This window comes from Mustela lutreola, chromosome 1 (assembly GCF_030435805.1).
Source record: "Mustela lutreola isolate mMusLut2 chromosome 1, mMusLut2.pri, whole genome shotgun sequence".
In the NCBI taxonomy this organism is placed as follows: domain Eukaryota; kingdom Metazoa; phylum Chordata; class Mammalia; order Carnivora; family Mustelidae; genus Mustela; species Mustela lutreola.
The window spans coordinates 151,641,133-151,697,413 of record NC_081290.1 but is presented as its reverse complement, the minus strand read 5'-3'; the positions used below and the strand labels follow the sequence as shown (position 1 = coordinate 151,697,413).

Sequence of the window (56,281 nt, the reverse complement as noted above, 5' to 3'; positions counted from 1 at the left end):
TTCTTTTACTACATTGTACCTACCTTTCTTTCTCTTCCTTTTCCTCCCTTTGCAAGCTAGACGTCATAGGCATCATTTTGTTCTGTTGATAGCCCATGGTCTTAAGTAATACTGATCCTGTTGCCCAACAACGTGAATATACTTGCCACTACACAACTGTACACTTAAACAATGGTTAAAATGGTAAATTTTATGTTAAGTGTATTTTACCACAATTTTTAAAAGGTGCTCAATAAGTGTTAAATAAATAATGAGTATTGAGCTTAGATAGTCACAAATACAGTTTAATATCAGCTGTTGAGCTGTGGGAAAAAGCATAATAAATGAGATCTGAAGTGACATTTCAATTTTCTTAATAAACACTTGAGCAGTAACAGTTTGTTTGTTTTAAGTAATACTGATCCTTCAGCTGATTCTAAGCAAGCCAGTGTGTTCTGTTGAGCCAACACTGCCTTTTCTGAGGGTGAGTGAGGAGGCAAATATATATGAAAATCTGTGTGTGCTTGCTTTATGTATTTCCAGATTTCTTGTACCCACAGAACCTCTGGAAGTGTGCAGCTAGTGTGTTTTTATGAAATTTGCACACCATCCCATGAAAACTGTCAGGTATAGGACATATCATAGCTCACATGAGAAGGTGGGAGTGATTGATAAATTATCACTGCATGTATCAACATGATTAAATCTCAGAAATAACACACTGAAAAAAGTGAAGTACAAGATATGTAAATTATGGTGTCTCTTTAAAAACACATAGCCATATTGTGAATGCTTATACATAAAAAGCAGAAAAAATTGATAGGTATGCTACACACCAGTTGCATAGATAGTGATTACCTCTACACAGGCAGAGAGAGGAATGAAATCTGTAAAGTACACAAAAGGGGCTTCGACTGTTAATCACACACATGAAGCAAAAATGTTAATGTTTTTTAAAATTTTGGTGGGGATAGTAGGGTGTTTCTTATGTAGTCTTTAAATTTGTCTTGATGTTTGAAAGAATGTTGACGTATTTCCAACTTCAGTGACCTGGTGTGCTCACTCTGAACACAGCCTGACTGGTGTCATTCAGGTCAAAGGGGAAAGGAGTATCAGCAGTTAGACGGGTGAGATGCTGCACAAGCGGACGCCGGGAGGGTGCTGGTTGAGAGGACAGTCGACAGGAAGCTTACTTTCAAGGTATAAAATTATGCAAATTCAACAGGGTTAAAGTGAGATGGTTTCTTTTATCCCATTCCTCTTTCATTCCATATTGTAACCACCAGTAGAAAGTCTGTAATGAGTGGGAACTTCACAGAGAGACATAGCATGTTGTTAAAACTGGTCTCTTTCTGGATGAACCCGTTTTGAAACCATAAATGTTAACTGGTAATACTGTACATGGTAATTTAGTATTGCATCGACTACCTCTCCCAGACCACCCCCCCCAACCAAAGGCTTTGTTTATTCATTTACATACAACCTGATCATGTGGAAAAACCACTAGGCTGGAATTCAGACAACCTGGGTTCCAATTTCAGTTTGGCCACTTACAGATTATTTGTTAACTCAAGGAAAGCAACAATCTCTATGAGCTTCACTCTTCTCTTTCAAGTTGGAGATACACAAACTCTGCCTATTTCAAAACTACAAAGCAATATAAGCATAGGTTTACATTTGTTTAAGTTGGAGGAGAGCATATTTTATCTATTTTAGGAAGCATAAGATGGTGGGAGTTTGGTAGGTTTTTGTTTTGTCTCTTTCTTGTTGTTACCTGCTATCCATAGAAACTGCTTTATATTTACCAAAGAAGCTCCGTCTGGGATTTTGAATTTTTGGTTGTTCTCCAACATGTGTTTATAGTTCTATCACAAAAGTTATCAATGTGGGCTTTATTTTGGTTATTTACACGTTGCATTTTCCAGTCTTTCTCATAAGATCTTTTTCATTCTTGTGTTCTTGTGTTTTAGTGCTTGTGTTACATGGTGGGTGCTCAGGAAATTTAATTAAATTAGACCGGACCGTAAATTTTTTTCAACTTTGGGGTTATTCTTATTAAGCCATGCCATCTGCTGGTTCCCTAGTGTATCTGTCAGTCAGCCTGAATTCCTGTTGAAATTCATGCTGAAGCATTTGTGAGTTCGTGTGTTGGGCAATTTTCGCACGTCCTTCCACTTCCTGTGGCAGGTGCTCTTCTTTCATGGAACCAGCAGCGAGTTCTTTTTCCTCCAACCCTCTTTTACCTGTTGGCCACCCTTAAAACCCGGAAAAGTGGAGTTTCCATTTCGAAGCCCTGGAATGACCAGAGAAATATAACTGGGCATGCTCAGTAGGTTGCCTTCAGTTGGAACACTAATATGTCTTGAGTGCTTGTCGATGCTGCTTGTGTCGGGATTGCACACATCAGTCTCCCAGCTTTATATGGGGAGATTGCAGCCCCTCCCACCCTCTTGGCGCTCGGTCTTTTTTAATTTTATCCGTGTGCCGAATTTTGGAGCCAGCCTTCCCGAATCTCTTGACCAATCAAGAGAACACACATTGTTGCCTAAGAGACCCCGGATGCCAGTGAAAGGATTTATAGGTGGTGATTGGATTACTGGAAGGAAGGGCGGGGGCTGGACAGAGTCAAAGAAAAGGCTGCCATGGAAACACTAGCGCTTGAGGCTTGAAGAGGGAGGTGAGCTGAAAGAGGTGAGAGCTATGGGCAGTGCATGAAAAGGATGGAGACTCTTTTCAGATCTCCACTCTGAGATCCTCATGGGCCTCTTACAAACCTTGTTAGTGCTCCTGGGGATAATATTTTGCTCCGTTTCAACTGCAGTTAAAATGCCAGGTGCTTCATGCTTAGGAAATTAAGAACAGTTCATTATTTCTGTGCCTATCAAACACTAACCTGTTGTCGTTAGTGTAGTTTTTGCTTTGTGTCTAACTAGTTGGATAGAAGATGAATTCGTATTTAAATCTAACCGTACTTTATTTCCTAATAATTTCCTGATAATTTAATTTCCTTCGCTAATGATACTGCATTGCACAATGTGTGTTGGCAGAGAAATTCAATCCTATTCTGCTCTGTAAATTCCAAGTAAAAATCCAATAATCCTGAGTTTAATTCCAGTGCTCAAGTCATAATGTTCTGAGTTTTATCCTACATTTCTATTAGTTTTAATCTTTAAACTGCTTCTTCTCCACTATTGTATTCATTCACTCAGTTGATTTGACAAATATTTGAGCACCAATTATGTAGCACTGGGATTAGGATTCACGTGAACAATGTAAGAAAACCACATGAGGAAAAAGGCATCAGAGTTCTGTACTAATTGTTTTGTACCAAAGTTCAGTGTGTCTGGGTAGATAGTGCATGGGGAGGGGGGTGAGAATGAGGCTGAAAAGGTAAATTGAGGTAAATTCATAGTGGACATAGACTTCCGTGATAAGGAGCCTGGTTATGCTGTAGCTATCAGAGAGTCTCTGAAGGTTTTTGAACTGAAAAGTGATATAAGATTTTTTAAGATTTTATTTATTTATTTGACAGAGACAAAGAGAGCAGGCAGGGGGAATGGCAGGCAGAGGGAGAAGAAGCAGCAGGCTCCCCACTGAACAGGGAGTCCGACATGGGTATCCATCCTAGGATCCTAGGATCTAATGAAATAATAGATCCTAGGATACTGGGATCAGCTGAAGGCAGAGGCTTAACCTACTGAGCCACCCAGGTGCCCTTCCACTGGTCTTTTTTATTTTTCTTAAGGCTTTATTTATTTATTTGACAGACAGAGATCACAAGTAGGCAGAGAAGCAGGCTCCCTGCTGAACAGACGGCCTGGCACGGGCCTCGATCCTAGGATCAATCCCTGACTGAGATCATGACCTGAGCTGAAGGCAGAGGCTTAACCCACTGAGCCACCCAGGCGCTTAACCCACTGAGCCACCCAGGCGCCAATTTCTTCCTATTCATTCAAGGAAAAGTTAAGGCCCAACATCCAAAGACAGCCATTAAGGTGGAAAGAGGTCACACAAAAAACAACAGGAAGCTTAGATGTGGGAGGAGAGGAAGACAACTTGCTTTGTCTTGCTGACAGAGTGGGGACAGTTACTTCTTCTGTATGTTATATAAAAATGTCTGTCTTTGTAATAGTCCTAAGTGTTAATGCCGTGAACATGTGTGTGCATGCAGGAATGTACACTGCTCATCTTCTGGAGTGGAAGGAGGGGGAAGAAAACACAAAAGGATAATGACAAAGCAAGAGCAGGACAACCCCATTTGAATGCTTCAGCAGAACTGTATTACCAAGAGGGCTGTATGTCCTGAAAACCATGATGATGGAAAAAGGCTAGTTCAAATAATTTCTAACTGTTAGGAACCAGGCAAAAAGAAAACAGAAAAGAAAAAGAAAACTGTTAAGGCCCAGTGCTGGGCCTTAAGGAAGCCCAAGAGAAGCTACTTGGTCTTAATTCAGAAATTGTGCCTAGCTTGTTTCCTCCACAAACTGGAAAGTTCTCAGCTTACAGGAGGAGTTTTTCACCTGGGGTGAGCAAAATTTTATGTTCATGAGCATTTTTCTAGGGAAGGGATTCATAGCTTTCATCATGTTTTTGAAGAGTTTTATGGCCCTTAAAAAAAAATTAAAAACAACAACTGGTTTAAAGAGAAGAAAAATCAAACATAAATAACAATACAAAACAAAAAAAAAATGTGATTTTTAACTGAGCAGATCTAGGCTTAGAGACCACACTTTGTATCTATAATTTGCCCACTCACACATACTTTTATAGCTGCCAATTAATAATACTGTAATGAAATAATTTCTTGTACATTTTTCAATTTGGCTAACCATGTGTGACTCAGGTAATTAGGTGTTAGAGGTTGGGAAGAATGTGAGTGCTGATGTGAGTCCTCTTTATACCAGTGGTTTGGTGGCAGTAGGCAACTGCCAAGAAGCAATTGGGTAATGCTGCCCCTGTAGTTTTCAAACATTGGCTTTATCTTCAGCTATAACTCAAACCTGAGAGAGAATATTACCTGTTAAAGGAGAGCCTCAGAGATTTCAGACCTAGCTTTTGGGGGAATCCCATATCAGCCAAAAAGTAATGTTTTATTTTTTAATTGCCCAGTCTTTGCTGCTGTATAGTAATTTTTGGAGCCCATAGATCAGGGAGGCAAGCCATGGCTTTAATATGAAACCCACCTTTAGAGAGGAAGGAAGGCAGTAGCAAGTAGAAACTCTGAGGATATAATATTGAAACTATTGGGGTGCCCAGGTGGCTCAGTCATTAGGCATTTGCCTCCAGCTCCGGTCATGATCCCAGGGTCCTGGGTTCAAGCCCCGAGTCGGGCTCCCTGCTCTACGGGAAGCCTGCTTCCCCCTCTCCTACTGCCCCTGCTTGTGTTCCCTCTCTCACTATCTCTCTCTGTCAAATAAATAAATAAAATCTTTTAAAAAAATTTTTTTTTGCTATGGCCCTCCAATAGTTTTGTTTTGTTTTTGTTTTTGTTTTTTAGGATTTTATTTATTTTTTTGAGAGAGAGAGACAGACAGAGAGCATGAGTGGAGAGAGGAGTAGAGGGAGAAGGAGAAGCAGACTCCCCACGGAGCAGTGAGCCTGATGTGGGCCTTGACCCCAGGACCCTGAGATCATGACCTGAGCCTAAGGCAGTTGCCCAACTGACTGAGCCACTCAGTCATCCCCCTCTGACGGGTTTTGAGGCACTCTGTCAAATTCTAAGAAAGGTTGCAGGAAAGTTACTAGTTAGTGAGACTGCCCATCTGTCAGGCACTCTGTTGGACCCATTTTCTACAATCCTTGAAACAGTGGTTGAAGGTAAATGCAGATAGATCAAAAGCTCAGATAGACTGAATAAGTTGCAAAATGTTATACAGCTAGTAAGTTTTAGAGCCAGGATCAAACCTGTATAAAGTAAAAAGTTTTGTATTTTTTTTAATGTAAGCAAATATAATATTTACAATGTAAGTAAATAAGCAGAAAGAAGAAATTCATTGCAAGGATAATCAGATAGCTTACCAAAAATGGGCAAGAAAGGATAAGGGGCTTCTGAGGGGTAAAGCAGCAGCAGCAACTTAACAGGGCACTGATGCTATTGTTAACAACCACCTCAGCTGTCAAGTTAGGAGGAGCCAGCGTCAGTCCCACTGGTGTAGCTTGGTCTCATGACCAGGTCCTGGCTGGGGAAGGAGAGATGACCTTGATTAACCAACCCAGCAGATTCTAAACAATAAGGGGCAAGTAATTCTTCATGGAAATTTAAGTGTTTTAATCAAATAAACAAAGACATAGACTGGGTGCCTAAAAAGAGCACCTTTCCCCCAGTAAGCCCAAATATATCCATCTCTAAAGGCTCAGATTTGTCCACTACACTATTCTACTTCTTAAATATGGTATCAAGCTAGAACCCTTGTTACTTAGGTATCACAGAGAGGGGAGGAAGAAAGACAAGGGACCAGGATGGAGTGATTTATATTGCATTATGATTTTATAAATTAAATACTTCTTTCTGGCCAGGTGGGTATGTTCTTAACTAGAATAATTTAAACAGACCTGATCTGATTTCTAGTTCCACAATCTACTGTCTGTCTGTATAAACTTAGGCAGGGTGTGTAACATCAGTGAGCCTCATTTTCTTCATCTATAAAATGAGCTAAAACCCACCACCTTCCCAGATTGTTATGAGCTTTAATTAAGCATTCCAATAAAGTGCCTGACCTATAAAATGTTCCCAGTACATGTTCTTCTCCCTCCCCAGTTCTCTCTCTCAGTGTACTAAAAGATGGCATGGTCTTAGTATTTTTAGTATTCTGAAGATCCTATGTTTCTTTTCTTCTGATAGGTATGGTTTTTCTTATGGAAGAATATTCTGTTATTTCATGATGGCATTTGCACCTCCAAAAAGTACAGATGCCCCCAAAATGCAGACAAAGATGAGTACCTGGACACCTCTAAACCATCAGCTTTTGAATGACCGGGTAAGTGACCAGAACTATTTTATATCTGTGAGGTTAGTCTGTGAGGAGTTCCCAGAAAAAGATTTTCTTGCTAGAATTGCAGTTACTGAATAATGCTGCACATTTAACCAAATAAAATGAATAAATCTCAACTGATGACTCATGTTACTCAGCTTCTCCTAAGAAGTTTATTTCCTATCTGCTTTCTGAGGAAGCACTCACAGAATAATACACCAGAGGATTGCAGAGGTGGAAAGCCGAGTATCATGCTGGGGTGTCATTGGCCAACCTCTGGGGATTTCTATTCCTGCTTCAGTTGGGGGCAGAATTTACCAACAGATCAGTGAGCTCCTATTATCAAACCCTTTATAAGGACCACACCTAATTGTCAGTAAAAAACAATCAACATCAATAAGACTGACCTCATTTTCTTGCTCCTACACACCAGTTCCTCCTCCTGGTAAAAGGCATCACTTTACACCAAGTCACTCAAGCCAGAATTCATCCTCCTCCCTGCCAGCTCTGGGTTGGTATCTCCCAATTTACAAACTAATAACTTAGCCCATTACTTATGGCATAGAAGACACTACCATTTCATAGGAAAACACAAGGTTCTTGGGTCAGAGACAAAAATCTTTGTTACTCACAGTGCAGCAAGTGGCAGGAGCAACATGTTGGCATTGGTTCTCTTCGCCCACCGTGTCCCACAGGAGTGCTCCAGAAGGCATGGAAAAATACTACACACACCATGGGTTTGCATGACAACTGAGAACAGTGAGCCCAGGGAGTCCTTTGCTTTTATAGTAGGCAGTAACAGTCTGTCCTTGGTCCCCAAGGGAGATAGCACCTCATTACTCAAGGTTGCCTTGCTCCAAATGTACCTTGGAGAAATGGCCCAAGGAAAGAGCAATGGAGAGCTGACCCTCTTGGTATTCCAAGACATTTAGGAGTGTGAGATGGAGGCCCAGGGAGATATGTCTACCAGCACCCCCTCACTTCCACACACAGTTCATTTCAAGTTCTAGAAGTCTTCCTCTTCATCTGGGCCCCTCTCCTTCATTCATCCCTTTGCCTTCAGCTTCCCATTGTTGATTCACATCCTCATCACCCTCACCCTTTGCCCAATGCACTGCTGTAACCCCTAGCGGGTTTCATCGCCTCTCTCCCGACCAATCCATCTTCTATTCTAGTCCCAGAGTGATTTTCCTAAAATACCAAACTAAAACAAGAAAAATAAATAGAATTAAAAGCTAAAATAAAATACCAAGGTCATCCTTTTGTGTGAAAATGGTAATAGGCCCTGCTCCAAAGAGAAGATTCCAAACCCCTACACGTAGCACTGGGGGCTTTTCTTAAGTCAACCTCAGCCAGCCTGTCAGTTCCAAGCCCTGCCCCTGCCTCCTCCTATCCTAGGCCCAGACCAACAAAGTAGCCTCCAGATGAGCCAGGCCCTCTCACACCTCCACTCCTTCGCTCCCCTTGTTGCCTCCCCTATGAGCAACTTGAATGTCATCTTCTCTGGAAAGCCGCCTCCTGTTTGCTTCTCTTTGCTCTCATCACTGTTTATCCACTTTCCCAGTCAGCTGTAATGTGTTAAGAGTTGAGATTGTGCCTTTTCTCTCTGTATTTCCAGTGTCTGGCATAGTTCCTGAGATACAAAAGATGGAGTCAAAGTTCAGCCATCCTCCCTGGGACCTCCTTCATGGAAGCTCCCCTTCCTGTTCCTACATCCCTCCTGGGTTTGACCCTTCGCCTCTACACTGAACAGATATGCTAACTACCCTGGGAAAACATGAGCATCAGTCTGACCCCTCCTGTTCAGTACTTTCCTGTTCTACTCCTCTGATGTGAAACGTGAGCAATCTGGTGAGAGAGAGAGAGCAGCCAGTGTAGTGATCGGAGTAGTGAGAAATAAAAGGGAGAGAGACTGAAAAGGAAAAAGATAAAAGAAGTGAGGAAAGAAGAATGAGGCATAGAATAAGAGGAGAGATCAGGAGAAACAAAAGGAAAGACAGAGAATGAGAGACTGAAATCCGGCCTTCATCTGGCCCTGAACACAAGCAAGTCTATGGAAAGCCCTTTATATTCAGCTCAGCAACTGCTTACTGAGCACCTGTTCGTAAACGTTCTTGGCACTCCAACAGTTTATATAACGGCTTCTCTGCTTCCCCCCACCCCCAAAAAACTTCGGTTTTTAGTTTTGAAATCTGTTTTCTCCTAGAATCGTGAAGGCTTTACACATACGTGAAAAAGTGACTTGAATTGAAATACGTATTTGTTGGATGCCTTGATTTCAGAGATTTTCTTTGAAAAATTAGAGGAGTCTAGATCAATTTAGCAGCCAGGGAGAAAGTATCTTTTTTTTTTTTTTTCATATGTTATTCTTTTATGTGACAGAGAAAGAATAAGCAGGGGGAGAGGGGAGGCAGAGGGAGAGGGAGAAGCAGGCTCTTGCTGAGCAAGGTGGGGAAGGGCTTCATCCCAGGACCCTGCGATCAGGACCTGGGCCAAAGACAGCTGCTTAACCAATTGAGCCACACAGGCGCTCCATTGAAAAAAGGCTTAATTGCCTGATTTCCTGTTGCAGGTTGGTTTACTAGATAAGTAGACTCTGAGATTGGCATGTAGGGCTTCGACTGTGGAGGGCTCTCTGGACCAGCACCAGGGAAGGGAGGGGAAAGGAGGGGAGGTGGGTGAGGGGAGATGTAGAGGGGAAGGGACAAAGGCCACATGTTTGAGGCCTGGCCCTGTAGCCACCAGCCTTTATAGTTCCACGGTGGGGCGCCTGGCTGGCATAGTTGGTGGAGCATCTGACTCTCGGTTGTGTGTTTGAGCCCCACATTGGGTGTAGAGGTTGCTTAAACAAACAAACAAATAAATAAATAAATACTTCTACACTGACCATCTAGTAGGGACTACCTGCCCCTGGAAGGGCCTGACTTTGAATAAAGCAGAGCTCTCAAGTTCATGGCTGAGAGCCAACAGCACTCCCAACAGGTAGGTGAATAAACCCCAGGCGGTGAATCACAGCCCTCATCTTATCTTGAATTTTTAATAGCTTTTGTCTGAAAATGATAATTTCTAGAGATAATATTTATTTTGTTCTTTAGACCTCTCGTTTTTATTTTTTAATTTTTTTTTTAAGATTTTATTTATTTATTTGACAGAGAGCACAAGCAGGGGGAGCAGCAGAGGAAGAGGGAGAAGCAGGCTTCCCGTCGAGCAGGGAGCCTGATGAAGGCAGGGCTCAATCCCAGGACTCTGGGATCATGACTTGAGCCAAAGGCAGATGCTCAACCAACTGAGCTACCCAAGCATCCCATAGACCTCTCTTGTATTTTTAAAGATTTTATTTATTTATTTGACAGAGAGAGAGAGAGAGAGAGAGATAAGAAGTAAGCAGAGCAGAAGGCAGAGAGAGAGGGGAGAAGCAGGCTCCCTGCTGAGCAGAGCCTTAACCCACTGAGCCACACAGGCTCCCCCTAGACCTCTCATTTTTTAAAAAAAGCTTTACTTGTTTGAGGGGGATGCAGAGAGAGAGAGGGACAGAGAGAATCTTAAACAGACCCCCTGCTGAGCAAGGAGCCCCACCCAGGGCATGATTCCACAACCCCAAGATCATGACCTGAGCTGAGGTCAGGAGTTGGACGTTTAACCAACTAAGCCACCCAGGTGTTCCTAGCTCTTATTTTTTTTTTATCAAGGAGTTATTTTGTGGTTTAGTTAAGTTCCAGTTTGTACTAAAATTATTTTTTAAAATTTGTGCATGTATATATACACATATGTATATGTAGAAAAATATATAGACCCATATTAAATTTGTATCCAGGTATACCAAACTATTTTTTTTTTAAGATTTTATTTATTTATTTGACAGAGAGAGATCACAAGTAGGCATAGAGGCAGGCAGAGAGAGAGAGAGAGGAGGAAGCAGGCTCCCTGCTGAGCAGAGAGCCCAATGTGGGACTCGATCCCAGGACTCTGGGATCATGACCTGAGCCGAAGGCAGCGGCTTAACCCACTGAGCCACCCAGGCGCCCCTACCAAACTATTTTTTTAAAGTAATCTCTATACCCAGTGTGAAGCTTGAACTTACAACCCCAAGATCAAGAATCACTTGTTCCAGTGATTGAGCCAGCTGGGTGCCCCAATCCCAAACTATTAATAATGGTTTCCAGGGGAGGTGGTCCTGTAGGAAGAAAGCTTTCATTTTTTACTTTACATAGTATAATAAAATTTCTAAAATTCCAAATTTGAAAATAATCTCAAAATTATGTAAATAAAAGTAAAGAGAAAGCAATAACTCTGGGAATTGAAAATTCTGGATCCAGATCACTGATACTTCCCTGTCTGACTTGAGTAAGTCACCTACTTTCTCTGGGCTTTACCATCCTCCTTATAAAATAAGTGAGTTGGATGAGATTACCTCAGAGGTTGTTTCCAGATCTAACATTCTGACTGTATAAAGGGTATTAAAAATAGACACCACAGACACAGCTTGGCAGAAGGTGTCCATACAATAATTGTAAGGATTTTTCTATACTTCTAAATAGGGCATGTGTCACCAATGATCAGTGTAATTTTGAGGTCCTTGTTTTTATATTTGTTTTATTTTTGTCTGTCTTTGATTCTGTAGTAAGATGTAAAATGTGTAACTATTTCAGTCTTAAAAAGGGTCACAGGATTTAAAAAAATTTTTTTTTTACTTAAATTCTAGTTAGTTAACATACAGTGTCTTATTAGTTTCAGGTGTACAATGTCGTGATTCAACACCTCCATACAACACTCAGTGCTCATCGGGGTACAGGAACTGAACTTCACAGCAGACTTAATGCAGAGAGATTGAGGGGTGCCTGGGTGGCTCAGTGGGTTAAAGCTTCTGCCTTCAGCTCAGGTCATGGTCTCGGGGTCCTGGGATGGAGCCCTTCATGGGACTCTCTGCTCAGCAGGGAGCCTGCTTCCCCCACCCCCATCCCCACCTGCTTCTCTGCCTGCTTGTGATCTCTGTCAAATAAATAAATAAAATCTTTAAAAAAAAAAAAAGGAGAGATTGAATTCAAATTCAGATGCCTTCAAAGACAGCATGATCAGCAGGGGCAAATATAACAGATTTCAAAATAACTTGAGCATTTCAAATTTTGAGAGGAAGAGTGTTTTAAAAGTGGGCATTTCTTTGCCACCTAGCCATCTAATGTTTTAATTTTTTTTTAAGATTTTATTTATTTGTCAGAGAGAGAGAGTGAGCATAAGCTGGGGGAGGAGCAGGCAGAGGCAGAGGGAGAAGCAGGCGCCCCTGCCATCCAGTGCTTTAATTGAAAGTAACCAAGATTTCTTTTTCGAGACGTAGTACAGTACATGTTAAAAGGTGTTCTGAGAAAAAGCACCTTGTTGCCATTAACCAATCATAATTTTGGAGCCCCTAAATGTCTCACTCCTACATTGTAATGACGTCACACGGCGAAATATGTAGCTGCGCTGTCAACAGACTAAAATAACAACCGTAGGATTTTGACTTAACAGCAGGCTCCAAGTAAACTGTGATATAAACAAACTGCAGTAACTGCAGTGCTCTGCGAGGAAAGCAGACCCATTTTAATATTTCTGTTTTAAATCAATACTTTGTTTTCCAGCTCTTTAAGATGCCAAACCTGATTGCAAGTCTTTGGAATGAAGACTTGCTCCAAACCCGAGGCACTGATGAATAATGTGTCCCAAATTCTCTTTCTTGCAAGAGTAGAGTCAGACCCAGATCTGAGCTTGTCTAGTGGTTTTCCTCTCTCCCATTGGTCTCTACCCGGGTCTAGATGCCTCTGTAAGAACTGGATTTGCTTGGACCTCCTTAGACTTGGTTATTGGCCCTCCAAAGACTATTGCTTTAGGGACAGTTAAGCATTCGACTCTTGATTTCGGCTCAGTCATGGTCTCAGGTCTGTGAGATCGAGTACTGAGTTGGGCTCTGCACTGGGTGTGGAGCCTGGTTCAGATTCTCTCTCTCTCCCTCTGCTTCTGTCCCTCCTGACCTTCTAACAACAACAACAACAACAAAAACAAAAACAAAACCTCACTGTTTTAGCCTGAGTACACTCCCACTTCCCACCCCATTCCTTTCCTGCTACCTTCTCACTAACTATCCTTCCCCCTCCAAGTCAATGCCCCTTTGTTTCCAATGCCCCATATTGTCACTGGGCACCATGATGGTCATCTCATCCTCCTTTGGAAAAGAGGTTATGATCTTAGGACTTAATATTTTTTCCTTCCCCCAACAGTTATTGCAAATGTAGGGCTGGATGTCAGGATGAGGAAGACCATAGTTCTAGTGAGGAACCAGTAAAGAGTTGAGCTGAACAGACGGCTTGGAACCAGTGATTTTTAAAAATTCATAAATGTAAGCTTTTGGGCCTCTGCTTGTCCTTTCTAAAATAAGGAAATTCAAAAGATCTTAGGGGTTCCTTTTAGCTCTAAAATGCTACGACTTTGGGGGCGCCTGGGTGGCTCAGTGGGTTATAGCCTCTGCCTTCAGCTCAGGTCATGATCTTGGGGTCCTGGTATCGAGCCCCACATCGGGCTCTCTGCTTAGCAGGGAGCCTGCTTCTCCCTCTCCCTCTGCCTGCCTCTCTGCCTACTTGTGATCTCTCTCTCTCTCTCTGTCAAATAAATAAATAAATAAAAATCTTTTAAAAAAATAAAATGCTATGACTTTTGAAACATTTTTGTTGTTGTTCAATCAGCAGGTGTTTGAGGGCCTGCCTTGCAACTTAGATTATAGAGAAAGTGGTTGTAATCCACATGGGAAGATAAAATGACCAGAGATGATGAGGGCCATAGCAAACTCTATAAAGCCCACGTGGAGCATGGTTTATAACTGGAAATTAGTTGGGAGGAGTTTGATCCCCTGGGCCTCTGAGAAGTACTGGAGCTGGTAACTTGGATCCAACAACAGATGACTGGTAGACTTTGGTTAGATAAAACGAAGAGTTCAGGAAATATCTGAAGCCACATTTTTAAATCTTCTGTACTCTATGGGTTCTCTTCTATTTTCATCCAGAAATCCCACATTTATCTGTTGCCATTATTTGAGAGTCCTAATAGCCCAGATGAGGGTTAATAGGGGGCAGGGGAGAAAGGCCTTCTTTTTCTTCTTCTCCAATATGAGAAAAATGTCTACCTGTAAGCCAGGAGCAAAACTGACATTTCACTGGCCTTGAGGTTGTTTTGAACCAATTATTTTAACCCCCCTTTTGTGTACCCTTTCAAACTAGAGTTTGAGAGTCTAAAAAAGGAAGAAAAGCATTATCCATTAGAAGCATAAAACCAGATCATCATCCTTCTCCACAAAAAAGGAAAGAAATGGGCCTTAGTTAGTCTCCAAGTGGGAACATTCTTACAGCACTAGAGAATTTAGGCAGTGCTAAAAGTAAGGGGAAAACATCAATCCCAATTTTGAAAGCTGACAGAGGGCCTGAGTGTGGGGGGGAGAGAGACATGCACATCTGTTCGTGACTCCCTTGCTTCCTCTCTCCATAACTCCCTCCCCTGCTATTCTCCTTTCCTCATTCATTCAAATACACATATGACTGGTGCTCAGGAAAACACCTCCACACTAATATATAAATCCACCCACATTGTACTGCTACATCCATGAGAACATTACTTACCACAACCAATTCATTCAATCCAGCAAATAGGAGTACCTGTAATATGCTATGTATTCTACAGTAGAGATGTAAAAATGGCATGGTGTCTGTGCTAACGAGTATATCATAATAAGCCTGTCCAGGTAAACACCGAGTTGTGAGCCCAGAGGTACACATACACAAATTTCTAATCCCGGAAACATATCAGTACATGTACATCCACGATATGTGTACATGACAAAATATAAAAAACAGAGCTGCTCACATAAATTTCACGCATTCTCATATGATTGATATTTGAGAGAGGATCTCCATTTTCCTCTTTTTCCTTTGTCCATTTTTTCATATCTTTTCAAATTCTAAAACTGATTTCGCCTTACAGTTCCATTCTTATGTCTTTCCCTTAACAAAAAAAAGCATTGCTTTTCTTTAAGATGAATTATTCCACATGGAGAAAGTGAGAAAAACTATACTGTCTCCAAGTTAAAAATAAGGAAAGTACCCTCTCAGGAGTGAATTCTGTCTTTTTATACTCATTGGAATAATGAAAAGACTGTCAGTTTTTATTTATTGATACTTGAATGATATCTTTCTTATAATGAGTATTTTGAACCATGAAATACAAAATCATGCCATTCTTTTTATTTATTGTAGATATTTGAAGAAAGAAGAGCTCTGCTTGGAAAATGGGTAACCATTTAAAATATAGTTACTTCTCTGTTATGTTATGTCACATTATCATAGAGCACAAAGAATTCAGTTTGAACATAAGGTAATAAGTGATCACTCATTGCCTGAGAAATTTGACTGGTACTCTCTGTATGTATCAGTTAGGGTTCTATACTCACAAAGTAGGGTTTGTAAAGGTGAGTTGAATCTGAGACGACAGCTAGCTAACCAGTCTATGTATTTTGCTATAGCATCCCAAACTTCTGTAGATACTTTGTTAGTGAAACTCATTGGAGACAGCATCTTGTCCACTGGTCAGAGATGTTATAATCCAGGTCAGAGATGTTCCCTTAATGAGAAAACATTGACTGTACGCTTTAAAGGTGAGATATTTCAAGTTGATTACACATAACAAGAATTAAGAACCCTAAGTAGATAGGTAAGTGGGTAGCTTATAAGCAACAGGAATTTATTTTTCATAGTTGTAGAGGCTGGGAAATCCAAGATCAAGGCATCGGCAGATTTGGTGTCTGGGGACACCACTTTCTGGTTCATAGATGGCCATTGTTTCACTCTAACCTCACATGGCAGGAGGAGGGAGGGAGCTCTCTGGGGTCTCTTATAAGGATACTAATCTCACTCATAAGGGTTTCACCCTTGTGACCTAATTCCCTCCCAAAGCAACCCCCTTCTAATACTACCACCTTGTGGGCTAGGTTTCAATGTATGAATTTGTGTGTATGTTGACAAAAAATACTATTTCTTAATGTTCTTGGTTGTCATAGTTGGTCATTCGTTCTTTTTTGTGTTGATCTACAAACTGCAGTCTAGGATATTTGTTAACTTAAGTAAATTTTAAAAAATTATTTGCATAGTATATCTGGAAGGATACGCAAGAAAAAAGGCAACATTTGTTTCCCCCAGGGAGAACTATAAATCTGGAACAGGGTAGAAGGGACTCCTTTAGCCTGTTGTACCTGTTGTACCTTTTGATTTTTTAAAATTATGTGACTGTATTACCTATTCAAAATAATAACAATATTTTGTAAATATGATAAAAATTAAGAAATTAAAAATATCAAAAATTTAAAATCTAGCTAAGTTTTTCTCATATCCCATTTATATTTCTAAACTAGCTTTATGTCTGTTACCAACAACTTAAAAAGAGATTTATTTAGAATAAGTGTTTTTTTATACTGTCATTCCACATACTATCAGTGGAAACCCCTAATTAATGTAACCAAGGCCAATGATCAGCCAGTATTTGATGTGACCAACTTTTCATTAGTTGGTAGCATTACCAGTTGTTAAATATTTTTTATACCATTCTGGAAAAAATTCAAGATCTTTATATTTTTTTAAAGATCTTGCTTTTCTTTTCTTTTCTTTTCTTTCACCATAGCAAATAGAAATACATTTGCAAAGATGTCTCTTTTCCAACACACTCATTTACAGGGGGAAGACATGGTTTTATATCTTGTCCTTTACATATTCCTTGACACTACCAGGCATTTAATAAATGCTTTCTAAATAAATAAGTGATACTTACTGGTTTTTCTCTTTTGTCCCACAACAAACGTATACTTTAAAGTCACTGTATCATGTGGTAGTCCGTATACCTGCACAAATGCCACGTGAATTGTTTGAGGGGCATATTTACAATTTGCCTTATTTAATTTTCTCTCTCCATTTTAGTTTTTATTATTTTTTAATTTTTTTATGATTTTATTTATTCATTTGACAGAGAGAACACAAGCAGGTGTGGGGGGGTGGGGGAGTGGCAGGCAGAGGGAGAGGAAGAAGCAGTCTCCCCGCTGAGCAGAGGGAGGAGGGGCTGGATCCCAGGACCCCAGGATCATGACCCAAGCTAAGGCAGATGCTCAGCTGACTGAACCACCCAGGAACCCCCACATTTTAGTCTTTTTGTTTATTTTCAGGAATACCATAAGAGGTTGATAACATTGAAATACATTTCCAAGAAAAGAAAGGAAAAATAAGTATACAACTTTTTTTTCTTTTTTTTTTTTTACTTAGCATGACTTGGGCTATTCATTGTAGGAATCAAGTATCAGTTTAAAGCTCAATCTAGTATTAGAAGTAAATCTAGTATTAAATAATCTGGACGGGGCACCTGAGTGGTGAGATTCCCAACCCCTCCTTTTGCCTATATGACAAAAATTGAGGAGCTAGATAATATCCAATGTAAGTAAGGATTTATTGGAGAGTAGGAAGATATGCATAAACACAGTCAGAGGGACTGTAAAGTGGTAAAGACTTAAAAGACAATTTGATGGTACTGATTGAAGTTTTAAATGCAAATGTCCTTTGAACCTGTAATTCCACTTCTGTTTATATGTACTAGAGAAATACTCACACAGGACACGAAAAGGCATGTTTCAGAATATTGAAGTTGTTTTTTTTTTCTTTTCTTTCTTTTTTTTTTTTGTACTGTAAATTGTGTCAGTAATAAATTGAGTAAATATTATGGTATAGCCATGACGGAGGAATGAATGAGAAAATGAATATGCCATGAAAGAATGAGAAAACAATATGCTCTGGGTTTACTACATGTCAGGTCATTTCTGGCTATATATTCTTGTGTTTTTAAACTGCTGCACAGTATCCTACAAGGAGGTTATACTCTAATGTATTTAATTGTTTCTTTATTGATGGCTGTATGTGTATGCTAATGCATAGAAATGGATAATTTCAAATTGTGCATAGTGTCCATCTAGGAAGATAGAATGAGATTGGATGGCAAAGAGCAGTTACAGAGGATTTTCATGTTTAATTGTATATGTACCTTTTTGAAACTTTTAAATAATAATGTGTTCTTGCTTTAATGTGAAAATCAGTTTTTGGTAATAGGACTCAGAAATTCAACCAGAGGGATGCCCCAGTGACTCAGTTGGTTAAGTGTCTGCCTTTGGCTTAGGTCATGATCCCCAAACCCTGGGATCATGACCTAAGCCAAAGGCAGACACTTAACTAACTGAGCCACCAGGGCATCCCTGTGCATAGGGCTACTCATCAGAGAACCTGTTTCTCCCTCTGCCCCTCCCCAACTGGTTCTCTCAATCTTTCTTTCTCTCTCTTTCTTGCTCTCTCTCTCAAATAAATAAATAAAACATTTAAAAAAAAAGTCCACCAGATTGAGATAAATAACCAATAGGCAAACAATAACAGGCCTTCCTCTTCATCTTGTGCCTCACACACTGTGAACTTTTCCTTGCCTTTCGTTGTGAGAGGAGTGGAACCTGAAGGCTCTAGCAACTGCCCTCACTTCCTGCAACTGCAGTAAAAATCCTTGGAGTAACTATTCCAAACACGGGATTTTTACAATTCTATAAAAAGGCCTTACAATAATTATAAAATATAAGCATATCATAATTGTGATATAATATAACATAGCATAATACAATTGATATAAATAATATTTTAAAAAGGGAACTAACTGTAAAGGGAGGTATACTGTAGGTGATACCAGGTTGGAAGAATGGTCCTAGCTACTCCCCAAATCTCACATCTTGGATCTCTACTATGTTATGGGTATTTTTACTTGAAAGGTGAAAATGGGAGGGATGTAGGACATTATCAAATTCCTGGACAGTTAACTCTTCCACAGATTATTTACTCTTTGGATTATTCCTAGCACCTTTTAAATTCCAAAAGGAGGGACGCCTGGGTGGCTCAGTTGGTTAAGCAGCTGCCTTCGGCTCAGGTCATGATCCCAGCGTCCTGGGATCAAGTCCCACATCGGGCTCCTTGCTCAGCAGGGAACCTGCTTCTCCTTCTGCCTCTGCCTGCCATTCTGTCTGCCTGTGCTCGCTCTCTACCCCTCTCTCTCTCTGATAAATAAATAAAATCTTTAAAAAAAAAAAAAAAAAAAAAAAAAAAATAAATTCCAAAAGGATTTTCCCCAACCGTGAAGCATTCTTCTGAGTCATCAACCCACCTTCATTTGGAAGGAGTTCAAGGAATGCAAATTCATTTTCTATTAGCCTAAACAAACACAATTAGAATAGAAAAATCCCTCGAGGCAAAGAATACCTATCAAAACCAGATATAAATTACCTTTTGACCATGGTAATCAGGGAAATAAATGAGAAACCAATGTAATTATCTTTTTAATCTCTAGAGGAAAATGTTTTAATGTTTTCTTTTATAGATTTTCCTAGAGTTCTTTTATATTGCTTTTAAATCACTGTTCTTCAACCTGAGCTCGTTCACTTTTTGTGGGCAGCAGTGAAAGTAGATGAGCTAACCTCAGTCATTCTAAATGTACTTCCCAGCCTTGCCAATTTGCAGACATGATAATCTTGTGCTTTTTAATTTAATTGTTTGCATATATATTCTTTTCACACTGATTTAACCCACATACTTATTATTCTTAACATCACTTTGATATTTTATAATGATAGCTACCATGTCTACAATGAGGCGTGTGCCTTATTAAGAATTTTATACATAATTTTTTTAATCCTCACAACAACCCTACAATTTAGATATAATTATTCTTAATGTATAAAAGAGGAAATTGAGAGGTTGATAGTGGTGGAATTGGGATTTAGTGATTTATTTCTAAAGAGTATTAAAAATAATAGAGTACTGTAAGTGAGATTTCCCATGGCCTCATTCCGAAACCCACCATCAATCTGTAAGGCCATACTTCCTCTTATCCTGTTGAGAGATTACAGTTTGCATAGCTGATCCCCTATGGTTAGGCATTTTTGGTTATTCTGCTTTCCTGCAGTGGTTATAATATCTCACGAAAATTTTTTTGTAACCATAATGATCCTGGGTCCCATGTAGCTCAGTTTCTACAGAACCACAGAATGCTGCCTAGAAGTAATTTTAAAATGAATTCTAATTTTCACTTCATGTTTCAAAGAAAAAAAAATCACAGCAAAACCAGTTTAAAACTCTAGACACTCTAGACAGTACTTCTCAGGTCTCCCTTTGTTGAATAACAGAAATTCAACTTGAGTAATTCAAAAGATCAAATTGACTCTATTGAGCAATTTGTGAATCGGGTCGCATTCTATCTCGCAAATAGAAAGGAGCTCCATTTAGCTACAGAAAAGGAAAGGTTTTAAAAGGTAGAGAGGGAGCCTGACAATGGAAATTATTAGGAAAGAACACATTGTTTTAGGTAACATTGCTTTCCTAAGGGAAATGGAAGGGATCTGTTGGTAAATTTCCTAGTGCTGACCAGGAAATTCCAGGTTGACTGGTTAAAGGTTATATTCCTGGGGGATATATAATATTACAATTAGGTTAGTATTAAATTTTGCTTTGCTGACATGGGGCCCTTAACATAAGTGACTCCATTTTGTACTGTGGTTTTCTTTTTAATACCTTCCTTCATTCCTCATTTATCTCAGTCTCTAATTGCTGTTGAGGCAATGACATTCTGAACCCCTAAACTCCCAACAAGCCAAAAACCTAACTGCTTTTCTCTCTCTTCACACTTCCCCCTTGGCTATTTTGTAGATCAATGTGGTTTCTCTGGCACAGTTCTTCCCCTGGCCCTAGTCATTCTGGTCTGGCTTCTCTCTTCATTCTAATAGTCCATCCCAAAAGGAAAGAAATCCCCCATTGTGAGAGCTGGAAATATGAATTGTGCAGAAATAAAGAGAGGAGAAATCAGGGAACACTCACACATGAATAGATTTCATTCATTTATTTGTAAGTTTAGGTTTTGGGTTTTTTTTCTCCCCTGCCGCAAGCCCACTGTCAAGGCCTCTACGTGAGTTGTGTATTTCCACAGTGTCAGGATTCCAAACAATGACCTATCACTGTGTATTTAACTTGGCTTCATACATGTCACACAAAACAAAGTACCATACAAAGTCACACAACAGAGAAGCTATACAAGAAACAAGGAACCAAGTGCAAGGTCAGTCCCTGAGCACGCAGTTGAGGTGAGGCTTCGGTCCAGTCTAGGTCGGCTCTCAGCTCATACTGCTGTGATGTTCAAGCAGTGGAGAATCCCTGTGATGTTTAAGATCAATCAGGTACGGCCGTTGATTGGTACGGTCAGAAGTGGAAGGGTCAGTGTCTGCAGATTCTGACAGTTTGCTGCAGAAATCTTCTGTTTAAAGGAGTTTAATCAGTCTTGGGCCTTTGCAGGCCTTCTAGTGATTATCAGCTCTTGGTTCTTTCAGGTTCCTGGGGCCTTGCTGATTATCAGTCCTTAGTACAGCCAGTCTCTGTTGTTTTTGGTGATATCTGGTCTCAGGTACAACATCCTTGGCTAGTTATGTCACTGCTTGACATGAGTGACTCCATCTTGCTCTCTACATCCTTCCCCCCCACTTGAATTAGTTTCCAAACTGAGATTCTTAGGTCATAAAATAGATATATATAATAGTGAATAGTTTTCATCAAGAAATATTCTTGCAAATTAAAAAAATACATCATGGGTGCCTGGGTGGCTCAGCGGTTAAGCATCTACCTTTGGCTCAGGTCCTGATCCCGGAGTCCTGGGATCAAGTACAGCGTCTGGCTCCCTGCTCATCAGGGAGTCTGCTTCTCTGCCCCTCCCCTGGCTCGCGCACTTTCTCTCTCTCCCTTTTGCCCTCTCTAAGTAAATAAGTAAAATCTTTAAAAAAATACTTCATAAGACTATAATGAAGTTGACTTGTCATGCTTTATATGCTTTTTTAGGTAGTGTATTTTATGATTACAGCTAAAATTTCTTATAAAATTCTCACTAGCTTGAGACAGCCATAGAAAATATCTATATGCGAAATGCAATAGTATACAAAATATAGGCCACCCCAAACTTTCCTATCTCTCTTCTCTAAAATGGGCTAAGGAAAAAAAGAGAGGTTTAGACGTCCAGTAAAGTGGCTCATTCAGTTGGTAGGTGTTCCCAGAAAAGCCTTTCTTTTGGTTTTGGCCAGCCCTCAGATTCTTATCTGTGATCAGTCATTGATGTTGGAACTGTTTAGGGTTATCTCTAGGGAAAATAGTGAAGTAACCAAAGCTCTTGTTTGCCCTGCCTCAGATTACTCTGGCATCTCCTGCCTGTCTCTGACACTCCCAATCAATCATTAACACATTGGTGGGACTTTAACCCTTCTCAGGGATATTTAGACAGTATACCTTATCTCCAATGGTGAATGCAAAGCTTTGTTTCTGGTCCTGGAGTTTGGCACTTATGAGCCAGTACAGAAAGTCTGGCCAGAGAGGAGCTGCCCAGGTGCCTTCTCTTGAAATTTTATACACACACACACACACACACACACACACACACATTTTTGAAAGTTATATTTATGTATTTGACAGAGAGAGCATGAGAGCACAAGCAGGGGGAGCTGCAAAGGAGGGGAAGAGGGAAGCTCCCCTCTGAGGCTCAATCATAGGACCCTGGGAACATGACCTGAGCAGAAGGCAGATGACCAACTGACTGAGCCACCCAGGTGTCCCTGAAATTATATTTTTAAGTATATATTTTCTCAGTTTTTGAATATGGCCAGCTCCCAACTTACTGTCCTTATGTAACTACAAGTTCTGAGGTCAAGTGCACACACGTTTGTGTACACACTCAGGTCTTGCACATGCTCACATGTATATATGTGAGGAAGAATAGGTAAGTAACAAAACATCACATTTGTTAATTAGGGGAAGAGATACATGCTATTCATTAGGAATAAAATAATTAAACTCAATTCTGTGCCATTCTTATCCATTTCTCTAATGAATCTCTGGTCTCAAACTGAACCTGCAGTTTTTTTTAATCTTTCTTTTTTCCAGTTTGACAAATGGACAGACTCTCAACGGAGAAGAATCTTGACAGGCCTGTTAGAACGTTGCTCCCTGTCACAGCAAAAGTTCTGCTGTCGAAAACTTCAAGAAAAAATTCCAGCAGAAGCTCTGGATTTTACTACCAAGCTTCCAAGAGTGTTATCTCTATACATCTTTTCTTTCCTGGACCCACGAAGCCTTTGTCGTTGTGCACAGGTAAAAAGGCAAAGAATCCGTATACATCTTTTGTAGTGATAGCCTAGAAAATTCTAAAATGAGGGGGGAAAAAAAGCACACATGCAAAACCAAGAAATAGATGAGATGGTCAATATGTGTAGTCTATATAGTTTGAATTAACCCCCGTCTTCTTTGTGCCTCTCTATTTACTGCTCAAAAGTAGATGTAAAATGATGTAAGACATCATTAGTGTCCACAGAATAGTATTTGCTGGTTGAGGAGACAAACATACATATGAAATGGTTCATCAGCAGAACAGTCTTATATTATAAAGCATATAACTAGAAAACAATTGTAAATTGTACAGTACAGGCTATTCATAAATAGAAAAGCTCAAAATAAGGTACTAGTGGGGTATGTACAAAGAGTACAAATCTTAAAGAGTTCTGGGGGCGCCTGGGTGGCTCAGTTGGTTAAGTGTCTGCCTTTGGCTCAGGTCATGGTCCCAGAGTCCTGGGATCGAGCCCTGCAGGCTAGCCTCTCTCTCCTTCTCCCTCTACCCCTATTCGTATGCTCTCTCTCACTCACTCTGTCTCTCAAATAAATAAATAAAATCTTAAAAAAAAAAAAAAAAAAGACTAAAAGAGTTCAGAGTAAATAGACTTGCTTCCATTGGCCTTGGAAAAGGGGCTGACTATATTGTTTTCCTACAAGTTAAGTCCACGGTCTGTTAAAGTGTACTTTAACTGCGGGGCGCCTGGGTGGTTCAGTGGGTTAAAGCCTCTGCCTTTGGCTCGGGTCATGATCCCGGGATCGAGGGATCGAGCCCCGCATCAGGCTCTCTGCTCAGCAGGGAGCCTGCTTCCTCCTCTCTCTCTCTCTGCCTCTGCTGCCTACTTGTGATCTCTGTCAAATAAATAAATAAAATCTTAAAAAAAAAAAAGAACATAGCATTCTAAATGTCCAACAGTAAAAGACTATCATATAGCCATATGATGAATTATTGTGTGGCCATTAGAAAACGTGTTTTCTAAGACCAAAGATGCTTATAATAGGTGAAATGAAGAAAGCACTATCTAAAATTGGATATATAGAATTTCCCAATTTGCTTTCATACATGCTTAGAAAAAAGATGGAAAAGAACCATGTCAGGTGGTTAATAAAAGTCATGTCTGACTGGTGGGGTATGGGTATTGTTTTTCTTGAAACTTCTTGGAATTTTCCAAGTTTCGCACAATGAGAATGTTATCACTGGAGGGAAATGTTATTTGAAATCACTAATCCTATCATATATGTGTATCATATGTCAGTCTTGCAAGATCTCAGCATTTTATTTGTTCCCAGTCCTGCCTGTGAGGAAGACACAGGCGATTGTTCTTTAGCTAGATTTAAACACTAATATCATTGCACTAAAATGAGCTTTGAGCAGTTTAAAAATATGGGGGGAGGCTGATAATTTTGAAAGCTCTTACCTACCCTTCAACCCTCCTCCTTCCTATCTACTTAAAACAAACAAAAAACAACAAAAAGCAAAAACATAACGTACAAAAAACCTACTACTCCGGGGGGGAAATCAAAACAATTTAATAGCCATGTCACAACAAGATGTAAGGAAAATGAGGAAAAGAGTGAAAATGGAGAAACTTCTCCATCCCCTCCCTGCGAAACCTCTCCTCTCCACTGAATTCTAAGTTAATTAACCATACGGGGATTAAGGTCGATGTTGTTGCCTTTCTGCACTAAACGAAGTAGATGTGATTTCTGTTCTTGCCTGCAGGGCTTTGATTCTCTACCCTTTTTCGTCCTTCCAGTTCCTGAACCTGTTATTTCTTGTAATTGTGCCCTCCCCTCTCCTGTATGTCTCCTCTTCAGCACAGAAAACAATGCTAAACATAATGGAGCTCTGTACTTGGTAGATGGAAGGAGGGAGAATGGGAGGGCCAGGTAAATGGATGTATCTTACAGTTTCTGCCCTTTCTTCTTTCTTTCTTGCATTTTCTTCTTCTTTTTTAAAAGATTTTATTTATTTATTTGACAGAGAGAGAAAGAGATCATAAGTAGGCAGAGAGTCAGGTAGAGAAAGAGGGGGAAGCAGGCTCCTCGCCAAGCAGAGAGCCTGATGCAGGGCTTGAGCCCAGGACCCCGAGACCACCACCTGAGCTGAAGGCAGAGGCTTTAACCCACTGAGCCACCCGGGCGCCCCTCTTTCTTTCATTTTTTATGCTCAAAAATTATTAATGATCTACTTAATGTTGAAAAAGAAGCTAGTTTTCCAAGGATGAAATTTGCATTGGAAAGTTGGATGTCATCTTTGCAACTCTTAGAGCCAAGACACAGAACCCCATGTCTGAACTTTGTATATGAACTTGACCCTAGTTTTCAGCAAGACTTGTTCAAAATCTGGAGTAAGTTATTGTAAACACTGCTGCACATAATAGGATCACCTCCATCTGGATTGTGAGATTGACCATAATGCTGTGGGAATGGAATGTACAGAGCAAATAATCTATGCTCTATGGAATCTTAAAGGCTATAGAGGACATACCATATGCCCATATGTCAAGGACATACCTTGACTTTCTATTTACAAAATTTCTATTTAGTTAAATCATAAGAATGGAGGGAAAATGGAAACATATCAAAAAATGAGTAAAGAATATGCTAAGATCTGAGTTTCTATGACCTTCATATAACTCTCATATGAGCATCTAGGAAATTCCAAAGTCTCTCTGAGCCACAGTTCTCTCATTTGCAACATGAGAGTAATAATAACACCTCTTTCCTTAGGGGGGGATGGTTAGTTAATAGGTACTCAGTAAATATTAGTTGACTCTGAAAATCCTTCTGCCTGGGTAGAGAACACTTCAGGTAGGTAACTTTTTAAGCTTTGATTTGGAGGAAAAGAAAAAAAAGTCATCTCAGGTCTAGGGTGACAGCTGAAGACCTAGAGAAAATGGGCTGAGTAGGGTTTCTCTTTTCTTTCCAATTGTTGCTTTTCCAGGTGAGCTGGCACTGGAAGAACTTAACTGAGCTGGATCAGCTCTGGATGCTCAAATGTTTACGATTTAACTGGTACATCAATTTCTCTCCAACTCCCTTTGAGCAGGGTATATGGAAGAAGCACTACATTCAGATGGTAAAAGAACTTCATGTCACCAAGCCAAAGGTAAATTTGGGGCAAAAAGGAACAAACATACATGTATCAGCTATTTAGGAGTACGAGGGCGGGGGTGGGGTGGTGCCAGGAATGGGTTAAACAGGTGATAGGGATTAAGGAGAGCACCTGTGACAAGCACCGGGTTTCTGTGGAAGTGTCAATCACTAAATTGTACACCTGAAATCAATATCATACTGTATGCAACTGGAGTTTAAATAAAAACTTTAAAAAAAAAAGAAATTCTAGAACTAAGACTAAAAAACTTGAAGTTGGGGAGTGGAATAATGAGTGTACTAAAGTTCTTTTTAATCTAGAAACTAAGCAGTATAAGCAAAGGAAATACACTATTACTTCAAAATTCTCCTTTTCTGCGATCTCGATAGTCCTTTCCGAGACATCCATGTTAGCCAAGAACCCTCATTAGACTCTCCTAAACCAGCAGTTCCCCAGGAGGTTAGGACTGTGGAGCTCCTCACTCTGTTCAGATTCCTGAATTTCCCTATCTCTGACTCCCATGCCAGGCAATTCTGACCTGGGACTCTGTGGGTATTGTGCAGTATTTGCTATCAATGGGTCATCCAATTCTACTTTATTAATTCGAATTTTCTGATTCTACCAGGTGAGCAAAAGGTTATTTTTATATCATTTATAAAGAAAAATTTTCCAATAGATATGTAATTTTTTAAGGGAATAATGAGTATACTAAAGTCCTTTTTAATCTAGAAACTAAGCAATGTAAAGCATTTACATATAATGATAAAAAGTAAATAATGCAAGAATAATTTTTCTAGTTGTTTTCTCTGCATTATAACCAATGTTTATGTTCCTTCTTATAGTCACAGTTAATTAGATAACTCATGGGAAATTTTTATGAGCCTTTTCTTTATGGTGTGATCTATACACATGCGGAGCTGTGCATTGTTTTGTATGATAGATGAGTTCCTGAAAAATTATGTGTAAATTAGATTTTTTAATGATTTTTAAAACCACAGGGGTATCATTTTCTATTAAAAAAATGGCAGTGAATCCTTTTAAAATTGAAGAATCTTTTTAAAGATGAATAGTCAACTCCTAGCTTCTTCATTTGGGTTGAGTTTTATTGTTTTAAAGTAGAATCCATCTACATTTAGTACAGTAGTAAACTATGCATAATTAATGTTGTTCTAATTGCAATGGTAAAACTAGCCTTTCCGATTTCAGTAATTGGTGTGCTCCACAAGGATTTCTTTTAAAAAGAAAAACGTAAACTGCAGTGATGGAGAAAGTTATTTTAAAAATTACCATAGCTATGATTTCTTTTCAAGATTTGATAAGGCTTTTCTTGACTCTCATTTTCAGTTAGGGGCAGGGAATGGCATTCAAAGCTGAAGCTTGGGCCATTCTGGAGCAGATAAGAGAAGAGTAATTAACTAACCTGTAGAAGAAAAAGAGGTTTTGAGTATTTATAAAACTGACTTGAAAGCATTGTCTTCAGCTGTACTTCTTTTCTATAAAATGTGCATAACTATATTTAAAAATGAATCGTTCTGATCCAAGAAAATTGCCATCTCTTCGCTTAGTATTAAATTTCTTTAGGGAACACTTATATTAAATGTTATATTAAATGTTAGTTTTTCTATTTTAAAAAAGGACCTGGGGCGCCTAGGTGGCTTGGTCGTTGGGCGTCTGCCTTCAGCTCAGGTCAAGATCCCAGAGTCCTGGGATCAAGTCCTGCATTGGGCTCCCTGCTCAGCGTCAAGCCTGCTTCTCCTTCTCCCTTTCCCCTGTCTTGTGTTCCCTCTCTCACTGTCTCTCTCTGTGTCAAAGAAATAAATAAAATATTTAAAAATAAAAAAAATAGACCTAAGTCAGAAAGCCTGAAGAGTCATGTGACTAAGGTTAATAAAAGTCAGGTGACTAAGGTTAAAAAGTCAACTGTCAGCACAATACATACTTGAGTAATTTGGGTAATTCCCTGTGAGATTGCTCCAGTGATGGTGAACGTAGGCAGCCCCTGGATTAAAGCATAATTTACCTTTACTCAAGCACCTTCCCTAGCAACCTTTCCCTCAATACCCTGTACTTAGCATGTGCTCCAGCAGAGCTTTTGAAAGCATTTTATGATCAAGTGGTTGTGGTTCATATTAGTTTCCCCAACCTTAAAATGAGAGGACTGGACAAGAATGATCTTTATAACTATCTATCAGGCTATGCTATATCTACTCCAGACAGCATAATTTCAAAAAGACTTCATCTACAGAAAGAAGAGGAAGTTGAACCCAAAGTAGATAGAAGAAATAATAAAGAGCTAAAGTCAATGAAATTTGAACAGACAAATAATAGAATCAGTGAAACCAAAGCTCCTTCTTTGAAAACTTAAATAAAATTCCTAAGTTGCTAGATAGGGCGATGAAGGAAAAAAGAGAGAAAATATAAATTACTAGTGACAGGAATGAAAGAGGGGGCATCACTGCAGATCCTTGTAAATAAGAATAATGAGAGAGTTTTATGAACAAGTCTATGTCACTAAATTCAAATACCTAGATGAAATGGACAATTCTCGAAAAATGCAGATTAGGAAAACAGTTTCACTAGAAAATAGAAAACATGAATAAATCTTAATCAATTTAAAAATCGAATTCACGGCTACCTGGGTGGCTCAGTTCTTTAAGCAACTGCCTTCAGCTCGGGTCATGATCCCGGAGTCCCAGGATCGAGTCCCACATCGGGCTGCCAGCTCCATGGGGAGTCTGCTTCTGCCCCTGACCTTCTCCTCTCTCATTCTCTCTCTCTATCAAATAAAAAAATAAAATCTTAAAAAAATAATAAAAAATTCATAATTTTCCACAAAACTCCAGACCCAGATATCTAGCTTCTTTTTTAAAAAAATATTTTATTTATTTATTTGACAGAGATCACAAGCAGGCAGAGAGGCAGGCGGGGAGAGAGAGAGAGAGAGGAGGAAGTAGGCTCCCCACTGAGCAGAGAGCCCGATGTGAGGCTCGATGCCAGGACCCTGGGATCATGACCTGAGCAGAAGGCAGAGGCTTTAACCTACTGAGCCACCCAGGTACCCCCAGATAGCTTCATTAGCGAATTCTGTCACACACATAAGGAAGAAATATCAATTATACATAAACTCTTTCATAATATGGAAGATGAGGGGCGCCTGGTGGCTCAGTGGGTTAAAGCCTTTGCCTTCGGCTTAGGTCATGATCCCAGGATTCTAGGATCGAGCCCCGCATTGGGCTCTCTGCTCTGTGGGGAGCCTGCTTCCCCTCTCTCTGTTTCTGCCTGCCTCTCTGCCCACTTGTGGTCTCTGTCTATCAAATAAATAAATAAAATCTTAAAAAAAAATAATATGGAAGATGAGGGAACACTTCCCAACTCATTACCTTTATACCAAAACAAGATAGACCCTTAATAAGAAAACAAAACAAAACCACAGATTAATATCCCTCATGAACACACATAAAAATCTTTTAAAAATATTAGCATATTAAATCAAGTTCTATACAAAGAAAGAATAATTCATGATGACCAAGTGGGAAGTATCCATGGAGAGTAAGGTTGGCATAATATTAAAAAATTAACCAATGAAATTCACAGAATAGAAAAGAAAAGATGTATGGTCATTTCAGTATATGCAGAAAAAAGCAGTTAACACGAGTTCGACATCATTCATGATTCTAAAAATTCTCAAAGACTTTAGATGAAGTGAACAAAAATTTTGTTTAATACAGAAAAGTCATCAGTTTTCATTATATCCTGTTTTGTTAAAGTGTCAAGCATTTTTCAGACTAAATAATGTTTACTTACATATAATAACTAGCATGTATACCTAAAATTTTCCCCCTGAAGTTTTTTATTATCATATACTATTTATTCCCAGTAGTACTAAACTAGACCTACTTAAGCAAAGTCTTTGTTCAATCTATGCTCAGAATTGGAATGAATGTCCATTTTAAATGAGACCTGAACAAAACATTAAATACCAAACCAATAATGAGCTATCGATTATATAAAGAAAATGTTTTAATTAGTTACTAAACTACAATCATCCATTAAATCAGTAAATATTTAATAAATACGGTTATGTGCTAGGTACTCAGTATAATGATCCTAACCCTGCTTTCAAGAAGCGGAGTCTAGTGACCTTAGACATAGACAAATACAAAATTACAGCACTGAGTACTAAGTGCTATTCTGTAACAGAAATATATACAAAGAACAGTTGAAACAAGGATAAGAAACTGATTCTGCTTGAAGGGTTTGGGGAATTTCTTAATTGTCACAAACAATTCAAGCAAACCAATTTACCATGCAAAGCTTCCCTAATCTCTTAAAGAACAAAAATTAAGCCCTTAATGGCTTCTCTACATACCATTACCGCTTCCCTTAGGTTACAACCACATAAAAACCTTATGAATTTCACATACGAAAATAGACTTTCCATTTGGGAAATTAAAGCCAAAGTATTCTTTGAGAGCAGTTAAGATTTTGATAACTGATAAAATCTACAGTCTACCTGTGTATACGTCAAAGTTGTCCCTATGTTCTACAGATAATTAAGCATGGAGTACTATTTTTTGGAATGTATATGTTTTATTGAGTTAATTAACTGCAGTTGTGGAAAACGTACACAATGATGTGGTAGACGAGGTGGCAGTCCAGGATAGACAGGATTAGAGCTAGGACTTGAAGTAAGACAGTCCTAGATTCACATTCTGACCCTCGGTCTTACCATTTAATGTAGTAGTGGGTGAGTTCATTGGCTTTTCCCGTCTTCAGTTTCCTCTTCTGTAAAGTGGGAGTAGTAAGTATTCCCTTTTACAGTTATAATGAAGGTTCAATAAAATAATGCATGAAGACTTCCTGAGACAGTACCTGGCACTTACAAGACTCCTGGGTTTGTGGCTGCTGTAATTACTGTCACCATTATCATTGCAGTCGTGGCGAAGATGATGACAAAGATATAATGATGATGATATGATGATTTTTTTATTGTAATTATTACGTTGTTTTAAGAACAGAAATAATTGATTTTCTTCTTCTAGACACCTCCAAAAGATGGGTTTGCCGTTGCCGACGTTCAATCAGTTACAAGCAGTCCTGCAGAGGAAAAGCAGTCCCCTGCGTCAGCTTTCAGGTCGTCTTCCTCTTTGAGAAAGAAAACCCACCCAAAGGAGAAAGAGCTCCCACCCTGGAGATCATCTGACAAGCATCCAACTGATATCATTCGCTTCAATTACCTGGACAACTGTGACCCCAGTGAGCAAATCTGGCAAGGGTGAGAAGCTCTATGCTCTTCTCTATTTACTTGCCGTTGGAAACAATTTGCTGGCACTTAGGTATACGAAAAGAGGAAAATAGAATTTCCTGTGAAATACAAATGCTTTTCAATACATAGAAGCAAAACATCATTGGAAGGTAAAGGAACCATTATTGGTAAATTTGCCCTGCTCATCAGGATCTGTTTGCATTTTGTAGCTATAATGATTTAACATTACAGCTCCTTTTAATAGTTAGGACTTCAGATTTCAGTCTAGCCCCACAGAGTTCATTCTGGTCTTTTCCTTTTTCATATTTTCACCTCCCTTCTCTGTCAAGGAGAACCTTGGTTCTCATGTTTATTTATACAAGTTATATATGTACATATAATATATAATCAAAATATATATATACATATATAACTTGCATACAAATTTATATACATATGTATATATAATATACATTTGTATATGTAATATGTGTATACATAATATAATATATATATTATAAAGTATACACATATACACAAACAGTATATATTCACTTACAAATTCTGAAAATAATTTCAAAACTGCTAACTCATTTCATTATTAAAACAAATCTGCTGGGTCATCTGGGTAGCTCAGTCAGTTACTCATCTGCATTCAGCTCAGGTCCTGATCTCAGGGTCCTGGGATGGAGTCCCACACCAGGCTCCTTGCTCAGTGGGGAATCTGCTTCTCCCTTTGCCTCCTGCTTGTGCTCTCTATCAAATAAATAAATAAAATCTTAAAAAAAAAAACTTTTTTGGATCTATAGGCCTACCTCTTTTTTTCCCCCCTTGCAATTTGTTTGTTACAGAAATCAGGTCATGTATCCTACAGAGCTTTTCACATTCTGAATTTTGCTGATTGCACTCCCAACATGCAGCCTAACATGTTCTCTGTCTCCTATACTTGGCCATACGCATGGTCAGATCTAGAGCCTTGAGTATATAAGATCACGTACTTCCATCATAAGGCACATTATTTCTGGTTGTCTCCTTTTTTTATGATGTTAGTGGCTATTGAAGACCATGGCCTAGATCCATTACTACAGGCAAACTTTTTTAGAGAGCGCCAGACAAAAATATATACGTTAGGCTTTATGGGATATGTCTCTGTCACAACTGCTCAACTCTGCGATTGTAGCCTGAAAACAGCCAAAACAATATGCAAACAATAAGCATGATGATGTCCCAATTTAGCTTTATTCACAAAAACAGGCATTGGGCCAAGTTGGCCTCTGGGTTCTAGTCTGCTGATTCCTACCTTATCCAAATATATATGATAGTTTTAGAAAACCAATACTAATATTAATTCAAACAACAGGATTACTAAAAACAGTTTAAGATTTCTTTGCCGGTGTTTTTGTCCTTAGGACATATTCTACTAAGACTATTCAGACAAATACTGTGTTTCAAGTCTCATGAAGTAATTCCTCCATGTGTAGTAATGCTACCAACACCAGAGACAAGATTATTTCTTTCATTTTGTTCTTAGATTTTAGGGATTTCCTTCCTTTGTCTTATTTTATGATTTTGAGAAACATTGAGAATGTTCTAAAGTCAAATAAATAAAACAAAGTATATTTGGAGAGTCTAGCTTCTGTTCCTACCCCTCCATATTGTTCTTTGTTCTTGATTGGATCACATGGGAAGCCTACTTATAGATAACCATTTTTTAAGTTGTTATGGTATAGTCCTTCTATTTAACAAAATTTTAATCAAATACACACATCTGTTTCTGGAATAAATGGTGGTACACAACATACCATTTTATTCACCTTTTTTTCATATAACAATATATCCTGGATATGTTATTGTTATATATATGTCATATACAACAATATATCCTGGATATAACAATATATCACCCCATGGTTGGATGTAGAAATACCCTGCTTTCCTTTTTATAGCTCATAGTGCTCCATTGTGTGGATGGGCCAGAGTTGATTCAACCAGTTCTTTAGTGCTCTACATTTGGCTCATTTTCAGTTGAGTTTAAAACAATCATTTAAATCACAGGAACAACAAAGTCCAACAGACAAATAGATGTGCAAATTTAAAATGATTCTAATGTTCCAATGATTTCTGACTTACAGGAGGAGGAAAAGACATGAAATGAATCCAGATTTCAGCCAACAATCACATGATAAGAAACATAAATTGCAGGACAGATCTAAGCTAAGAAAAGCACAGTCACTGGTAAGTATTGCTTATAAAAGCTTCCACACCATAACGTTTATGAAAATTGCGGGATTGCTAATTCTATTTGTGAAATGAAATTTGTTGTTGTTGTTTTTTAACCAGAATCATCAAGTGGTCGTTTTAAATTCTGGTCTCTGACTGACAAGCTGTGTGACCTTGAAGGCATCCTTTACTTAATTTCTCTAAGTCTCTATTTTTAATTTTTAAAAAATATTTTATGTATTTATTTGACAGAGAGAGAGATCACAAGTAGGCAGAGAGGCAGGCAGAGAGAGAGGAAGGGAAGCAGGTTCCCTGCTGAGCAGAGAGCCCGATGCAAGGCTCAATCCCAGGACCCTGGGACCATGACCCAAGCAGAAGGCAGAGGCTTTAACCCACTGAGACACCCAGGTGCCCCTCTAAGCCTCTATTTTTTTTTTTTTTTTTTTTCAGTATAGTTGACACACAGTGTTACATTGGTTTCAGGTGCATGACGTCGTGATTCCTCATCTCTAGACATTATGCCGTGCTCACCTCAGGTGTAGCTACCAACTGTCACCACACAACACTATCATAATATCAGTGACTATATTCCTTATGCACTCCCTTTTATTCCCATGAGACTCTAAGTCTCTACTTCTCTTATCTGTTAAAAAAACAAAAACAAAAACTGGATGCACTGAAGTGTATGGATCTGCTCTGAAAAGCAGATAATATAATGGGTACATTGTTATCATTGGTTCTTTCTTCTGCTATGAGTCTTTAGGGGTGGGGGGAAGGATAGGCTATAGAAATTTCTTTATATAAATTACTTACCTATAGGGACGCCTGGGTGTCTCAGTGGGTTAAGTGCCTATCTTCGGCACAGGTCACGATCCCGGGGTCCTCAGATTGAGTGCTGCATCCCTGTATCGGGCTCCCTGCTCAGCAGGGAGTCGGCTTCTCCCTCCCCCTCCCCCTGCTCATGCTCTCTCTCTCACTCACTCTCTCTCTCTCAAATAAATAAATAAAATCTTAAAAAAAAAAAAAAAAAAAACTTACCTCTAGAGTGCAGGTTCCACTTACCTGAGAAAAGGTGTACCTTCCTTCGCTGTCCTGCTACCAGTGGAGCATGACTATAAAAGCTCATTTCAAGTCACTGCAGAAAAAATGAGTGAGGAACTTGTCTTACCTTAATTAAAAAAAAAAAAAAAAGCTTACCGACTACCTCATAAAGTCGGTGACTGGGGAGCATTATTATTTCATGGTGGAGTTTTCCAGATTGTGATTCTGTACCTGCAGGGGGCTCCCTCTCAGCCCATAGGGGAGTCTTTGGAGCAAAGTAGGCAGGAATAAGGGTGGAATAAAGAGGTCGTTTCGGTAGTGAAGATCTAGAAAGAAGCTGAGGATACACACTCAAGGAAAATTAATATAAAATGGATGTCAGTTGGGAGAGGAATAAGTATGTACTCATGAATAAATCACTGTTATAGCTCAGCTTTAAAGCTCTATTACTTTCTGTTTAAATATATTTTCAAGTGTTATGTTTCCAAAAAAGAGAGCTTTTTAAAAAATGAGCTTTTTAAAAAATAGGGCAGTCTGTATTCTGAGGGGCCAATTTTGTTGGACTGGATGAGGCTTATCATAGACATATGTACAGATGCCCAAGGGAATGGAGCCGCTTAAAACAGAGCAGTAAAATTGTCAGTGAAAACCATTAATTGAGCAGAATAACTTTATGAGGCTTATCACACAGGCCATTTAGGCATGCTTCTGCCTGATTTCCTGGCCCCTATTAGGCCAGGAGTAGCAGAGAAATCCAGGGGAGAGCTGGGAATTTAAAGGACGATAAAAGTTGATGGTTGATGTATGCTTACAAATTATCAGCACAGTCAAACATTTCTCTGGCTGAGAACACAAAACAAAATCAAAGGCTAAACAGAAGCCTTCCCCAGGGGCTTTTGATATTAACCATCTGTCACACACTTAGAAGGGCTTGCTTAAGTTAAAAAAAATTCCTTATATTTCTAAACTTTAAAAGTTATGCTCAGTAAGGCTGGAAGGGAAACTGGAGCAAATTAAACCATGATGGAGAACAATGAACCCATTAATAAAATGAAGTGTGCACTTGGATTGATCTACTGGGGTTGTTTATGTAAATATACTAATTATCATCACTATTTATGCTTAGCGGTTTGGATCAGGAGCATATAGCATAAGTGAACCCTCCAGAAGTGTGCTAGGATCCTTCTGTCGGTATTGCTGCCTTGTGACAAGCCTGGCCCTGTTGGATGGGCCACGAGTGGCTCAGGCCGTCTTCACATGGTGGCAGTTTGCCCTCACTGTGGGCCACCCAACTCAGAGGAAATAAGCAACCTTCTCAGTGATACAAGGTGGTGGTGAAAATTTGGAAATGCTGGATGTGGGGATCTGAAAGAAGAAGAAACAGGCTTTGAGGAAAGGCAGTTAGAGGACAGAAGGAGAGAAGGGAGTAAAACTCTTGAGAATTGCCACTGTAGAGAGAGAGGGTGGTGGACACAGCCCGGTACAGTTGCAACGGAGAGAACCCTCGTTCGATGGAAAGTTCTCACATCATTTAGATATGCATACGCCTGAAGGTTTCAAGAGGAACTAGGGAAACAGGTGAGCAGGCAGCACTCAGGCGAGCACATGATAGAGATAAGGATAAGAAGGACAGACAGACAAAGCTGCTCGAAGGTCTCTGAGGCCTGAACACTGAGCATTCCTTTCCCCTGTAAGGAGAAAATATTTGGGAGCTTGGAGAAGGTAGAGCTTCGTAAAGTGGAAGGATTGGAACAAAAAAAAAGCACAGGAGAGTTAAGAGTACAGAGAATATCCCTTGAGCCATCTCTCCAGGACTGTGGCTATCGGGCCAGTGAGACCCACCTAATTCACTTTTTGCCTACCATGACTTACAGCTTTCAAATATGAGTGATGCCTCCGAAAAGAAAAACCTGCTTAGGGAAACAATTTCGAACCCAAATAGTGAGCTTGTGATGTTTTCTATTACTTAATGGCCTTGAGTTTTCAAGGCCCAAAGGGCACCTGGTTTCCTCTTAAGGCTTTCAATTCTTTTTTTTTTTTTTTAATTTATTTATTTATCTGACAGAGAGAGATCACAAGTAGCCAGAGAGAGAGGAGGGAGCAAGCTCCCCGCCAAACATAGAGCCCAATGTGGGACTTGATCCCAGGACCCTGGGATCATGACCTGAGCCAAAGGCAGACGCTTTAACCCACCGAGCCACCCAGGTCCCCCAAGGCTTTCAATTCTAAAGCTGCCTCTTTACAGCTGCTTCATTTACCCACCTTTGATGGGAATCACTGATAGAAGATGCAAAGAAAGCCTAGATCTGATCACTAATGCTTTCTGATTTTGAAGACCGATTATTAAAAATTAGATAAATATTAAGAAATGTCCATTACAATTAGTTATGATAATAAAATTCCATACCGAACAAAACAAAAAATAGCAACACTACCACAGTATAGTGAGTACTGCTATTGTTATTAAACTTCAGAAATTTTCCTGTCATGTATAAAGACGTGTTTTGTTTTGTTTTGTTTTGTTTTGTTTTAAATCTTAACAGCCAGACCTGAAGTGCCTGTTCTGGAAGGGGAAGGATTGAGCTGTCTCCTTGGGGGAAAGCCTCCTTGATGAGTTTGTGGGGAGGGATGCCACCTTGAGGGCTTGGATGCTACAGACACCTGGACTTCAGAGGGGGGTGAAAACCTGCTCTGCAGGAGATTAGAGGAAGTTTGTTGTTTCTGCTACTGCATAGGAAGGGGGTGGGGGGTGCACAGCAGAGAGGTGGTAGAGAGAGAGCGAGCCAGGAGAGAAGCTCAGGCAGGTAGGGGAGCAGGGCCAGGATCCATTCCGATTGAATTTATTTGCTGTTGCTTGGGTGTCAACCCTGCCTTCCATCTCTACAGTAAATTCTCAATTTCCACATGAAAGGAAGATCTCAAAAGTCTTGAAGTCCAGAAAAACAAAATTCTCCAGGACCATTCATAAAAACCCAAGGGTGGGCTTTGGACGTCCTGGGCCGTGGAGGTACATTCTGAGGACCCCAGCCGACATCTTGTTTCCTATAATTTTTCCTTTTTTCTTCTTCCTACCAAGTTAAGTATAAAACCTGAAATCCCTTTTCTTTTTTTAAAATATTTTACTTATTTATTTGACAGAGATCACAAGTAGGCAGAGAGGCAGGCAGAGAGAGAGAGGAGGAAGCAGGCTCCCCACCAAGCAGAGAGCCCGATGCGGAGCTTGATCCCAGGGTCCTGGGATCATGACCAGAGCCAAAGGCAGAGGCTTTAACCCACTGAGCCACCCAGGTGCCCCAACCTGAAATCCTTTTATCTCACATTCAGCTGTTACTTGGAGAGGAGAAGTCGTCACTTTCTAGGTTCTGATTTGGCCTCAGATGTCAAAAAGCTTGCCTTTTCACATTTACCTAAATACAAGTAACAAAAGTCTCAGATTGCCTGTTTACTTTCACTGCTTTTTTTTTTTTTTTAAAGATTTTATTTATTTGATAGGCAGAGATCATGAATACTCAGTAGGCAGAGAGGCGCTCACTCCTAGGACCCTGGGATCATGACCTGAGCCAAAGGCAGAGGCTTAACTGAGTCACCCAGGTGCCCCTGCTCTAACTTCTTTTGATAAGACCTTACCTTTTTCTGTGCTCTGTGAATTCCAGCCTCTGCACTTAACCTTCTTCAACACCTTCCAAGATAACTTGATTCTTAGTGCTCTGGTTTTTTAAATGCTTCTGCAAGCTTTCTCACCTTTTTCTTTTTTCCCCTCTCTGAGTCAAAAGAGGAGGAAAAAAGAATGTGCCCCAAAGTGATACCTGATTTTTGTCATGGGAAGAACTTGGTTTAAGAATCGGGCACCGGGGCACCTGGGTGGCTCAGTGGGTTAAAGCCTCTGCTTTTGGCTCCGGTTGTGGTCCCAGGGTCCTGGGATCGAGCCCCGAATCGGGCTCTCTGCTCAGCAGGGAGCCTGCTTCCTCCTCTCTCTGCCTGCCTCTCTGCCTACTTGTGATCTATCTATCAAATAAATAAATAAAATCTTAAAAAAAAAAAAAAAGAATCGGGCAACCCAGAGTTCTGGCCTCTGCTCTACAATTAACTAGCAGTCACTCCACCTATAATTCTTCATTTTCCCATTTATGAAGTGAGAGTTGCGGGGCACCTGGGTGGCTCAGTTGGTTAAGTGACTGCCTTTGGCTCAGGTCATGTTCCCAGGTTCCTGCGATCAAGCCCCACACATTGGGCTTCCTGCTCAACGGGAAGCCTGCTTCTCCTTCTCCCACTCTCCCTGCTTGTGTTCTCTTTCTGTGTGTGCCTCTATCTTTAAAAAAGAAGAAGAAGAAGACGAAGAAGAAAGAAAAGAGAGTTGGGATTACAATATCTTAAAAGTCCATTCCAGGCTACAGTCTGGATTTGTGGGACCCCACAGTCCCTTACCCGTCCTCTCCCTGATCTCTTCTGATACCTGAGGGACACAGCTGTGGTTAATGTGACTTTACATAGAATACCAGAAAGAATTTATCATACTCGTGAGTTCTGATGATCAATCAATCAAAACTGGTTTCTGTCTATCTTTTTCTTGGAGCTTTAGAAAATACAGTCGATTCTAACAAGATTATTTATTAAACAAATGTACGCTTGGTTTCCTGTGGGCAATCTTTAGTAGATTTCTTTCAAATTCTGATTACTTCCCCAGGTATTTGTTTTATAGCATCTATTTGGTTTGGATGTGCAGAACTAGAAATCTCTATAGGAGAGATTTTTCATCATTTAGCTCAGGCAGAGAAGTTCCCAAGAATTCCATCTGGAATGCAGAGTAAGAAAGAACGTGGGCTTTGCCATCAGACAGACTTGCACTCTTTCCACTAAATGGTGTGACTTGGGATAAGTCACTAAACCTTTTGGAGCCTCCATTTCTTCAACTGTGAAATGGGACTAATGATAACTCCCTTGCAGGATTGTGATTTGGGCCATTTATTAACCCCTGGGAGGTTCTGTCTCCTCATCTATAAAAAAGGGAGTTAGGAATGATACTAACCTCACAGGGTTGGGAGGAGGGCTGTAAAGCATTTAGGTTAGTGCCAGCCTCAAAGAAGCATTCGGTAAATCCTAGCTAGTATGGGGGGTAATAACATTGGGCTAGATCAAAATCCCACGAGGTCAGCACCTGAGGCTACAGGAGAAAGAGGAGGTAAGAAGCTGCAGGCAGCCAGGATAGGGGTTGGTTGGGGGTGGGGGACTGGGCAGGAGGCTCCAGCCTATAGAATAAGCTTTTCTTTCGTTCTTTCTTTCTTTCTTTCTTTTTTTTTTTTTTTTTAGATTTTATTTATTTATTTGACAGACAGAGATCATAAGTAGGCAGAGAGAAAGGAGGAAGCAGGCTCCGCACTGAGCAGAGAGCCAGATGCGGGGGCTCCATCCCAGGACCCTGAGATCATGACCTGAGCCGAAGGCAGAGGCTTTAACCCACTGAGCCACCCAGGCGCCCCTAAGCTTCTCTTTCTTGCTTTTACTCTTGCTTCCCCTCAGTTTTCTTTTTTTTTTTTTTTTTTTTTTTTTTTTTTTTTTTTTTTAAAGATTTTATTTATTTATTTGACAGAGGGAGATCACAAGTAGGCAGAGAGGCAGGCAGAGAGAGAGAGAGGAGGAAACAGGCTCCCTGCCGAGCAGAGAGCCCGATGCGGGACTCGATCCCAGGACCCCGAGACCATGACCTGAGCCGAAGGCAGCGGCTTAACCCACTGAGCCACCCAGGCGCCCTCCCCTCAGTTTTCTTTATCTTTCTCTGTCTTTTCTTTCTCTCATGCTTTCCAAGGTATGGAAAATGGTTGTATCCATAGCTGTATATTGAAGTGTGAGCCACATATTTTTTTTTTCTGCTTGGTCTCCGTACACTCTTGTGCCTGCCCATAGTTCATGCATTCACTCCTCATCCTTGTTAGGTTTCATAATCCCACGCTTGCCTGGACAGCGAGTGTGTGTTGAACTCCATGCTGCCAATTCCGTGCCTCCTGTACTCCATCGCCTGCTAATTACAATATTGGTTGCTGTTACTTTTTGATACCTAAGAGAAGAAAGGGCCTGATGGCTGAGAATCCTGGGGACAGAGTGAACTCTCAGGCAGGACCACTACTTAGAGTCTTTGCATTTATCCTTTGCCTCTAAGAGAGCATAGTTTTCTTGTTCTGTCTTGTTATCTCTTCTTGTATGATGCTATGTGTAATAAATTACCCTAGCATTTCCAACAGGAGTGACTTGACCTGCTTCTCTTTCGCTGAATGTTTAGATGGCGACATAATGCCTACCTGCTCTTAAGAGTTACAGACAAAATATCTGACACAAATTGGCTTCTCTTTAGGATCAGCCAGAAGAGAGGAACCGTGTTTGTGTGTTCTGGAGTATTATTAGTTGTGACAGAGATTTAATCACTGCTACTCCTGGGGTTTAAAAAATATATGTATGTGGGCTGCCTAGCTGGCTCAGTATATAGAGCATGGGATTCTTGATCTCAAGGTTGTGAGTTCAAGCCCTGCTTTGGGCCTAGGGCTTGCTAAATAAATACCTAAATAAATAAGTAAATGGGTGTGTGTATAACATTTAACAATACAGTTTTTCACCACAAACTACGGTAGAAGCCAGTTCTCTAAGACATGGCTGTTTTGCAATTCAAGTTCACCATCATTGCTGACAAGTAACCATCGGAACTCTATGGCCTGTGTGCATTTTGCAACACACCCCTAACTTCACCTGGGAGGCCTAAGGGTGCCGTCACACAGTCTTGGTTTGAAATCTCCAAACCCTGCCTGGGATTGCTTAGCCTTCCTCCACAGCTCACAGCTTGACCCTGAGGTTTTAAAAGATAAACCAACCGCAAAGACGGGCCTGTGTCTTCTTTAAAACTCTGTTGATGATTTCTCCCTAACAGCTTCCCTCTGTGTCTCATGGAAGCAGAGTGAGCAGGGAGTGAGCAGAGGAACACCCCTTCCACAGTGTTGACCAAAGCAGTGTGGACCACATGGGTGTGTGCAGCAGTCTGGAATCCCAAGCAGACAAGAGGACAGCAGGGATCCTCCTCACAGAATCCTGGATGGAAAAATCCAGGCAGCAGCTCCATCTTAGAGGTTAAGCAAACACTGAGTGGAAGCCAGGATGAGCAGTCATCCGTTGTAGACTTCCTTCCCAGAAGGAAAGCCCTCTAGGTGGGCACTCCTCAGCCACCTTTTCTATCCTCTGAGCCTTCATCCCCACCAATGACCCTTACTTATGGCTCAGTCCCCATCCTAGGCTGAGACAATTTATAGGAATTAGTTGAAGTTGTGTTTATATGACTAAAACAACACGTCTTTATTTTATTTTATTTTATTTTATTTTATTTTATTTATTTGACAGAGAGAGAGAGAGAGAACAAGCAGGGGGAGCCACAGAGGGAAGGGGAGAAGCGGGCTCCCTGCTCCGGGGCTCGATCCCAGAACTCTGGGATCATGACCTGAGCCGAAGGCAGACAGTTAACCAACTGAGCCACCCAGGCGCCCAGACAAACACTTCTGATCTTGGGATTTTCAAACACAGTATTTCATATTTATACATAGTATTACCATGTTACTCTTGAACTGAATGTCATGAAGTGTTGAGGGTAAATTTTTAAAAGGGTAAGATCTACAGAATGAAGATTATCACCTTCTTTACTGTTCTTTACCATATCAGAGGCTCGAGACGATTACATGAAATAATAAATATCACCCGAGTGGCTCAATTGGCTAAGCATCCAACTCTTGATCTCCGTTCAGGTCTTGATCTTGGTCATGAGTTCAAGCCCTGCATTGGGCTCCACACTGGACATGGAGCTTATAAGTAAAAATTAATTAATTAACTAATTAATTAATTAAAAATGTTTTTAAGAAATAATAAATGTATGACACTTAGCACAATGCCCAGCAGCCAGATATTTGCGAGTGGTGGTGGGGTGATAGTTTCAGAAGAGTGTTAGGCACACTACAGGGGCTATTTTTTTTTTAATATTTTTAGAATATTTTTATTTATTTTATAGAGAGAGATCACAAGTAGGCAGAGAGGCAGGCAAAGAGAGAGGGGGAAGCAGGCTCCCCACCGAGCAGAGAGCCTGACGCAGGACTCGATCCCAGGACTCCCAAGATCATGACCAGAGCTGAAGGCGGTGGCCCAACCCACTGAGCCACCCAGGTGCCCCTACAGGGGCTATCATTATTGTTACTGTATTTCTCTGCTTTCCATATCCACATATTCCTTTACCTAATCGATTCTCTTATGTGATCCCTGGGTTTATCCAATGGTGTTGTTTGTGTCAGTGATCATTTGCAAATTTTTGCAAGTAATGTGCATGGAGAGCCAGAAAATAAAATTCAGTTGGGGAGTGACAGACACAGGGACATATTCAAGCTGGTATCCATAAGTTGTTCCTGGGTGACTGCCCTTCTTGGGCCTTCCTTTGCCTCCTGTAGGGTGCTACTCTTTCTTGGGACACTCAGCCTCAATAGCCTCTCCCCATTCTCACTCCTCAGTGCCCAATACAATGACCATCCAGCCTGAAGATAGAAATTTTCTATCCCCAATTCAATATCCACTTGCAAAGTGGTTTTAGCTGCTGCCCTAAAATGAAAGAGGAGGAATTACTGGCATGTTTATTCATCTATCCCACAAGTATTTTACAGGTGCAAGAGTAGATGCTAGGGATACAACCATAACAAGATACAGTCCCTGCCTTCCGCATGCTTACAGGCTGGAGGGGGGCAGCTTCCAGTTAAGGAATGGTAACTCCTGGGTATCTGGGTTGGGTAATTGTGTTCATGCTCACGCCACCCACCACTGAGACTGGAAATGAGGCAGGACATGCTAGGTGTGAGGTACCTCTGAACCACAAGTATATGCATTCGGAAGAGAGTTAAGTTTATGAGCCAAGAGCTCAGGAGGGACAGTGGGGTGAGACATAGAATCCAGCAACTGAAGATGTGAGCACTAATTGCCTAGGAAGTGGGCCAAGAACAGAACCCTGGAGAATTCTGTTGTATAAAGGATGGCCTTCTATTTCTCTTCTACGTCCTTCCATTTAAAGACATGCTAACAAGACTTGGAGATATTATTGGGTAAATATCTAGAAAAAGAACAGTAAGAGGGCCCCTGGCTGGCTCAGTTGGTAGAGCACATGGCGACTCTTGACCTCGGGGTTGTAGGTTCAAGTCCCACGTTGGGTGTAAAGATTACTTAAAAATAAAATCTCTAAAAGAAAAAAAAACCCAGCAAGTTCAATCAGTGAGAAAAATATATTTATTTTTAAGATTTTATTTATTTGTGTATTTGTTTGTTTAGAGAGCATATGAGCAGGGTGAGGGGATTGGGGGTACGGAAAAAGACTCTCAAGTAGACTGTGCTGACTGTGGAGCCCAACATGGGGCTCCATCCCACAATCCCGAGATCATGACCTGAGCTGAAATCCAGTCAGATGCTTACCTGACTGAGCCACCCAGTCACCCTGAGAAAAATATATTGAAATTATAGATGGTCCCTGACTTCCAACGGTTTGATTTACGATTTTTTCAGCTTCGTGGTGGAGCAAAAGCAGTACACATTCGTTAGCAACCATACAATGAGTTTTGGACTTTGAGCTTCTCCCAGGCTAGCGACATGCAGTGTGACACTCTTGTGGTGCAGGTCAGGGCCAGCAGTCAGCCCCGCCGTCACCAGGATAAGCAACTGAAACACTTAGCAACCATCTGGGTCTCACTTTCAGTGCAGTATTCAGTACATTACAGGAGCTATGCCACACTTATCATAAAACGGGCTTTGCGGGGGCGCCTGGGTGGCTCAGTGGGTTAAGCCTGTGCCTTCAGCTCCCAGGACCCTGGGATCAAGCCCTGAATCGGGCTCTCTGCTCATCGGGGAGTCTGCTCTCCACCCCCCACCCCACCTGCCTCTCTGCCTACTTGTGATTTCTGTCAAATAAATAAATAAAACCTTTATTAAAAACAAACAAACAGGGCGCCTGGGTGGCTCAGTGGTTAAGCCGCTGCCTTCGGCTCAGGTCATGATCTCAGGGTCCTGGGATCGAGTCCTGCATCGGGCTCTCTGCTCAGCGGGGAGCCTGCTTCCTCCTCTCTCTCTCTCTGCCTGCCTCTCTGCCTACTTGTGATTTTTCTCTGTCAAATAAATAAATAAAATCTTAAAAAAAAAAAAAAAAACAGGCTTTGGGTTCGATGCCAGTGCAAGTGTTCTGAGCGTGTCTAAGGTAGGCCAGGCTGCACCAGAACGGTTAGAAGAGTAGGTGTTTTAATGCTTTTTTCGACTTACAGTATTTTCCACTCATGATGTCTTCATCCAGACATAACCCCATTGTAAGTTGAGAAAGATCTGTAGCTGATTCCATCTCTCTTCACGGGAACAGGGTGAGGAAAAGCTATAGCAGGTGGACCTGCACAGAAATAGAGATGATTTATAACAACAATGTAAGAGCAACTCCATCCTATGGGGCTGTATGCAGAGGCGTGATCATGGAAGCATGATCAATTATTAAATCCATTTCCAGCCCCTCCTCCCCGCTCCGGAGGACAGTGAGTGGGGCTGAAAATTCTAAGCTTCTAATCAGGACTTGGTCTTTCTGGTAACCGGCCCCCATCTAGGAGCCTGTCCAGAGTCACCTCAACAGGACAAGAGATGCTCCTAAGTGCTCTTATCACTCAGGAAATTACAAGGGTTTGAGCTCTGTGCCGGGAACATGGGACCAAGACCAATATGTGCTTTTCTATTATCTCATACTCAGTGTTGGTATAAAAGAAATTCCCAGTTATTTCAACCAGATCGTCAGATACTTTAGATCAAGATCCAAGACTGTCAGATTTATATCCTTTAGGTAACTTCCGCATGTTTCCCCCTTAAATCTTAGTTTTTCTCTTGATGACTTTGGACATTAAAGTCTTAAAATGAATAGGGTCTGTGCATTTGTTTTCAGAGACAGAAAGAAAGGGTTGTAAGGAGACCATGTTCCCAGAGCCCATCTTGGAGGGAAGAAAAACCCAACAGTCTCAATAGGTGGTGACAGTTACCAGGGGTGGGGGGAGGGGTGGGGAGGGTGGGAGCAGTGGGGGGGCTGGGGCTTGGGGGCCAATCCTGCAACCTGCCTTGGCTAAAAAAAGGAGAGCTTGAGAGGAGCCTGCCTCAGCATGTGAACTCGCCCCCCCCACCACCACCCAGGGGGACTAAGAGAAAGGGGTTCCTCAAATGCAGTGATAAATCAGCTTTGCAGAGTAATAGGATTAAATTCAAAACTGTTACAGGTGAGGTGTGACTAGCCTGTTCTTGTATCCCAGAGAGCTAGGCCTTTTCTTCATTCAGCAGGTATTACTCTGTTTTCATTGTTACTAAAACAGCACAAAGGAAAACCTCTATTTGTTCTCTTACCTTATGTTGATCTTAGAACAACACCAAAAATGCTTACCCTAGTAGGTCTTAAAACTTAACACTGGAAGCTTCAAAGGAGGGAAGATTATTTGCTCCCATTTCCTGCCCTTTTTCCTCTCCAATTCTAACAACTTGCTACATTTAATCCCAGCTTTGCCTACCTTTTCCCCAGAAAAATCATCAGCGAGCATGTGTAGGCAGACACCCGTAGATTCACTGAAGTGTCAGAGGCCAGCTTTGCTCTCAGGGAGTTTGCAGTCTTGTCCGGGAGTAAATAATTACGGCCAGGAGTGAATATGAATGTCCAAGAACATGGGAATGGGAGCACAGAGGTCTCCCTAATAATGGCTGCAAGAATTCAGCTGAGGCAGAAATCCCAGAGGGTTCGGCACCTGGGTGGCTCAGTCAGTGAAGTGTCTGCCTTTGGCTCAGGTCCTGATCCCAGAGTCCTGGGACTGAGTCCCACAGGGGCTCCCTGCTCAGTGGGGAGTCTGCTCCTCCCTGTGTCTCTCTGTGTCTTCCCCGGCTTGCAATCTCTCTCAAATAAATAAATAAAATCCTTTAAAAATAAAAAAAGAAAGAAAGAAATCCCTGATGGTCAAGACACTCCAGCTTCTTGGAGAAGGAAGATCTCGAAGGACAGGTTAGATTTAGAGAAGGAATAGAGTATGTGAGGCAAGATTGTGGGGCACCTTTGTGGACTAACGAGGGACCCTGTTCCCTGGCAGAGAGGACAGGAGACAGCAGTCATTGGCTGAAGCAGTTTCTGATTCAGTGAAAGTCTCAGGTAGGATTTCCCCAGATTAACAGAAACCCTGTGTGTGGGAAATGTACCCAGCAGAGCATGAGAGAGATGTGACAAGACTTCTGACAGCCGGGACGAGCCGGCTGGATGTGGAGTCGTGGGGCGGGGATTGTGTTCAGGGCGGGTGACAGGGTCTGTACATGTGCCCTGTCTCCTTCTCACTCTCTGCACAGTAGGAGCCAACGTAAGAGGAACCTCGTGAGAGTCTGTCGCTCGTGCTCCCAGCAGGCTCAGCTCGTGTTCTTGCTTTCTCTTGTTCTCTCCTCCTCTCCCTCTTCCCTTGCCCGCCCGCTCGTGGCCAGATGTCCCGGAGAAATCCTTTCTCACTGTGAGTTTTGGTTGGAATGTCAACCTGTGACATTTGCCTTTTTAGAGCGAATTGTGTGCATGCACAGATTAGTAGTGAGTGTAAAACAACGGGAGCTCTCCCAGACCTCGCCTGGCCTGAGAGCCTCGTGTCTCCAGGCATGGCTCTGACGCCTTTCTGCTCTGTGAACTCGGGCTGGCAAGTAAACTGGCCTGGTCTGCTCTCCAGTTTCTTTGATTTGTAAAACAGAGATGCTAATACTTCCCTACTTGCCTGGTGGAATTTCCTTGAGGTTCACATGAAATTACGGTTGTGAGAGCACTTTGGAGGCTAACAGACTGATTCTTAGCTCAAAGTGAAGATTGCATGGGGGTTAGGGGTTGGTGACATTGGGAGGTCTCAATAAATCCCATCCAACCCTAGCATTTGAGGAAGCTGTCTTATATCATTAAAATAAGTTTCGTTATATAGCTTCCTGTCTGGTGTTTTCAGGGCTGTTCCTGGAATGATCTCTTTTTCCTCCCTAGATATCCCTAAGTGCAGAACCCAGCGCCGCTCTCCGAGTTCCTGCTCATCTCGCCTGGTCTCTTCACCGGTGGGCAGGGCTCCAGGCCACCAAAGCTGACACAAAGGTCCTCATGCAACCTCTTCAGAGGCACCCTGGACTTCAGGCATTATCCGGCCAGGCTCCAGAGCTGAAGTCAATTTAAAAACATGAAAGGATTTTGATAGACATGACAAAGTGCTCTACCCATTGGAGAGATGTTACTTGGGTCCTCTATTAGAAACTTTCAGCTTAGGTACCTGCTTGGGAAAGGGAGTCCTACAGTATTTCAGTAAAAGGTAATCATGGCAGAAGTGCTGATGTGGTTACAACTTAGAGACAGATGTGAGGATAGGTACCATGAGGTGGATAAAAGGACCAGGATAGCAACAGTGGTAATATTGGGTGTACAGGGCCAGGTCCCAGAAAGGTGCAGACAGCCGACTCCCAAGGCTAGTTGAATTGTTTAATGGGGGGCTGTTTACCATGGTGTCTCGTTGGCTGGAGCTGCCATCACCCAGTACCCCTGCCTTCATCTGGTCCAGCTTCTATAACGAAAATACCGTAGATGGGTGGATTACAAACAACGGACATTTATTTTCTCATAGCTCTGGAAGCTGGGAATTTTAAGGTCGAGATGTTGGCAGGGTTGGTTATTTCTCTTTTTTTTTTTTTTTTTTTAATATTTTATTTATTTATTTGAGAGAGAGAGACAGTGAGAGAGAGCATGAGCGAGGAGAAGGTCAGAGGGAGAAGCAGACTACCCATGCAGCTGGGAGCCCGATGCGGGACTCGATCCCAGGACTCCGGGATCATGACCTGAGCCGAAGGCAGTCGTCCAACCAACTGAGCCACCCAGGCGTCCCAGGGCTGGTTATTTCTGAGGCCTCTCTTCTTGGCTTGCGGGTGGCTACCTTCTCCTCCTGTCTGCATATGGTCTTTGTTCTGGGTGGTCTGTGTCCTCATCTCCTCTTACTTACAAGGATACACGTTAGATCAGATTAGAGCCTGCCCATATGACCTCATTTAACCTTAATTACCTCTCTGAAAACCCTAGCTCCAAAGACAATCCGCTTCCGAGGTCCTGGGGGTTAAGACTTCAATATAGGAATTTGGGTGGGAGGTTGGGGGGAGTGGGACACAATTCAGCCTACAAACAACAGGGAAGGGAGTGTTAAGAGCATCAAGATGAGATGGTGAACCACCTAGGAACTGGTGACAGTGGAAGCCTTTGTCAGCCTGTGGCCTGAAGAGGCAGAAAGGAAAGGGCCTGTTGTTCCCAGAACCCAGTGAGAGCTGTAGCCACAGGAGAGGGGCCACCCACCAGGCTGTATGCTCTGTGGTGAAGGAACACAGTCATTGTGGAAAACAAGGCCTAGCAGGGAAGGAAGAGGGCGAAGACCCAAGCCATCTCTCTCCACACCCCTCTACACTCCTAACAGCACTTGGCTTTGGTCAAACCCATCCAGAAGTCCAAGAACAAAGGAGCCTGGGAAGAAATGTGTCCAGGAGTGGGTGGGAAGGGTATTACATGAGTGGGACTGTGAGGAATAGCAGCACAATGGGGGCAATGTAAAAATTTCCAAAGAAGGCATTAGAATTAATGTTCAAGCAATGTAAATGGGCCTCAAAGAGTCACTGGAAAGCAGAAAATGTTACTTGGCTGAAAAAATATTAGTCAGATCTTCTAAACTAAACCACCTTCTCATGTAACCATTTCAAGGTCCAGAAGTTACCATTCTAGGATACTTATTTACCTAAGTAAAGCAGAATGATAGAAAACCAAATGTTTGTCTATCACATAATATTGAACACTCATGATCTTGTGTTCCATACTGTAATATACATACATAATATACATGTAACATGTAATATATATGTATATGTTACATGTATGTTATATACATCACACACACACACACTCTTGTTTTTGAGGTTCAAAATGGTGGCCTGGAAAGATGGCGCAGGTTACAGAGGTTTGGATGCCCAAATGATTGCTATAGGACAAAACACAACCAGCTTATAATTGATTAGTTTGCACCACCCAAGGTGATACTAACGCATGACTCTGAGGCAGAGAAGAAAAAAAATCCCATACCCAAGATGAGACCTGGTGTTCTTCCCATGGTTAGAGCAGATGGCTCTCGGTTAAGATTTCCTCTTCCGGAAGGCGGAGGCCTCGTGCTCAGCCCTCAGAGCCAGGGGCAGCTGTGCTGCTGGGGTGGCCTACAGCTCCAGGATTCTGCACAGGATCCAGTCACACTATGGACCTCTGTTGGAATGGGCCAGCCTGGAGTATGTCCCCATCTCTTCTGAAATAAACCAGAATCTTTTGGGGCAAGGACACATCAAGAGAAAGAAGGGCTTGTCTAGTACAAGTGGCTCCCTCTTGTCTTAAGCTGTATTTGGGTTATCTATTCCTATAAAACAAACCACCCCAAAACTTGGCTACTTACAACAACACTCTGTTATTCCCTTCATAAATGTGCAGTTTGGGAGGGGCCTGGGGAAGAGCTTGTCTCTGATCCATACAACATCCTCTGGGTCCTCCTGACAGAGGGCTGGGAGATCCAATTCCAAGATGGTGTAGGGACATGGCTGGGAAGTGCGTATGAGCCCTTCATTGGGTGTTCAGCCAGGGCTGAGGGCAGGGCCCCCTGTTCCTCTTCTTTGGGGCTGGGGTTCTTGTAGCATGGGGACTGGGTTTGAAGGATGAGCATCCCGAGAGAGACAGGTGGACTCTGAATCACCTCTTTTGTCCTCGCCTTGCAAGTCTTACAGTGTCACTCCATTATCCCCTGGTGACCATAGACGCTAACCCAGTTTTAAGCAGAGCAGGCACAGATGTGGGAGAGCTGCGAGGTTCTGGAAGAACGCGTGGGATGGGAAATATAATTGGGCCCATTTGGGAATAGACTGTCTGCCTCAGGATGGTTCCCTAGGTGACCCTTACCCATCACTGGTCACAGCGTAGTTACATGAACTAGGCTGAGCCTCTGTCTTAGCCTGCTCGGCCTGCTGTAACAAACACCACAGGCTGGGGGGCTTAAACAGCATTTATTTTCTCACAGCTCTGGAGGCTGGAAGTCAAAGATCAAGGTGTTGGCAGGGTTGGCATCTGGTGAGATCTCTCTTTTGGGGTTGCCCTTTCTCTGTGTGCTCACATGGCCTTTCCTTGGTACCTGTGCAGAGAGAGAGAGAGAATGAGGTTTCCCTGGACAGATCCTATCTGATCAGGAGACCACCCTTATGGCCTAATTTAACCAACCTACCTTCCTTCCTTCCTATCTTCCTTCCTTCCTTCGTGGCCTCATCTCCATATACAGGCTCTCTAGGGGTTCAACATATGAATGTGCGTGGGGACACCAGCATTCGATCTGTAACATTCCCCACAATGATATGAATTAGATGACAACTGAGAAATATAAATTTATATTGATATTCCTTAATTCAAGAAAACTTTAATTTATCGAACTCCAACCTAGTGCCAGACTCTCTGCTAGGCTCTGGGAATACAGGTAGGAGAAAAATAAACTTCCTGCCCTTAATGGGTCTATAACCATGGGAGAGACAACGCAGCCATTAAAATGGGGCAGGGGGCGCCTGGGTGGCTCAGTGGGTTAAAGCCTCTGCCTTCAGCTTAGGTCATGATCTCAGGGTCCTGGGATCGAGCCCCGCATCAGGCTCTCTCTCAGTAGGGAGCCTGCTTCCTCCTCTCTCTCTGCCTGCCTCTCTGCCTACTTGTGATCTGTCTGTCAATTAAATAAATAAAATCTTTTTTAAATAAATAAATAAAATAAAATGGGGCAGGAGCTGCAAGGAGCACAGGCTGTGACATGTGGCAACTTTGGGAGGGGATGAATAAAGCTCTCCATTCGGAGCTGCACTGGGGATGTCCAAGCAGAAACAGAGGATGCGTGGTACTGAGGAGTAAATATGAGGCAGGACAGATGAGGGGAAGCATTCAGGAGAAAGCAATAGACCATGTGGAGACCCAAGGCAAAAACTAGGGTGACCACCATCCTGATTTGTCCAGGACTGGCCCACTCTTAGCACTAAAGTCCCACATCAAGAACTCTTCAGTCACTTTGCTTTATTCATGGACAGAGTTCAATGCAGCCAGCACACCTGGGGGCCGGGTGGGGGTGCAGCAGGGCTGGTGAGAGAGAAAGCTGAAAACGTGGGCAGGATTCCAAACAAGAACCAAGCCACGCTAAGGAATTTAGACTTTATCTTTCGAGAAGCTGAGCAATCAGTAAGTGATCTTACCCATGGGAGTGGCTGGCTAAGACTTAGATGTAGAAAGAGCTCTATCTGCTGGATAATTAAGAAGAACAGTTCTGCAGTCCTGTCAAGAAGCCCTGGCGGACTTCCAGGGACGAGACTGTGGCGATTTAAAATAATGCAGGGCAGGGCGCCTGGGTGGCTCAGTGGGTTAAAGTATCTGCCTTCGGCTCAGGTCATGATCCCAGCATCCTGGGATCAAGCCCCGCACTGGGCTTTCTGCTCAGCAGGGAGCCTACTTCCCTTCCTCTCTGCCTGCCTCTCTGCCTACTTGTGATCTCTGTCTGTCAAATAAATAAAACCTTTAAAAACAATAAAATAAAATAATGCGAGGAGATGGAGAGATAGGATTTGGACTAGGTTAAGGAGAAGCAACAGAACCTGGAAATACAGAGAAGGGGGGCTGAGAGACCAGAATTCAAGAATGACTCCCCGGTATCTGGCTTGGGCAGCTGCAAAAAGTATTGACAAGGGATTCAGCTGGTTTGGAAAGCCTTCCCCACGCCACCCTACACAAGAATACCAGCAAAGCCGCTCTTCTGCCTCCCATACATCTCCTGTTGACCTAGAAATTCTGGGTTATTGTACCACTGACCCGGAAGTCTCAGCCACAGCCACAGCCACAGCCACTAGACTTACAGGAACAGAAGGAGGCTAGGGGTAAGAGAAGGAAGAATATGGGCATTAATTACACTCAATACTTCTAAGCGACTTATGTTCTCTACCGCATTCAGTTTTTGCGAGAATCCTTCGAGGTGGGCAGGTTGTTATCCTCATTTCACAGATGCAGAATTGGGGGCAAAGTAGGCACCAGGCACCACGGTGGCACCAGGGGCCACGCTACAAGCAGGCAAAGGAGGGGCTTTAAACCCAGATGCGTTTGAGCATAAAGAACTGTTCTTTTTTACACCACGCTAATTTCCCTAATGAACACAAGTTTCTACCTGATTGGATATTTCGCACATCTTCTGCCCTGCCTTGATTCCATCCTCCTTCAGTGTTGAAGGATGAAGACCAGGAGAAGGAACCTCTCCACTCTAAGAAGCCAGCTGAAGGTTGCTTCCAGGAACAAGGATGGCGAGAGAGCTTCTTAATCCTTCATAACTGGTCCCCAAACTTCTTATACATGCAAAAACCCTAGAGCCAGAGGACCTACGGTAATTATCTTTGTGAGCATCAGGGCCAGGGTATGAAGACAGTGTGTCCCAGTCAACAGCCTATTTAGGGAAGAAGGAAGTGTCCAGAGATGGACGTCAAGAGGTAGGGAACTAGGGGAAGGACACAAAAGGGAAGAGAGGAACCCGTGATGACTTTCCAGGGCCTCCCTCCCGAAGAGAAGTGAGTTTGTCTAAACCTCACGGGGCCTCTGCAGACCTAACAGCCCGAACCCTATGGCCCCTACATGGGGCTTGTCCTCCCAGTCCAGGGACACCCCGTACCTGGAGCCTTAAGAGAAACTCCAGTGCCAACCTCAGCTCCTTCTTAACCAGCGATGCGTACATTCTGATATGAATCTTGGCTTATCTCCTGCGAGATTTTAACCTTTCTGTATTCACGTAATAATCTATCCATTTTGCTTCTAGTCTTCTACTGTTATTTCTGAACATGTTTTACTCTCCCCAACTCCCATCCCCACCCGCCTTGTAGACTGGGAATTCTTCAGAGGATCCCAGTTTCACTCACTCTGTACTTCCACATTTTCTTTTATGCAGGAGGGGTTATAACTGGAGTTTGCTGTCACTGGAATGTCATCAGAAGGTCTGAAATGAAAAAAAGAAAAAAAAAGGTCTGAAACGTTCATTTCTCAGCCAGCTTCTTTATCCACTGACACTGACAGAGAGTGGACACTAGAGGGCGCTCCTTCCCCTCTAGCGCAGTCCAAGGAGCTGCTCCTTTTCTGCCTCTTTCAGTCCCTTGAATAAAATTCAGACAGGACTGACATCAGTGAAAGCATATTTTTATTACGATTGGGGAGAGGTTTGGGGCAATTCCGAATATTTACACAGACACCCTTAAGGATATATGTATTCAGCTCAGGTCTTTGATTTCATTTGAATCAAACAGATACCCACAATGTCAGTTTTTGAAGAACTTAAAGTCTAAGGAAGAAACATGTGTTTTAAAAAGTAACCTAAAAAAATAAAAAATAAAAATAAATAAAAAGTAACCTACCACTTTACACCCATTAGGATGGCTATTGTCAAAGCACAGATAACAAGTGTTGGCAAGGTTGTGGAGAAATCGTAACCTTTGTCCATTTGTTGGTGAGGTTTTCAAATGACAGATGTTATTGGAAAATTAAACCTAGGATGACCTTATCACCCAGAAATTCAGGTGTAAACCCCAAAGAAATAAGAACAGGGCCTCCATGAGATACTGGTCTATGCATGTTCACAGCAGTATTATTTATAATAGCCAAAAGGTAGAAGCAACACAAGTCTCCATTGACAGATGAATGGATAAACAAAGTGTGGTTTAGATCTCCTGGAATATTCTTCCGCCTTAGAAAGGAAGGAAATTCCTTCTACAACATGGATGAACCTTGAGGACATGACGCTAAAGGAAAGAAGCCAGCCTGGCTGGCTCAGTCAGCAGAGCGTGAATCTTTTGATCTTGGGGTTGTGGGTTTGAGCCCCAGGTTGGGTGTGGAGATTACTTAAAAAAAATAAATAAAATCTTAAAAAAAAAAAAAGAGGCCAGTCTCAAAGGATAAATACTGCATGATTCCACTTATATGAGGTACCTCAAGTAGTCAAATTCAAAGAGATAGAATAAAGGTTTACAGAGGCTGTGGGAGGGGGAAATGGGGAGTCAGTACTTAGTGGGTACGCAGTTTCCTTGCCGTTTAGGAAGATGGGTGATGGTGATGTTTGCACAACGGTGTGAATGTACTTAATGCCGCTGAATTTTACACTTAGAGGTGGTTAAAATTGGGAACGCCAGGGTGGCTCAGTCAGTTAAGAGCCTGCCTTCAGCTCAGGTCATGATTTCAGGGTCCTGGGATTGAGCCCCATGTCGTTAGCAGGGAGTTTGCTTCTCCCCCTGCCTGCTGCTCCCCCTGCTTATGTTCCCTCTCTCTGACAAAGAAAATAAAAATATTTTTAAAAAATGGTTAAAACTAGGGGGCACCTGGGTGGCTCAGTAGGTTAAGCCTCTGCCTTCGGCTCAGGTCATGATCTCCGGGTCCTGGGATGGAGCCCCGCACTGGACTCTGCTCAGCAGGGAGCCTGCTTCCCTCTCTCTCTGCCTGCCTCTCTGCCTACTTGTGATCTCTCTCTGCCAAATAAAAAAAATCTTTAAAAAAAAAAATCTAAAGTGGTCAAAATTGAAAAAAAAAAGTGGTTAAAATAGTAAATCTTATGTATATTTTACCACACCAAAACGAATAAAGGGAAAAAAAACCAAAATGTATAGTTATCATAGAGGCAAATATGAAGATGGAGCCACTGCTACATGGGAGACAGGCTGGGAAAAATTATCATCAGGGGTAAGTAACAGTGATCTGGGTCTTAAAGGTATAGTGGATAAGGCAAGGTTAAGTTTTTAGGCTCCAATTGTCTCTTCTACACCCTTTCTCCCCAAGCTTTTTGGAGTGCCAGGGTGGCTCAGTCATTAGGCATGGCCTTTGGCTCAGGTCATGATCCTGGGGTCCTGGGGTCAAGTCCCACATCGGGCTCCCTGCTTAGCCGAGAGCCTGCTTCTCCTTCTCCTGCTCTCTGCTTGTGTTCCCTCTCTCGCTGCCTATCTGTCAAATAAATAAAATCTTTAAAAAAAAAAAGCTTATTCTTTTTTTCTATATTTTGTTTATTTCCCATGATTTAGCTTCTCTAGCCCCTGCCCTGGTTTTATCAGAATCCAGATTTTTTTTATAGTACGTGGTAGATTACAGTGCCCTTTCTCCTACACTATTAACACAGTTGACCCTTTAAACAATCTCCTGAGACAAACATGGAAGACACTACTATCACCAGTATACAGATGAAGATCCCAACATTCACCAACGGTAACGGTCCTGGCCAAGGTGTTCGAGTTAATACGGAGCCAGGCAGGAACTAGATTTGTACTTCCTTTCCCTGTCATTGGTTCTACATACTACGTGGCC

At 41.6% G+C, this 56,281-nt stretch overlaps 1 protein-coding gene across 6 annotated transcripts; it reads left to right on the top strand.

Annotated features, from left to right (window-relative positions):
* The first annotated feature begins 2,581 nt into the window (after positions 1–2,581).
* FBXO16 (F-box protein 16) lies at positions 2,582–55,921 on the top strand. 6 transcript variants are annotated; one of them, XR_009354479.1, is made up of 9 exons: positions 2,582–2,670; positions 6,821–6,956; positions 15,224–15,259; positions 23,000–23,206; positions 26,169–26,333; positions 31,361–31,593; positions 33,696–33,798; positions 53,178–53,336; positions 53,892–55,921. XR_009354479.1 is itself a non-coding variant. In XM_059176746.1 (9 exons), exons 2-9 carry the CDS (start codon positions 6,858–6,860, stop codon positions 47,886–47,888), a joined length of 879 nt encoding a protein of 292 aa, XP_059032729.1. In that variant the 5' UTR covers positions 2,582–2,670; positions 6,821–6,857; the 3' UTR covers positions 47,889–47,991. The 6 variants fall into 6 exon arrangements, 5 of the variants coding, with proteins under 5 accessions (XP_059032729.1, XP_059032740.1, XP_059032748.1 ...); XM_059176746.1 differs by lacking the exons at positions 53,178–53,336; positions 53,892–55,921 and adding exons at positions 47,347–47,372; positions 47,879–47,991; XM_059176757.1 differs by lacking the exon at positions 53,178–53,336.
* Positions 55,922–56,281: the final 360 nt, after the last annotated feature.

Bases quoted from the DNA above. Each gene is read 5' to 3' on its own strand.
- FBXO16 (XM_059176727.1), top strand. From the start codon at position 6,858: ATGATGGCATTTGCACCTCCAAAAAGTACAGATGCCCCCAAAATGCAG. The intron at 23,207-26,168 runs GTAAAAAGGCAA...TTGCTTTTCCAG, and splicing joins GCCTTTGTCGTTGTGCACAG to GTGAGCTGGCACTGGAAGAA. The intron at 26,334-31,360 runs GTAAATTTGGGG...TTCTTCTTCTAG, and splicing joins TTCATGTCACCAAGCCAAAG to ACACCTCCAAAAGATGGGTT.